Genomic DNA, 72,089 nt, shown 5'->3' on the forward strand with positions numbered 1-72,089 from the left:
TCACATATACTAATGTGCCACAAACAGGACATTAATATCACCAACCATTCCCATTTTATTAAGGTGTATCCATATAAATGGCCCACCCTGTATATATAGTTGCCACAACTATATCACCCTTCAGCCCAAGAACGGTCACTCCTCACTGAGCTAAGCAGTGCTGAGCCTGGTCAGTACCTGTATGGGAGACAACCAGGTAGCTGTTGCAAGGGGTGTTAGTGAGGCCAGAAGGAAGCGCTCAACCTGTAGTCTGTGTAAGTCCTAATGCCTCAGTTAAGTGAAGGGGACACTATACTGTCAGTGAACGCCATCTTTCGGATGTGGCATTAAACCGAGGTCCTGACTCTCTGTGCTAATTAAAAGCCCCATGGCACTTCCTGTAAAAGTAGGGGGGTAAAGGCTAATTTATACTTCTGCATCAAGTGCATGGAGGCATAGCCCTTGCCGTGGCAGTCAGCGACGCTGACGCGCACCTCTCAAAAAATGTAACTACACATGGCAATGATGCGTAGCGCAAGCTCTATGATTGGTCGGCTTGGTAGCGCTGACGAGTGTGGGCGGAGGTGAGAGCAGCATGCGCCCGATGCAGCGAGTGTTTACAAATGTGGAGTGCCGTGAAGAAGCTCCGGATGGAAACTGTTGTTTTGTGTTGTTCACTTTATGATTAAAGTTGTTGCACGACCGCCGGTTCCAGCCTCAAAATTAGAAAGTTTGAGCCACTTGTACATTAAGGAAAAAAGAAAAAAAGAGAAAAAAACAAAACACCAGCAAAGAAACTCGACACAGAAGAACATAAACATCTCACTGCCAGCTAGCGTTTCAGAAGTGTTATTGCAGAGCAACAGAAACAGCGCGCAGAAGTATAAATGCACAGCTATGCGCAGAAGTATAAACCTGGCTTAACCGTTGTGTCCTAGCCAAATTACCTCCATCAGCCCTTAACCATCACAGCCTCTCAATCATCGCTATCCACTGAATTGGCTCTATCTCTGTCTCTCCACTCCACCAAAAGCTGGTGTGCTGCTGTCATATCATACAAGTTGATGTTGCACACTGGTGATGGTTTGGAGAGACCCCCCTCACGATTGTGAAGGGCTTTGGGTGTATGGCCATACACGATAAATGTGCTACATGAATACATATTACATTACATACGAATTCTATGTGGCCTAGGTTAAACAAGGTGTTAACGTTCCTCAGAGATTATGATTCGTATTGTCAGGAGAGCATCACACAGTTGCTGCAGATTTGTCCACACGACATACAATCATACCATTCTTTGTGCCATGACTTTTGTTACAACAAAATTAAGAATGAAACTTTTAGGAAACAAGGTAACTGCCCTGAGGTTTTCCTGTTGTTTGAACAATTAGATTACTCAATGGGTATCTCTATCTGATAGCAGAAAACAAATGTTTAGCAAGCCACGACAGCACAATAACACTTCAGCACACTGCTTAGCGTGATCGTTCCCTTACCTTGACCTCTCCCTGAAATAGACACCAGAATTACATGCACACAAACACACACACACAAAAGTGTCGCTTTCCCCATTACGTGACGAGAGCCTGGCGCTGACAAAAAACGATCTATTACACCGTCGCCATGGACTCGAGAGAGCAGTCTTCCTGAACGAAGAACAAAGGTTGATGGGCCCTAGAAGGACAAGTGTCCTACAAAACACTGTCTCAAACCGGCTGTTAACAACTGCACTCTAGTTTAAACAAGCCATCTACACAGGGACACAGCGAAGGCCTTTTCTCTCCACTTCGCTCTTCATTGTGATAAAAATCGACATACGTTGACAAAAGGGCCTGTTATTGTGTAGAACTGTTTACAAATGAGGCTGATAGGATTGTTTTATCAAGTTTGCGATGCATCTGGACGTGCATGCAAGTTCATTTCTATTGTCAGTATTCAATCAGTTCCGTGAGTAAAAGCATAACACTTTTTGTTCTTGTGTTAATTAGGAGAAAACTAGCCAATCAGAGGTTCTTCTTTACTACTTTGTACTTTACTACTTTTTACTACTTTGATCACTGATGTGAGTTAATGGGCCGAGCTATTAAAAATTGGACGAGCTGCACAAAAAGCACTTACAGCATGCTCCAAATGAGCATATATTAGCTTGCATACACACACAGTAGAGTTCTTGGATAAAAAGTAGCAACTTTTTCCCTCCCAAAGGGACTTGTAATTGTGAAGTGTTCTCGCAATGATGTCTTCAGATTTGCAGGCACCTCAATGAAAGCAAACCTCTGAAATTTCCATGGCTAGCTCAAGGCATTCCCCTGTTTCATGGCAGGCGTCCATAAGGCCACAGTCAAAATCACAACTGCAGTTCCAGGTGGTGTTGTGTGCAGGTTCTACAGGTGGTGAGAAATGCATGTAGGTTGGGCAGATGGAGTTAGCAGCCCGCTCGCATGTTTCAGGTAGCATGAGGAACATGTCGTAGAAACGGCAGAAGAGACAGTTCAGCACGATCCCAGCACAGAGCTCTAAACAACAAGAGTAAGAAATCAAACTTCTCAGAATTGCTCATTTATTTTACTAACTGCGGGTTCATTTGCATTTCTCATTTAATTACAACTAGGAAGTTATTAACTTAAAACTGTGACATTTACATATACAGGAAATAGGTACAGATACTATACTGTATGTCCTCAAATCTAAATAAACAGATGAAAACAATGTTCAAACCAATCTAATAAAATAAAATGTGTCAAATTGTTTTTGAAGGTGTTTCTTCAAATACACGCAGATAAATACATGAAGTTCCTATGGTTTCATGCAGAGATGTATTTTGATAATGGAAAAAGAAAGCTTTTCTTTAATTGGGTTTTTAAAATGCACAAAATGCTAACAATAAAATTGGGATTGGTTAAAAACTTCCACCAACCTCACATGACATTTGCACTGCTGACATTTCTATCTATGCATGTCATCAAGACAAAATGCATAACCGGAGATGCATAATTGTTCTGAGATGTCTGTTTTTGCACACTGTTAGTGAAAAAAAAAATCAGTGAGATAAATGTGGTAAGAGAGTTAATCTTCTAAATCTCCACAAGGCCAGAGTGTCCATGTTTGAAGAAACAGCCTTAAACAGCTGTGGGGTACAGTACTAAAACACTGCATGTGGAGTCTTTAGCAAAGCTAAGATTATTACTGTATATACAGGGTTCATACAGATTTTACTACAAAACTTCCATAACTTTTCCAGGACTTTCAAGTCAATTTTCATGACCCAATGTTTCCTGTAATGTCTACATATACGTGGTAAACCATAAGAAACATTTACATTTATTACAGCATATCATAAAACATGCAATTGTTTCAATAAATTTTTTTATCTATGTAAAATAGATGATGCTTACAGTGCACTAATAATGTGAGAGCATGTTTTAGGCCAAAAAAAGAAAAGAAGTAAAAACAACTAACCTCCATTACAATTTACAGATATTTGTCATAAATTTTAGATAATCTTAATAGTTTGTTAAACTAGTAATAGTAGGTAAAACAACTTCTATTATAAAGCCGCGATCACACTGCACTTTTTGCTCCATAGACTTTTATTTATAGGCATGCGAATGCGGCAGACCAAAAACGCAAGAACGTGCGACAAGTTTCACTGCATTCGAAAGTTCAAGCTTGGTAAATTCATACCTGCTAAATCACATCAGGTGATTACGTGAGACAAATAGAAGATACTTTAAAATAAGACATTTAAAATATGGAGCAATCGCTCACTTTTATTAATGTCTAATCATATTGTTTAACTCCGCCCCTTTTCGCAGCACTCTACGGCAGAGTTTTGCAAGCACAAGCTGTAGTGTGACCGCAGCTTAAGTCAATTTGGACAAAAATGTCTGCTAAATGACTAAATGTAACATCCACAATTTTTCCAAAACCTTGTGGGTTTTTCTGTTTTTCCAAAACTTTTCCAGGCCTGGAAAGTGCCATGTCAAAATTCCATGACTTTTCCAGGTTTTCCATGACCGTATGACCCCTGTATATATGTTGCTGAATAGTTTGTAAAAGTTTCCTTATTAACATGCAGGCTTTATCCCTCCTTTACACATACAGTACATTATAATATGCCACAGCTCATTATAGTATGCATTCATTTAGAACCTAACTGAAACGATCACATCTGTCAGTGTCACATAGAGATACTGTTACCGCCACATATGCCACAAAAAGAAATGTTACAAATGCTCAGAATGACATGGCATAGCTTTAAAAGCCCACAGTGTGTTACACATGTTATAGACCCTAAATGCCTCTGAAAACTCTTACCTTGGGATTTCAGCTGATGGGGATAGACACTTAAAGGCCCTTAATGACCTGAAGTCTGTCTGCACCTCTTGTATACAACAGTTTAAAAGCCTCCCAGCTCTCGCTGGGCACTTCTGTACACATGCATAATTTACTGAATCACCTTTTCCTTCCAAAGAAAGACGGAATAGAGCTGCGTGTAGATGTAATCAATTATCATCTGTCTGTATAGGTGTTTCTTCCCCTAGAAAATCATCTGTGCTCTGCTGGAGAGAAACAGGCACTTCTACGTGATTAAATAAACAGGGGAATGACACAGACTTACGAAATTAGGAGGATTTCAGCACAGTCAACTTAATGTGATGGTCTGTTTTGAAGAGATGTTTCCACACAGCCCAGGGTCTTATGTAAAAACTATAATAAAGCAAGCTTCAAATGGGGCTTTCAAGCCTTTAAGTAGATTTCAGCATAATGCGGGACAAAATATCCTTGCCTCTGAGCATACAGTAAGAGAGAGAATTAGATTAACCTCTAAATATTATACCAGGAAAAGCACTGCAACGCATGTGTAAAGCTCGACACTGCGACATAATGACTGCACCTTAACTCATCTGAACCTGCCGGCTGAATGAGGGAAAATATATTGTTCTAATTAATTTCATATTGAATCATAATAGTCACGCACAAGAGTTCTCAGCGCACGATTTAAATAATTCATCTCTATATGTAAGTTTAATCGAATGTGCTGCTTAATTCAGTTATTCAACTGATGTAGACAGCTTTAAAATCGCATGCTTTTCCTTCGTTTTCATTTTAAATTATAGATACGTTTTAATAATTCACAATTTAAAAATGCATAATTATGTGCTTGTGGCAACACATAAATTCATAAAAGAATCAAAGGATTTTTTTAAAACAAGACAGTGTATAAAACCACCGCTCGTTTGAGAGAAAATTAGGAGTTGAAATTTTAATCCCAGACAATTCGTGGTGGCAGTTGATGGTGTAATTATTATTCATTAGAGCACTTTAGGGCACTATAGTGGTCTGGGAGAAAGAAAGCTGGCCATTCTGCAAAGCCAGGTGTGATGATGCGTGACTCACCTTCTCTCTCCTGGGACTCAGACAGAGAGCTGCTGGAGGAGGAGGCGCTGCTGTACCTGTCCACTGAGCATAAGGAGTAAGTCAGTTCTGTAGAGCCCGTGTCTGCTTCTCTCTCCCAGGGATCCAGCTCAGGAATGGGCGAGAGTCTCCCAGGTGCTGTGCTGGACACCTCTGTTACTGCAAAAGAAGAGGCGTCTTTGTCACTCTCTCCAAAGCAATTTTCACTGTATTGAATGTACACATTTTTGTACTAGTTCTTGCTTTCACTTGGAATCGAACCCACAATCTTGGCTTTGATAGTGCCATCTTCTACTGTTTCATCAACAGAAAGTAAACGGGAGAATATATTATATTATATTATATTATATTATATTATATTATATTATATTATATTATCACAAACACAACAGTAATCTGGTAGTGATTGTGTTGCTTTGGCTTTTTCGGCTTTTTGTGATCTCCAGATTGCAAAAGAAAAATACGGGGAAATCTCTGTGGACTGATGGCATTTCATGCTGTTCAGCTCTATAATCTTAAAATGGCAGCAAAATCACCTGTTTTGTCATCACTTAAGACATTACGCTACAAAATCATTCAAATACTAGCTCTAAAGTGACGTTTGTGATGTAACAATGGCTTCTGCTGCAGATGTGAATGAATGGCAAAAGAAAGTAGTTCCTCATACAAAATAATTTTTAGACTCTCTGTGTTTGATCTTCTTATATATGCATGATTATGCAATCAAACTGTTGTATAAACGCAATATAACGTTCGTAGCATTGCAATATGGCTGCAAATCATCACTGGTGGGACACTAAGGAACTTGGTCTGCGGTTTCGTGCCAACACACGCCTCCCACCAGTGCCGATATACAGCCATATCGCACTGCAACTCGTGTGATATTGCTCATATATTATATTATATTATATTATATTATGCAGCACATAGTTGTTTTGTGCTGCTTTAATAATTAAGACTATATAAAAGTGTCTCTTCATTTAGTTTAGTGTTAGTTTTCATAAAATCCCATAAAGGCAACAGTTTATCTAAAATTTTCAATTCTGTCATTACTTTAAACTTTTATGGTTTACCTAAATGTCATAGCAGAATGTCCAAATAATTATTGTGGTGATATTGCTTTCAAAATAAGATTTTTCAGACATAAATTAGGGTTGGGGAATGTCGACCGATTTGGCATAGTACGAAGTCTAATGTAACGCATCGCTATGGACGATGGCATTGTCGTCGTGGGCTGCGGAGAATTAATTATTTATGAATAATTAATTATTTGTTGTCCACCGTTTCAACTACCTGACCTGCATGGTCTTTGTTTTACCCTTAACCAAATCATAAATAAATAAAGATAAGGCACAAATTAGCACCTGTCAATCACTTTTTCCGCGGGACTCTGGTATGAATAGGCAGAATGATCTGTGCCGTTATAATGGCGTCAACCAACTTGGTTGGTAAAAAAGGTGCACAACCAACAGCAACCAACTAACAGTATTAGAGGTTTCCACTAGAATTACTAAGTAAAAGTGTAAAAGCGAAAGATTGAAGCAGTTTACTCATGCTGTGCTACGTTACCTGATAGATTCAAACGAGAGAGAACAACTAAAGTATATGTTTAACAACTATAGTGAGACGCAATCCAGTAGTATATAAACCTTGAAAAACTGTCCGACATGCACTGCTCTCTGGGGTTTTGTGCTCAAAGTACCTGCTGACTGTCTGGAGCTCAGACGTGCGCATATGCTGCAGCACATGTGTGTGTGGTCACATGATGTGTGTTTTCAGCAGTATAATGTGGATGGAGATCTTTTCAGAAATGCTAGTTGAAATGTGGACGTGGATTGTTTTTTCTCTAAAATACCATTTAAAAAGTAAGTCATATTAGAGTAAACAGGTCTAAATGTGTATTTTTTGGGAGCGGGTTCCTGCTGCAATGTGAGCGGATTGCAATGCAGGCTCAGCATCGTGATGTCTATCGGCCATCGGCAATGGACGATGACATCATCTATCAACCCAACCCTAACATAAATTATGTTTTCCTGTCAGCTATGAATTCTGAATTTAGTGTCAGTGTTGTATGGGGGAATTTTATGATGCACTTTTAGGAGTTTCCCCATTGACTTAAACTGTAATGAAAATTGTAACTGTATTGAGTTCACACAGCTTCAATCAAACGGGGACAGTAAAGAGTGCAACATTAAAAATCTACATTACCACAATTCTGCATAGACATTTCCATGTTACGGCACTCAAAAGTCCCACAAAAGGGTTTAGCATTGCTTTGAAAGTGCCTTTATATTCATCTCTGAACAAAGGAGAATGTGTAATTTTTGCAAAGCTAAAATACATCAACTTTAAATACTCTAAACATCTATGTCAGTAACAAATCCTTCACTATATGCAAAACAATCAACGTTCTCTTATCCACCATGTCAGTCCTCATTTCCAAACGTCTTTCATCCTGAAGCAATGTTTATCGAGACCTGTCTAGAAAACATGCTGAGATGTGTTCCTCTGCTCTCACCGGTCTCAAAGAAAGCCCAGAAATCATTCAATAATGAATCTGCCAGATCTGAATGCAAACTATTAATGAATCATTGCTTTGGCTGCCCTACCTTGTTTATTTTTTCTTCCACCTATCCCAAATGAATTATTTAATGTGCTTTTCTCTCTTTTATTTAACATTTAATGTCTTATGATTAATTAACACACGGGACATATTTTCCGTAGAGGAATCTGCATTGTTAGTCCAAAATAAAAAAGAGAAGGAGAAAGACAAATGAAAATGGCTTTGGGCTGTATTGGTCTTTTTTCGCTCTCCCTCTCTCTCTCCTTCAGATTGAATAATTTAGAAAAGAGGATAAAGAATTGTTTCTCCAGAAAGTTCAGTGGTTTGTCTTCACTGTGTTGTCGCTTTGCAAAGTGAAGGTGTTTTATGACAGATGCAGAAGATTAATCTTTCGCGTTTTATTATGATAGTGCATGCTCTTTGACAACAGTCACAGGATTTAAAGAGCAGCTTCAAAATGAGCAGATTCTCAGGTGTACCATTATCAGCTGCTCACAGCATAGATTTCACACACAAGCCATTTTATGCATGATATAATCTCTAATATCATCTTTCTAATAAATAAATGTATAGGGACCTTCTATGAAGTGTGTAAAAGAAGGTGACAACTAGCCCCAATCTCCTCTTTTTAAAGAGTAGCTATACCATCAAAAATAAAACAGTTTAAGTTTTGGAAGGATTTACTGGGCAAGGAAAGGGATATTTATAGGGAAAAGGGATAAAAGCACATCCATTATGGGGGACAGGAAGAATTCACCTATTTCTGACAACTGTGAAAGCTAATGCACCATGGCATCCTTTAATCAATAACCATATCAAAATGAGTGAGAAAAAACGCATTGTTTTCATGCATCATACTGTAACTAATTGTTGCACAACAAAGGTTTTCAAAACTAATGTGCGAGCATTTTATTGTACATATTTAACTTACCAGCTTTTACCAAACAGCTTCTCTCTCCAGTTTGGATCAAATCAAGCTCGATTTCCGACTTTTGTCCGGCCATCTGTCTTACAGTTATATTAAATATCAAAACAGATATCATGTCAGGGTATTAATAAACCGATTTATTAAACACACTGCTAAAACTACATAAGAAAACTTACCATTGATATAAGCTTACTGACGACAGTATGAATGCATCACATTCGAGTTTTGAGCAACTCAACACGCCTCAGCAAAACACAAATAAACCGACTATATGCAGGGAAATGTTAACAAAGTTATTGAAATGTAAAAAGGACTGTCTTCACAGCGACGGGAAGCGTTTCGTTTCTCTCAGACTCCCGCTAGTCGTCACTGCTGGTTTAAAGAGAGCTCCAAGCTTTGACTGACGTGTCTGACACACCCGATGACGTCGTGACGGTTATTGCGTTTGACAACACAAGTCAAGGTAACGATGCGTTTTCTAATGTTTGTCATTCAAAAATGATTAATTTAGCGCTAGATCTCATTATCCATGTTCAAACACGTCTTCATATGCATATTAGATGCTGCTGCTTCTTCAAGATGTCGCACTTTTCCCCCTCACACAAGTGTTGCTTCAACTTGGTAACCTCATTTTGCCTCTGTGAAAATAAACCCTTAAAACACAGTATCACTGGTCTTCTGTGTTTAAAAGCAGACCCAAGTGCTTCACAAAGGACTCACATGCCACTCACCCATGTTTTGTGTGTTTTATTTCTCTCAACGCCACCTCAATTTAATTTCCACCATCTGCAAAAAATAAAAAAATTAGACCTAAATCTGCCATGGAAATGATGACGGTGGGAATTACATTTTGTTTAGCTACAATAAGATATCATACTTGGTCTTACTTTAAGATTAATAAAAAAAAATTTTTATTATTAAATACTTTGCTTATTTATTTGGCACTATAAAATATAGCCAAGGGCGGATTTAGAGATTTGGGGGCTAAATATACCAAAGTTGCCATGATAAATTCCTATTTGAATAATAATTAAAAAAAAAACTATATATATATATATATATATATATATATATATATATATATATATATATATATATATATATATATATATATATATATGTATATATTTATATGTTTTATATATATATATATATATATATATATATATATATATATATATATATATATATATATATGTATATGTTTTTACATTTTATAATATATTTTTTGAAATATAATTTGAAATATATGTGTCCTAATAGTGTTTTTAGCAACGTGTAACATATTTATATGTCAACATCTAAAATAATTCTGTTTTAGGGTTTCATGACCCTTTAAAATATTTGATTAATTCACAACATTTAATTGAAACATTTAATTTTTGCTTTTTTTTGTAGCTCAGCAATTTAACAAACAAACAAACAAACAAACAAACAAAAAGAAAAGGCTGTGTTAAGTTAGAAATTACGATTTCTGTTTGAGGGATTTTCAGCCCAACCTTCCCCATCATTTGTGCCCATCTGATTGGTTGGTGGGCCAAATCAAAGGTTACCATAGGCCTTAATTTGTGCATCTCTCCCCTACAGCATACATTTAAAAAGTTTTGACTGTTTGTTTACACTGTAATCGTTTGCCTGTTTTTAGAATACATTTATTATAGATTTTCATCCTGTATGACTAAAAGCCTTTTCACTGAAAGTTATATCAAATCTGTGCATGAAAGGTATTGGAAAACTAATGAATCAATGCATGGTAAAAACTTTTCAAGACAGTTTTGAATGTGATTGGATATAACAAAAGTAAAAAAGTTTTAAGTGTTAATAAAAATCCACCCTAGAGACATAAAAGTGTCAGAAGTTGAAGAAACACCCAATTATGAATCTACTTTGCAAGGAAAAAAACTTTTATTCTGAACCGTATGCTGTAGCCTGCAGCATAACTGCGGTAAAGTTTTTTTTCTACTGCACACAAACATGTCTGCACTGTCTCTACCTGTTCCCACAAAACCATCTTAGTTCAGTTTTCACACATGATTCTCATATAAAAGCCAGTCAACAGAGATAAACTGATAATGAGCTCTATTCAGATTTCTCAAGGTTTACAAGCCTGCCAATTTACTCTAACTAGCCTGCAGATTAGAGTTGCATTTTAAAGGGGACCCTGCTGTGTTTGCATATGCTTAGAGAACAAGGGGCCCGCTAATTGAAAAATTAAGATGTGGGAATGTTTGTGGCAGTGGGCTGTGCCAGATTCTGCAACAGTGAGTGCTGCTTAAGTGTGAAAAGCACCCGCTGGAGGAATATTGCATGCCGAAAACAACAGACTGGATACAGATTAAACTAAATGCATGTTCATCGTAGGGAAAATGTTTATTTAAGGGCCCTCTTTCAGATGGTTACTTAAAGAAAAATAAAAATAAAGTCCAGTATGATAGATGCTAACAAGCCAACTCCTAACACACCTACGAAAAATTGACACACTTCAACCTGAAATAAATTAGGTGCAATTTACATTATTTTAAAGATAACATTATTTAAAAACAATTAATTAATAGTAGGCGAGGCAGTGGCGCAGGTCGCTGCATCGCTGGTTAGAACCTCAGCTCAGTTGGCGTTTCTGTGTGGAGTTTGCATGTTCTCCCTGCCTTCGCGTGGGTTTTCTCCGGGTGCTCCGGTTTCCCCCACAGTCCAGAGACATGCGGTACAGGTGTATAAGGAAGGCTAAATTGTCCGTAGTGTATGTGTGTGAATGTGTGTGTGTGGATGTTTCCCAAAGATGGATTGTGGCTGAAAGGGCATCCGCTGCGTAAAAACTTGCTGGATAAGTTGGCAGTTCATTCCGCTGTGGCAACCCCGGATTAATAAAGGGACTAAGCTGACAAGAAAATGAATAAATGAATGAATAATTATTAGTAAATTTCTGAAAAACAAGTTCATTAACAATATGTGTATTTGTAAATCTCTACTTTACACCACTAGAACTGCTAGATGAAAGACAGATTTTTTGGGGAAAGACTTTTTTGTGTTTAGTTAGATTTTTGGTGACTTTTGTGATTTGCATAATCTATAATCACTTGCTGTTGTTTACTTAAAAGGGATCTATTTTACCTCTTTTATAAGAGTATGCATGATGTGTTGACTCTAGTTTTAGTTTTCCTTAGCCTAAAACTAAACAGTCAGTGTGTTAAAAGGAATAATAAAAGTGGCCTATTTCTCCTCACAGTTCATTCATCACATATTAAAGTGAAACTTACATTCAAATCACATTCAGCGGACCATAAATAACCCTAAAAACTCTAATCAATGCTTCACCTGCATAGGTATAAAACAAAAACAACTATATTTAGTCACTTTGTAAAGAAACACTATGGACACACACTGTACATAGTGGCTTCTGAATAGACAGAACAGGTATTATAATATGCACATGCATGACATCTTGAAAGCTTCCAAAATCTGAACAGCTGAAATGCATACAAAATGCTTTTTTTGCTGTTGAAAACAGTTTCAGATTAATGTGCGCTAAACAAACGGGTAATATGTAATTTGCATTTGTTTTGTGTGCATATTTTTACAGAATAAGTGGCCTGCTAACTGAAAATATATGAAGCCTTGATCCAGTGGACTTTACCAAATGCCTTGCCAAAAACCAAGTGAAGTGGTAAGTGCTGTATTTAATCTCTATGTCATGAGGAAAACATCCAATCCATATATTTTCATATGAATCAATATACATTTTAATTTTATGAAATGTTAGACAAGTCGGAATATAGCTTGCCGGGCTAATATTGGCCTCTTACCTTGAGACAAAGACAGATAAAATGATCTTCCACTGAGTCATATTCTAAATCCAGTTGATAATTAATTATACCGCAACCAGATTCCCTTCCTCTAAATTATTTATGAGTTAACCTCTCTTTTATCCTCCAGTAATGAAATACATTATGCGTAATGACAAAAATAGATTAATTCATTTGTATAAAAGGAGAAAAACCTTGCTGCTTTAAATTGAATGATAAATATAGCATCCCATCCCCCATATACAGATTTACGTGATGATGGATGAGCTGAAAGCGAATGACTTTGATGGACTTGTAGTTAAGAATCTCATGGATTAATTGGAGTAAAATAAAGGATTTTAAAGCAGAAGTATGTAATTTCTGCAAAACTTGCATCACGAAATGACAAAATGTTGATTGTTTTTGTTTTTGTCGTTCGGCTACCATAGCATACCAAGCACTTGCCTCTGCATATTAAGAGAAATATTTGAACTAATGTAAAATGATATCACACACACTTCAGCTGTGAGTTTCCATTGTTCCCGACAGTTGTATCTAATGCAGATAATTGCTCAATTTCAAAACAAGGTTATGATGTCATTAGGCCCCTAATAATGCCAATAAATCTCCCTTGCATTATTCGCTTTTGTCAGCTTCTATCAAATGTTTGAGGACAGCTGCGTGACCAGGCCATCACGCCAGCTTATTCCAGTGAAAATGACAAAGAAATATCCCTCCCAAGGACAGTCAAAATAGATATCAGAATTTCCAATTAAGACTACAGATAAATGGCCTCACAATACTGCAAAATATCGCAGGAATATGAGAAAAGGAGGAAATTGGATTTGGTGAAGTTAAACAGTATATGACTTAAATCTGTTGGGGATTCTCTCTCAAACAAAGAAAGTGAAGGTTTCCTAAGGCGATGGCTTCACTTGGGAATTCCCAGGGTGATCCAAGAGGGGCCCGGAAAACCCTTGAAGTTATTCAACCCAGTAAATGACTAAATAGATTTTTTTTCTATTAACTGATAGCCCCACATTGGTTGACGGCAGACTATTTGACACTCTGTTTTTTATTTAATTAGATGTCAAAGTCAAAATGATCATCTTTGATGAATATTTTTGAATTATTGATATTCCTGGCAATATTGTCTTGGCACTAAAAGGATATTTCCAGTATAGATATTCCGGTGTGAGTTGCAGATTTTAGGAGCCTGCTTAGACATTTAGTAGTCACATTTGTCTTTTTGAATTTATTTTTATATTATTGGACTTCCATAATCCATATATTCCATATTTATGTGGGGCAATACCCCATTTTGGGGGCTGCATTCAAAATAATTCACAAAAGTAATTTTAAAGAATATGGGCGACACAGTGATTAGTTCTGTCGCCTCACAGCAAGAAGGTCACTGGTTCGAGACCCGGCTGGGCCAGTTGGTATTTCTGTGTGGAGTTTGCATGTTCTCCCCATTTTGATGTGGGTTTCCACCAGGTGCTCTGGTGTTCCCCACAGTCCAAAGACATGCGCTATAGGTGAATTGGATGAACTAAATTGTCCATAGTGTATGAGTGTATGTATGTGTGAAGGAGTGTGTGTGGGTGTTTCTCAGTACTGGGTTACAGCTGGAAGGTCATCCACTGCGTAAGACAAATGATGGAAATAGTTGGCGGTTCATTCTGCAGTGGTGACCTTTAAAATAAAGACTAAAACGAAGGAAAATGAATGAATAAATGAAGAATATGCTAGTAAAATGTATTTTAGCTTTATTGTCCGTAGTGTATGTGTGTGAATGAGTGTGTATGGATGTTTCCCGGTGATGTGTTGCAGCTGGAAGAGCACCCGCTGCTTAAAACATATGCTGGATAACTTGGCGGTTCATTCCGCTGTGGCGAACCCCAGATTAATAAAGGTACTAGTCGAAAGAAAATGAATGAAAGTAAACACTGCTGTTCTAAAACTAAAGCTCTTTGCTCTTTAGGCTACATTTCAATACAATGTTTTACAGTGGTGGTAAACTGCTGAGAGGAGTAACAGGTACACTGTAAACAGCAATGACATGCAGAAACAAACAAAATATATTAGGCCAAACATTTCTGTTGTATTTATACAGTAGCCTACAACAAAATCATAAACAAGATGTATATAAAAAGGTAAAAAAAATGTTAAGCAAAAGTTTATTCTACAGAATACAGTAAAGAACACAATTGTGTGTGTGGAGTCTTTGTGTGTAGTGTTTTCAATAAAGTGTTTTATGCAACTAAAAACAGTTCAAGACTGAGAAATAGCTTATGGTTTTTGAGATTTGCAAGGTAGTTTTGCATTTTGAGTGAGATGTTACAGAAATTGTGTGACACGAAAAGATTTTGTGTTTATGAAGTTGGAAAAAACTAATTGGATCTGGCTTTTTCTTCAGCCAGATACATTTATACTATATACATATATTTTAACTAATTAAATCTAATAGTATTCAAGTTTAACAGATTTAGATTGATTCTAAGGAATCGGACAATATACAATTACAAAACTGATAAATTAAATAAAAGTCAAAAGGATAAACCTAAATCATGATTCATTTAGTTGAGTGTACACTGAGTGATGTTTTTCAAAATATATATCATAATAAACTACATTTAAACAAGGCACAATCCAGTGTAAAAAAGTACAAAAAACAAACAAACATGAAACTGTTTTAACAAATTTATTGTCTTAGGGTGTATAACTAATGATCATACAAGTTAAAGCTCCCTTTTGAATTCACTTTTTGCAAAAAGATCTTTTGCCATTAGTGTAATTATGATATGACATCAGACATTCTCAATAAAGTATTGTCTTGTTGTTATTGCGCAAGACGGATTATGATTGGGTTTAAGCGCAGGCACATTATGAGGTGAGCCCTGAGTAGTGCTGAGGAGGGAACAACTCTCTTATGGTGTCAACCTGATAATAAGCTCCTTGATTCATATATACTTTAAGAGTCAAGGGTAACACAATGCTAGCCTTGTATTTTCTCTCTCTCCCTCCATTTGTGTGTGTCCTTGCTGGTAAGGATGTCTTTTGTCCTACATTTCCACGAGTCTGGTCTCCCTCCGTCTACTAGTGCTGCAGGCTTATCTTCATACAGCTCTGTTTTTATACACTGTCAATTCATCTCTCTCATTACCATCATTAATAAGGCCTTTGATACATCTTATTACAAGGTTAATTGGGACAAATCTGAAGCATATCCATCTGCATCTTTTAATGTGATACGTCTCAAATACTCATCGCTCAAGGTAGAGCAAGTACCGTAAATACAAAACAGTGTAAAAGACCCTCTAGTGCGATGTAAACGTCCACAACAGCTGGTATTCATTGATTGGCGTGTTCCAACAGTAAGCGTTTTATTGTGTTCCTGGGTCTGTTTGATGTCTTACCTTGGACTGTTGTGCTCGAATGTGCTTTTAATGGTGGCGTGTGCGCGCCAAATTGTTCATTAAATGATTTTAACAGCGCGGTGTGACCAACTGCTCGCTTGTTGTCAAATGTTCAAACTGATTTGAGAACAGGGGTGTGTTCACACTTGGCAGGTGTGGTTAAATTAAAACAAACACTGATGCGATTTCTCTATTAGTGCTTTTCACTTGAAAAAGTGTGAATCCTGCTATTTGAATCTTGTTACTCACCAAATAAGTGTACAAAGTCTGTTGAAAAATGAATCTGGGACTGTTTCTAGTTGATTTCTGGTGTTGTATAATTATTATATGAACCCAACATGGACCAAAGACATCTAAACAAACCAAAAACAGTCCCTAAGCAGGACTGAACGTTTAAGCAAATGTGTTTTTTCTTGCCATAGTTGCATTTTTGCCCATTAAAGTTCAATGCAGATGTCAAAAATACTTATTCGGAGCAGATCTTCGTTTATCTGTGTGACAGGGAAATTCCTGGAACTGTTTTAATCCTGTTACACATTTCATAAGCTACTAGTGTGCACTTAGCCCAAGTTTTGAATATTTGGTAAGTTCCATATGAAGCTAGATCAGTCTCAAAAATAATACATTTATGAAATAAAATCCACACATGCACAGCAAATTCACATAAAAAAATCTAAATCAATACATTCAAGACATACTTCATGAATACAACACACAATTTGTGAATTCATTCATTCATTTTCTTGTCGGCTTAGTCCCTTTATTAATCCAGCAAGTTTTTTTACACAGCAGATGCCCTTCCAGCCGCAACCCATCTCTGGGAAACATCCACACACATTCACACACACACTCATACACTAAGGACAATTTACCTTACCCAATTCTCCTGTACTACATGTCTTTGGACTGTGGGGGAAACCGGAGCACCCGGATAAAACCTACACGAATGCAGGGAGAACATGCAAACTCTACACAGAAATGCCAACTGAGCCGAGGCTCGAACCAGCGACCCAGCAACCTTCTTGCTGTGAGGCAACAGCACTACCTACTGCGCCTCTGCTTCACCCCAATTTGTGAATTTACAAGTAAAAATCATTAATATGTTTGCTAAATAAATTTTATTTGTGTATGTTTGAATTGTGTTTTTAATTTTCAATATCGATTTGGGTATGTTTGAACCACGTCTTGAACTTACGAATTAGATTTTTGTGTATATGAATCGTTTTTAATGTACGAAATGGATTTGTGTAATTTTTAATGGTGATCTGAATTTAATTTTGGGTTTTTAATTTACAAATTGGATTTGTGTATATTTGAATCGTGTTTTTAATTTACAAATTGAATTTGTGTGTTTTTGAATCATGTTTTGAATCTGCGAATTGGATTTGTGCATTTTTGAATCGTGGTTTGAACTTAAGAATTGGATTTGTGTATTTTTAATCGTGTTTTGAACTTACAAATTGGATTTATGTATTTTTGAATCGTGTTTTGAACTTACAAATTGGATTTGTGTATTTTTGAATTGTGTTTTAAATTTAAGAATTAGATTTTGTAAATGTGAATTGTGTTGTGGATTAATTTTATTTTGTAATTTTTTTTTTTTTAGAATGATCTGGCTCCATAGTTTCACCGCACATATATATCATGTGTGTCTTCTGGTTTAATCTTAAGAATATGAATGCTAAGTAAACCAGAACTAAAATGCAATAATTTATTTATTTATATTTTTTTGATCTGGACCAAACAAACTATAGGACAACCAAACTACAAGTGTAAACACACCCTGGAAGAAATGTCATTTTTTTTACAAATGCAGGGGCCAGGCAAACCTTTCTGGATATTTGGGTTGAATATTAAATCAAATTGTATTAATTGGAGTCTAAATTGTTACAATGCTAGTATGAAATTCGACTATCAAAATTAAGTTGACTCGATATAATATTTAGTTAAGCTGTTGTTGTTCAGATAATAATGATAAATAAATAACTTTTAGAAATATGGGTTGTGTTATGTGTATTTCATTTTTATCATTTAGGAGAAATTAATTTTGAGATTTTGACTGAAGTTTGGCAGAAATATAACTATAACTCATTTTGTTCAGTGATTAATATGGCTAATGGTACATTTTAAGTACTTGGACTCTGACTTTAAGTCTTTGCCACATATTTTGACTTTCACTTTATGATTATTAAGCAATTTAAACTTCAAATACCTGCGACGAACAATTATTCCACAGTTTTTCAAAGGACCTTTGGGCACTCAAGGTCTTGAAGCTGATTATTGCAGAACATATTCGCTGTGAAGATTTCAAAAAGACAGAAAATGAGTTTGACAAACCGGCAAGTTCTTGCCTTTTGCGCTCTGCCAAATAATACATTTGCTGACAAGGCCACTAAAGTGTATGAAGTCCGCAGAGTGCCGTCTGTATGTTCAGGTGAGAGTGAATCCAAGTCTTTATTATCTGGGCTAATAAGATCTTTCAATTATGGAGGATGAGATGAACAAATTAATTAATAGATCCGATTCAGATTTTTTGCTACCTTCAGCAAATGTACACGGGAGCACAAGCTGATTTTGTCTCGTTTTGAGAGAATACAGTCCTTATTTCTCACAACCAATGCTTTCCCGAACAGACATTTTCAATAACTGCAGCACAGGTGCGAGGAAAGCGCTGTAATTAATATTATTGATGCTACTTTTTGCTCTTGTGACACATTTTCTTCTTCCTTTATTCTATAGGTTAACTCGTCCTTCGCTGAAAAATGTCACATCACCAAAGTATAGCAGCAAAGCTTTTGTCGTCGTATAATTTTCCCATAAAAAGGGAACATTTAAGTGTAGAGCGGTGGAATTATACGTCAATGAATGGCCCCTACTAATAGTGATATCACTCCCCGGAACAAAAGGATGGTAGAATGGAGAAGTGGAGGTGAATCGGTGGACCGTCACCGTCGGCCATTTCCGTCGCCTTCGCTCAGGTCATGCCGAGAGAGCAAGCACATGACTGACAATACCCGCAAGACAAATGGTCCACTCTGCCACAAACCACGCTCAGACAGAAATGTGCGGGAAAAAATAATAGTTATTAAATTAATTGCGGTCATAATCTCGTAAAATATGTGTCAGAAAATTATACGCCGTTCGATTAACACATAACACGGGTGTCAACTATGTAATAAAATCCTGATCAATAAAACAATAACCATGTTGTTAAAAGCAGCCGTTGAAAGGTGTTGCCAGCGCTGTGTTTCAGGGGTGAGCACCCCTTTTAATATAAACGGATTTCATCCTTCCACCGTGTCACCTAAATCACTGCAATGTTTGTGTATACAATTATAATAAGTTAATAAATTGCAGCAATGGATGGATTAGGAACACTCTCATCGACCCCATATATCAGCCATTGTCATAGGCCCAGAAAATGCATGTCTAACAATCTGTTGATTACGCTGTGCTACGAGGCAGGGAGAATAGCTTTTACTAGATACATTATTTGAGCCTATTGCGTTGTTAAAATCAATAGATTTCAAGCAGTAATGACCACAATTAATGAGACCTTTTTTACATGCATTTTTTCTTGCACACTGTTTCCCTGTAAAAAGACTTTTTGTGTTTGCAAAAATAGCTCATTGGTTTTGTAGTGAACGAGACGTTGCACTATATGTTGTCCTTAAAGCAGTGCTTTGAGAGTGTACAACTAAAATGATCTCCTGTTGTTCTAGAGCAAAAAATAAACAAAACTGTAAATACTAAAAAATGCATGGTTTTACACATAGTATTCGTGTCATCCCAACACAAATTGAGTTAACTTAACAAATATAATTGTACTGAGCACAAAACACTTTAGTTGTCCCAAACAAATCTCAAGAATTGTGTTTATTCCAGCTCTTTTTAAATAAGAAGTTTGAACAAGCAGCAAAATTCTTTTTTTGAGTGTACGCTAAAAGAAAACTGTGTAACTTTAAGGGCTCTATTTTAACGATCAAGGCGCAAAGTCTAAAGCTCAGGGCGCAAAAGCTTTAAGGGTGTGTCCGAATCCACTCTTGTTATTTTAAGGGCAAAATAAATATATGGTTTGCGCCACGGCTCATGGTCTAACAGAGTTGTGCTTATTCCCTTAATGAGTTATGGGTGTGTTTTGAGCATAATTTATATTAAACCAATCATAGTCTCATCCCCTATTCCCTTTAGAATTTGTTATTTACATGACGACTTTGTAAGTGGAAAAACTGAATGGAAAAACTGAACACTTCACCAGAAAGAAAACAGTTAAACAGACCATCTGCAGCGAGAATAAAGAATGAGCCTCCTCCATTCGGCCTCTTATTTTTTACTGTACTTTTACTCTTTACTTTACTCCTTTACTTTTGTGGAGTAAGGAAACAGTGTTGAACACACTCCACTGAAGACATCCATTAGCCTACATATTTAATTTTGTTTCGTTTAGCGCAAAGATTTTTTTCAAAACTATTTCTAAATTCAGTTCTAATGTACAGCAAACAAATAAATAAACATTAATAACAAAGATTGGTAAAAAACTGAGTTATATCCAAACACACGTCCTCAAGGGCCCAGAGTCTTGTAATGATCTTTTTAAACTAAAAAAGCCATATTATGTATTATAGACCTAAATATGTCTCAAGGGTAAGCTTTCATTTTTAAAAAAACATTTCTCTCTGCTGAGACACACTGAAATAATTTTCATGCCACATTGACTTCCAGGGGAACATGAGTGTTTTTATCTTGTATTTATGTGGAAAAAGCTGTTAATTTGATTTTTTGTGTCAGGGAAATATTCATTTGAGTGAATTAATTGTGAAGCAATTAAAAGTGACATATTTGGGAATAGTTATGAAAATGACAGTAGCTGGAGGTGCGGATTTAGTAAGTAGGGTTAATTAACACCAGTGCTGCTTTGCCAATGGAATGATCAATGCTTTTGAGTTGAATTAGAAAATTATTTAATTTGCTTTATGAAAATGGGTTGTATCATGTTGTATCATAGCTGTGATTGGTACTGTATTTCATGATATTCAGTGGAGATCAAAATTAGGAAACAATTTAATGAGCACTAAATTCTAGCTGTAAAGCTACAGTATAGCTGTAAAAATGGCCAAACATAAAAAAAATCCATCAAACCATGAAACTTCCTCCTTAACCTGACTTCTTTACACACTATGGGTTCTGTCTTTCAACAGCTTGATGATGCATATGGTGTTTTACATCAGACCTAAATAAATTAAAGTAGTTTCGTCTCTAAAGTGAACTTTGGATCAGAGCTTTGTCCACACAACATGAGCTTAGTCTGGGTTTTCTTCTGATAAGAGGTTTGGTCAATGCAGACGAAACTGTCTTAAAGCTCTATGTAAGGGAGGTTAAGATTGTCCTTTTTTCCTCTATCGTGATGCACTACCACTTGTCCTGAATTAATAAAAAACAAAAAAGTAGGGTGGTGCTTGATTTTCCTCCTATGGGAACTGATTGGATTGTTGAAATTTGGCCGTTGTTAATAAAATGACAAATGGATGAAGACAGCAGAAATGAAACCCGCACTAGTAGCCCCTCTCAAACGACCTTCCATGTGACCAGAAGTGAAGTCTTTACAAAATAGTTAACTGCACAGATACATTGTTTCTAACAAGCACTACTATACATATAAAAGTAAGAAGAGCTAATTTTGAGTTCATTCCCAATTTAAACATTCAAAGTTCAGTGTTTATTCAACTGCCCATTGAGATTCTTCGCATTTTTCTGTCTTTTACATGCGTTACACAGTTTAACACTTGTAACTATGAGGTATCTGATTGCGTAGTCGAATTTTGATCAGTGTTCATTTTCAAATCTTAAGGTTTATTGTTCTGTGTTTCGCAATAGGGCTGCAAAATATTGGAGAAAAAATTTAACTTTGTGATTTTTTGTTATTCTGCGATATGAATACAATTTCTTGAGTGACTTGAATATCTCTATTTGTAAATAATTAGTGATTTAAGATGGCTGGGCGATTAATCAAAAAGTAATCGAAATCGACATTTAGAACCTATAATCAATCAAATTTTTCCTGGAAGATTTTTTCAGTTACTTTCCCCATGTGTCACATGACCCCGTTTTGTTAAAGGCTGAGGCTACAGGTAAAGGCTGAGGCTACAGTTTATTAATCGTAATCAAGTTAAAAATGTTCAATTAATTGAGATTTTGATTTTAGGCCAAATCGCCCAGCCCTAATTTTAGACTGTTTGGGATGGTTCTGTAGAGAAGTGTATCTGCATAAAATATAATTAACAATCTACAAGCATATATAAATACAATTAAAAACAAAGATACAATTGACATAAACAATGCTTTATTGTTTTCCAAATGTAACCGTATTCAGATACAGTAATTGAATAATAAACATAAAAATAATTCAATTAAGTAATTGCTATTAGTTACAAATTGTATTATTTACTATACCTGAATGGTTTAAAAATCATTGTACAGCCACAGGCCTCATAAACACATGAAAATGCTAAATTATAAACATTGCATATCCTGCGATATGACTACTGTAAATGATCACATTGCGATATCGATGGTGAAACGATATGCTGTGCAGCCCTTTCACAATAAATCTAGCACAGCAATTATTCCTACCCCTGGCAAATTAGGACTTGAGGTTAATTTTATTTAACCAGAATTATCATTTTTTTGACTGGGAAAATATTTCTCCACTTCTATTTACCTTTGAACAAAAAGTGGCAGTCAGAATTTGCCAGGCATATGAATGATTTCAGGCTTGACTGTATACTTAAAACCATTTTTACTTCTGCTAGGATAAATTCAAATGCTAGGTTATTCCCTCATTTTAACTTGCATTGTATAAAGTGCAATGTTATAGTTGTCTCGTATAACATAATCTATTTATTTCATATGTCCACACAGTGAACAGTTGTTGTTGTAGTTGAAATAAAGAAACATAGTCCCTACAGATTAAATAGTCCTATGGTCTTAGCAAGCAAAGCAAGATATCGGAGCACTAACAGAGCCAGTGGTCAATAATTGAATGAGAGATGCCTATTGTCTAATCACACGGATTATCAGAGGCTCCCCCTCTCATTAATGACTGAGGCAGGGATGAGTAATTAAAAAGATTCATATTGTGGCCACTTAATGATCTCCTCTTTTTTTTGCCTCATCTGTGGTTACCAGAGCATTTGAAGGAGGGCATTGTATAAAAATTCCCTGTTTTTCATGTGCTGTTGGCTACACGTTGAAAAGCACCCAGCGCACGGGCTGTTTGTATAGGAACTGAGTGTGTTTGGGTTACTCAGCTGTTGAAATCGCTGAACTAAAGTATTTTGCGTGGATTTGGCGGCTTGACCACATACCTGAAAGCTCAGGTCAGGAAGAAATTTTGTGAGTTATTGGGTATGTAAGTGTTTAAGAAGTGTGTGCCTTCCTTTATACAATGAAGAAAGGTTTTAATTAGTGCAATCTGGAATTTACAACAGAAATCAGACTTTCTCCCTGCGTGTGCGTCTAAATGTTCACTTGCAATCGATGATTCAAGAGTCGTTTCCTGTTGTAGATGGCAAGATCTTTAAACCATGAACTGAGACTCTGACAATGAATAATGATCAAACGATGCTGTTGTTAGCAGTATGCTGATTTTTATTGTTGAATTTAAATTTTGTGATATAATCTATAGTGTTTCCACAACATGTCATTAGTCGGCCATATTGGAGAGCAGAATGTAAACAATGCCACTGAACCAAATGAAACTTGCATATTTTGCTGATTACTTCTTCTGAGAAAGATCAATTATTGTCATGTTTTGGCCTGAACTAATTAGTTAACACACACACACACACACACACACACACACACACACACACACACACACACACACACACACACACACACAAAAAAAAATTATTTAGAATAATAAAGACATACAAGTGCTTAACAAATCGAGCAAAAGAGAGGCTATATTAAATTTAGTTTGTCATAATATTACACTTTATAAGTATGTCTCCATGATTTAGCAGCTTACCAGAAAATGCATTCAGTAAAAGATTGCTATGCAATTTAAGCTGTTGTTTACATCAGAGTATCTTCGTACTGGCCACATAACTGACAAACTGACAAAATTGTGACAATAAAAACCCTCCATAGTATAAACTGTATTATTTACAGTAATTCACCCAAAATCAAAACTAGGCCATGATTTACTAGGCGCTTCAAATGTTATCTCTTGGGTATATAACTATCTTCTTTCAATCGAATCCAACTATATTTATTGCGAAAATAATTGTCTCTTTTAAGCTTTTCAATGAGAACAGGCAGGTGTTTCTCTTAAACAGTTCAAAGCAAGTTTAAGGTTTAGTGCATTCATCCTTTGTACTTGAACGATGAACCGTTTTCAACTCAATGGCACATGCACTATGTATACGTCCGGCATCATGAGTAAAGCTCGATCTCAATTCTAGTTTTGTACCCCTACCCCTTCAACATTTACTCCTAAGAATTAGGACAGCACTACAACACCTGCATCTGTCATCGCAATCTCTTGCTTCAAATGAGATCAGATGATGGCGACTGCTGTACTGTAGTTATTCCAGTTGTGTTATTTTTGGTATTTATCTTCAGGAAATTTCAGGCATATATTACTGTATGTTATTATAACAATCTAATGTGGCAATAAGATCGTAACTGTACTGCGCATTCACACAGTGGGCATATTCATCTATGTAAACACACAAAAAACAACATTAACAATATAGCAAACACTGTAAAAAGCCCATTCCCAGCCACTAGACTTTTCTCACAGGAGATTCAAGTGTCATCGAGTGACAGAATGCTGTGGTATTTTTATTTAAGCGTTTTTTTTTAAAGCATGATGGTAAAACATGAACGCTATTATGAATGTATTAAAACATTTGCTTGTTTGTTGTATAAATTTGTAATAATGACAAAAAAAATACTTACTTGTGGATCTGCTTACCTACAGGTGCAACTTTCCTGCCGTTGTGGCTAGTGTATTCTGGGACATTTTCTTACCTCTTGGTTTCGAGTGTGGTCCTGAAAAATCTCTATTTGAAGGGGTGTCTAGTCCTTCCCCTTACACCCCATTCACACGCTGCTTCAGTCTCAACGCTGACAGAGGGCATGTCTGAAGTTGGGGCTGACGCGATCGTTATAGCAGCGTCAGCCAATGAAATTAGTCAGCAATAGGCCACTGTCTGAGCTGGTGTATTTACACACAGTGATCTGATTGGCTGACACTTCCGTCGGCGCTTGAAAAGTTGCGCAAGTCCCAACTTTTGCAGCGAGCAACGCCTCTGAAGCAGCACCGACAGATCCACAATGCAGTTCGGCACTACCTGAGGTCACCCATTCAAAGTGAATGGGAAGCATTGACTCTGACGCTCTGTGTGAATGGGGTGTTAGCCCTATGCCTTCAAGCTAAAGAGAATTAGGACACCCTTACCCCTTCATGTGAACGCGAAAAACAAATGGTAGGGGTTAGGTGAACATCTAAGGGGTAGAGTTGGGATTGGGCCTAAATCATGGTTTCATTTTTACTTTTAGATGAACTTTAAGTTTTATTTAAGTTGTAGGCTTGTTCTTCTCTAGTAATTGGGCAAATTCATTAAACAGTTGTGTCAGTTTTAGTGTTTAAGTGTTCTTTTACATGCAATTGGTCTACTACAAATGTAAATGTTCTTTTCTTTGCATCTTTGAAAAGTCTAACGGCTCACATACAGATAGAAACATTGTCAAAATCCTCAATGTTCACATAAACACTGTATGATACACACCGTGTCAGAAGGCGATGACACACTATGCTCAAATATGGTCCTGTAGTGTGGGCAGCACGTTGGCTCAGTGGTTAACACTGTTGCCTAACAGTAAGAAAGTCACTGGTTCGAGTCCCAGCTGGGCCAGTTACTATTTCTGTATGGAGTTTGCATGTTCTCCCTTTGTTTGTTGGGTTTCCTTCAGGTGCTCCAGTTTCCTCTACAGTCCAAAGACATGTGCTATTGGTGAATTGAATGAACTAAATTGGCCAAAGTGTATTTGTGTGAATGAATGTGTATGGGTGTTTCCTAGTACTGGGTTGCATCCGAAAGGGCATCCGCTGCGGAAAACATATGCTTGATACGTTGGTGGTTTATTCTGCTGTGGCGACCCCTGATGAATAAAGGCTGATTTATACTTCTGCGTCAGGCGCATGTGTATGCTACGGCGCAGCCTACACGTCGACGTAAAGCGTGGCCATCGGCGTAGCTGACGTGCACCTCTCAAAAAATGTAACTACACGTCGCACCGACGCGTAGCGCAAGCTCTGTGATTGGTTGGCTTGGGCTTGGTAGTGCTAACGAGTCTGGACGGGGCCGAGAGCCGCGTGAGCCCGATGGAGCGATTGTTTACAACTGTGGAGTTCCGTGAAGGATCTCAGGATGCAAAGTTTTCTTTTGTGTTTACCTCATAGTTAAAGTTGTTGCACGTCCACCGGTTCCTGCCTGAAAATGAGCGAGTTTGAGCCACTTGTATATTCAGGAAGCGTTCAGAAAAAACAAAAATCCAGCGAAGAAACTCAATACAGTGACACATTAACACCTCACTACCAACTAGCGTTTCGGAGGTGTTAATGCAGACCAACAGAGACAGCGTGCAGAAGTATAAATGCACAGCTACACGCGTTGCATGCACCGTGGGTTACGCCGGTCACTTGACGCAGAAGTGTAAACCAGGCTTAAAGGGACTAAGCTGAAGGAAAATGAATAAATGTGTCTTACATTGTTTATTTGGCTGTCGTGCATGTCTGTAAACTAAAGATATAATGGATATTATGTCATTGCTTTCACAATATCACAATTCTGTTTAGTTGACACAATACCACAAATTAGTATAAAAATGTCATTTTTAGTTCAAATTGGTGTCATGTTAATCCACCCTGGGTTTACACTATCTTATCTGTGCATCTTTTTACCTGTCCAAAAATAGGACTGCTCTTTTGTCTATTGATCCTGACAGTAATTGATCCAGTGATGTAGAAGAGCATTATAATTATATACCACATAGTGTATCTAATCAAATCCACTTCAATCTTTTTAAAGAGGCCTCTATGATGAGTTGTTCCTGGATCTTTTATGAAATTTGCATCCATTTCTGGCTGTTAACTTAATTTGCAAAATTCATACTAAATTGGTTGCTAAAAAATGCAAATAAATCATGCAAATAGCCAACTAAATTCCTGTTTTTAAGATTTCCCTTCATGATGTATTTCCCCAACTACAGGAAGCTGCTAAAAGCACATGTATACATGGATTTCATTGCTTTGATAGCTACTCACTGTCCTTACTGTACGTTCAGCCTTTTGCAAACTGCAATTGAGTAACCAAATCAAATTGCCTCCAGCTTCCGTTGTTGACTTCTACCTGTCTAAACTCAAACTTTCTCGAAAACCTCGACTTCTGACTCAAAGTTGCAGAGCTCGGGCCAAGGATTTTCCTTAACCTATTTTCCCAAGCCCTAGACCTCAGGGCTGAATTCATAAAAGCTCAGGCTGTCGAACAATTTGTCTTTTGACAGGAGGGACCAGTGAAGCCACCAGAGGCTGGTCAACAGTGAGTGGCAGGGCCCAAGCCTGGGGCGATACCTGTGGGGCGGGTGGCTATTGCAGAAGCGGCTCCAGTAGGGGAGAGAAAGGGAAAGAGGGGTATGAAGGAGGGAGCAGGCCGCCATCTGGCCCCGGAGAGGGAATTGGGTGGTACGATCAAGCCGAGGGTGGTGTCAGATCAGAGCGGTCAGGGCTGGTGGTGAACAGATGTTCTGGGGTGAACACGCACACAAGCAAACGCACTCTGGTGGGACCACGTGCGTCCATCAGTGGCTGGAGAGCAGTGCTGTTCTGACCTTGAGCAAGGAAACATGTCAAAGTCTCTCTGCTCTGAAATACAAACACACACAAACACACGGCGCTCGTAGGGAATTAACCTGTTCTGTATTTACACTTATGTCAAGGAAACGAGGCCACGACCAATACCTCGCTGCAATTTGTAGCTGTTTGCAACCCAAGTCTGATGCACAGAAAGAGAGATGTCATTTAAGGAAATTGTTTGATTTATTCCTTTTTATTAATCTTGTGAGAACTAAAATAAAATCATAAAAAACTGCTCCTTTAAATTCACTTATTAAAACTTTGTAAAAATACAAATTTAATGTAAGTCTTGATAACCAGGGGTGCGTTTCCATCGTTAGACAACAAAGGTCTCAAGTTTTGTCATAACAAACAGTTCATTGATTTGGCGTTTTCCAAATTTGTCGTTCCATCCAGCTTTCGCAAACTATGTCGCAAACTTTTTACGTTGTATGTTTTCAACTACAGCTTTAGAGCAGTAGTTAAAAGCATCGCTCCAGGCTGTGTTCTATTGCCAGTCATCCCTCCTATAACTAATAATTTAGAACAATCCAACATTTAAACTTGGAATGATTAAAAAAACATTAAAGTCATCTCTCTTAGGTGTAATTTGCTTTCAAAGTAGTTTTACAGTTCAGTTTTAGCGATCTTCATATTGACAATTGCGCTCCCTTCACAGTGCACTTGAAAACATTTACGTCGTTTTGAACGCAGCTGCGGTTCATGTCAAAAGCTATACTGTGGGTGACCTATTATTTAAAAGCAGAATTTATGTCTCCAAAGCTTGTGAAAATAAAAATATATATAGCATATGTTATTGTTTTTATTTATAGGAGGTTACTTATTAAGAAATGTATCTGAACTGTAGGCCTATATAACATGGGTCTGTTGTTTAGAACATTTCTGCAGTGGTTTGAATGTCAAATTGTACTTAAAAAAAAAATTATTTATGATATTCTTTATAATATTATAATCAATTATTATTATTATTAGTAGTAGTAGTAGTAGAAGTAGTAGTAGTATTGTTGTTGTTGTTAATTTCATTTCTTAATAAATAGCTTACTGTAAATTACAACCATTAATGATTTATATGAATTACTTATAAGATTGCATGTCAGCTAAGTGGTTTTATGTTTTATAACAGAATATGGAATATTCTCAAATAATATTTGTAAAGGAAACATTGGCCCTATATGTACCATTTACATTTTAATTATTAGGGAGAAGGAGTGCAAATATTTTTTTTACCAAAATTACCAAAACTAATATTGGATTTTTTTTAATGTGTGTGCGTGTAAAACAATATAGTGTGCAGAAAAAATTATGGTATTTTTCTCTAAAGAAGTTGTTACTTCCCTGTTTAGAGCGTCAGGACTATTACGTTTTAACTAACATGGTTCAAACGATTGGTTTGCGACAAGGCAATACGGTTTTGGGAAACACTCGTCACTACGTTGTTCTTTTCCCAAATGATGCATGGTTCTATAATAGTTCAGCTGCGAGTTACAGTGTTGTTTGGGAAACGCACCGCAGATTAGTTCAATTCAATTCAGGTTTACTTGAATAGCTCTTTTCACAATAATTATATATTATACTGTATATTTATTTGAAGCAGCTTCACAAAAGGTGCACATCATTACATTACAGTCAAAATCAGAAAAGTTAAGGAGTTGTGTGAAACATTGGCAGTATATAAACACAGTAAACCTGCAGTTATACAGTATATAGTGTCTCTCCAAAAGAAATAACGTTTACATGTAATAATAATAATATTAGTGTGTTCATGAATGATGTAGCGATTTTGTGATTCTTGAATGAATTGTGAGATCTTAATCAGTTGATAAGTTCATCGTCTATTCAAAAATTGGACTGAACTTATCATGACTTAGGGTACAGTTTACACAACAGTGAGCATGTATACATGTACACCATTACACTGATGAAAAATCAGCTTACTGAAATATGCCTTTGTCACAGTTTAAATTGAAAACAATTATCCAGAAGTTCAAGTGATCTCTTTCAACTACACTTGATTGATAATTCAGTATAATTTCTGGTTTTAGTAACAATGATTATCACATTTTTTTATAAAAACTCATTAAAACCCAAGAAGAGTATTTGGCATTTCTGTGTAGAGTTTGCATGTTCTCCCTGTGTTCGCGTAGGTTTCCTCCAGGTGCTCAGGTTTCCCCCACAGTCCAAAGACATGCGCTACAGGTGAATTGGGTAAGCTAAATTGTCCGTAGTGTATGAGTGTAAATTAGTGTGGATGGGTGTTTTGTCATTGATGGGTTGGCGGTTCATTCCACTGTGGAGCCGAAAAGAAAATGAATAAATGAATTATTATAAGCATTTCTCTTACAAAGCTATTTTATAACTACTATGATACTTTTATAGAAATACATTTATAGATTTAATTTATAATGTGCTTTTCTAAAACCCAAAGTGCTACAACAACAGAGAAATCAAACATGCAATAAAATACAAGGATTCAACACAGAAAATGATATAATATTAGGACACATTAGGATGATCAAGAATCTAAAAATGCAGTCTTAAAACAGATGAATTTTTAACATCTTAAATCTAGCTAGTGTGAAAACATTTCTTACAGAATAAGCGAGAGCATTCTATATAGTCAACATTGAGGTTTTTTTTTGATAGGAAAGAAAGTAAAACATGTTTAGAACTACATGATTGTAACTAAAATATTCGATTTAAATGAAATTTGAAAAAAGATTTTAAGTTTGCACTTCACAATCAAATACTTTCAGAAAGCCCCAGTTTTATGCACAAAATCTGCTGTCCGCAGTCTCTGGTGTGGCTGGGATGGAGAATGGAACAAAATGGGCACTTTTTCATGCGTAAAAGTAGCCATTTCCTGCGTCCTCATCACCTAGGAACTTGCTAATCAATAAGCATTTAATTAGTCAATTAAATGCCATTAATTTAACACCCCTGAAGGTACAGTCATCTCCGTGAAAATACGTGCTTTAGGAAATTTATCTATTGGAAAATGTAAAGGCAGACAATTAAGTTCTCAAGCAGGGATGTAAAAATCGACAAGCCGTCGTGTGAGGATGTGAAAGAGAGTTTGTGATGCTCAGGCACAGCTTTCTCATCTATTCACTAGTGTGGTTTTCATCATGAAGCCAGAAGAAGTGGAGATAAACAAAAATGGTGGGATTTGTCAGTGTCTGTGTTGAGAAATTTTGCTTTAAAAGTTGATGCATTTTATGCTTGTGATTGATTGTAAAAGGGGTTTTGCAGTTATGACATATGGTATGAAGAACAGATTTTTGGTCCTGTATGAACTTTACCATCAACAGATCCTAAAAAACATTAATTTATTTTGGAATTAAATTTTTTATTTTAAACAGAGTAAATAATAATGGTATTAAAGCCGGTAATTGTGTTAGTGTTACATCAGTACAAATAAATATTTTTCTTGTGTGCCCAACAATCACAAGACCATTTAAATGAACAAATTTGTTTTAGTCTTTCTATATCCACTCACCGGTCACTTTATTAGGTACGCCTGTCCAGCTGCTCGTTAACGCAAATGTAATGCAGTTAACACAGACATGTAGACAAGTTCAAGACAATCTGCTGCAGTTCAAACTGAGCATAAGAATAGGGAATGAAGGTGGTTTAAGTGACTCTGAATGGGCATGATTGTTGGTGCCAGACAGGCTGGTCTGAGTATTTCAGAAACTGCTGATCTACTGGGATTTTTACGCACAACCATCTCTCGGGCACAATACGTCAAAGGTGTGAGGCAGATGGGCTACAGCAGCAGAAGACCACACTGGGTGCCACTCCTGTCAGAACAAGAGACTGAGGCTACAATTTGCACAAGCTCACCAAAATTGGACAATAGAAAATTGGCAAAACATTGCCTGGCCTGATAAGTCTCGATTTCTTCTGCGACATTCAGATGGGTCAGAATTTGGCATCATCAACCTGAAAGCATGGATCCATTTTGCCTTGTAACAAAGGTTCTGGTGGTGGTGGTGGTGGTGGTGTAATGGTGTGGGGGATATTTTCTTGGCACACTTTGGGCCCATTAGTACCAATTGAGCCACAACCTACCTGAGTATTGTTGCTGGCTATGTCCATTTTTTTTATGACGACAGTGTATCCAAACTCTGATGGCTACTTCCAGCAGGATAACCTGCCATGTCATAAACCGTGAATCATCTCAGATGGTTTTCTTGAACAAGACAATGAGTTTACTGTACTCAATTGGCCTCCACAGTCAACAGAAAACAATCCAATAGAGCACCTTTGAGATGTGGTGGAACAGGAGATTCGCAGCACTCTCCTATTGGTAAAGTTTTTTTTCCCTCTCCGCTGTCACCACTGGCTTGCATGGTTCAGGATCTGTAGAGCTACGCATCGATGAATTTGCTCTTCAGTGTTTGGACTCTCAGTAATGATTTCAAATCACACTAAACTGAGCTAAACTGAACTGAACTTAAACACAAAAAACTGAACTACCCTGATCCAGTTACTATGACCATTTATGTGAAGCTGCTTTGACACAATCTACATTGTAAAAGTGCTATACAAATAAAGCTGAATTGAATTGAATTGAATGTGCAGCCGACAAATCTGCAGCAATTGCGTGATGCTATCATGTCAATATGGACCAAAACCTCAGAGGAATATTTCCAGTACCTTGTTGAATCTGTCACAAAGGATTAAGGCAGTTCTAAAGCCAAAAGGGGTCCAACCCCATACTAGTAAGATGCACCTACAGTAATAAAGTGGCCGGTGAGTGTATGTATATTTCCTTTTTCTTTAGCAAATTAACAATTGTAATTGAAAATCTGTGTTATTTCACTAAAATGGATTTATTAGCTCTTCTAAAGTTAAAACATTGGTTCTGCATTGTCTAAAAATTAATACAAACATGTCTGACATTGTGTCTTTTTTAAAGTTTATGCACAAAAACACATTAAATGACAACATTTTAATGTTAAATTGGGAGGAAATGTTGCCAGTATTTTACAAAATAATGATAATTTAGTCATAACACATAACTGGAAATCATAAGCCCAGAGAATTAGATCATTTTCAAGTGGCCTGTATTTCTGTGGCTGTATATCATATATAAATAAAATAATGCCATTACTTTTTCTTTCCATAATTGATGGGATAACATAACACACTTTGTTTACAATATGTTAACACAGACACAAAATAGCATCAATGGAAAAGACGTAGATGTAGTGCCAGGATGATATTTTACATCCTATTTACAGTAGCACACCCAAAGATGAAAATGCTTCAAGGCTTTAAGTCTTATTTACACATCCACAACAATAATCCTCCAAATGCCTTCAGGACCTGACTGTACACGATTGGCTCCCTTTATGCCATTCTATCACACGACCTTACGATAGACAACACAATTGTTTTACAGTAAGCATGTTTTAATCTCCCCTCCAACAGCATTTGTATGTTATTTATTCAAGCAGATTGTCTGCCTTTATTGCTGACAGCAGTCATATTTGTTAAAATGAGTCCTGCGCCGCAAAAATAATGTTTATCGCTTTATAAACTGCAGGCTTATGTTTTATTTATGCCATACGATGAGAGAAAATAGAGGCTGAATTGATGTTCGCTAATAGGCTGCAAAATAAGAAGCCTCCACATAATAGCAGAGTTCACTGACGGCCAAGAGGCTTGTAATTCCTGGTGTCAATATTTGAATTGCTCGCAGGAACTATTGCACACACCGCAAATAAACGCAGTTTTGCTCCTAGTCTATAAAAACTAACATCTGTTGAAGCATACATTACGTTTTAAAAATAACCGAACAGAGATCACCCGGTAAAGTACAGTTAACCAGATGTCGTTTTAAAAGTGGCAGATGGAACAATGAAAGGCGGATTGGAAATTAAAAAGCGCAGCTAAAGGTCAGATCAATTAAGGTGCCCGTCGTCGGCTCCCATGTGACAATTAAGATGAGTTTAAAGCGCTCTGAGCGATGGGACAGCCTGTACTGTAGCCCAACTTCTTAAGGGCATAAAAATGTATGGCGTGGGACTGGAGGCCCCTGGAAGTGAAGTGGATTTGCAGCAGGTCAAGGTTAATAACCCGCATAGATAAACCTGTTCCAGAGGCTCCGAGCTGAAATGGAGACCTTTGTCTGTCAGTATTAAGCGACAAATAAATTAGCTGTGACTTTAAGTGACATTGGAAGAGGGAAAGGTTGGATTCGATTCAGAAGTTTAATGCTATTTCGCAGTTTCTTTGGGTACTTGTGAATTTGAAGAGTTCTTCTCAAGTGGTTGTGCTTTAAGATGAAGGATTTTCATTGAATACCAGAAAAATACGACACAAATATGTTCTTAAAATTCATCATTAAGTTGGTAAGACTTTAAATACCAATTCCCACTAATAACTAAGGTGTAAGGTGACATATATGTTCCATGAACTTAATGTAGTAATTACAATGAATTATGCATAATAATTGCATGTAACTAACAATAAACATTCTAACCCCAACCATATAGTAAGTACATGTAATTGCTTAATATTATTTAATACCTAAACCCAACTACCTACCACCTTACTTTTAAAAAGCTGCAGATTAGTAGAATATTGAGCTAAAAGTCTTAGTTAATGGTTTGTTAATAAAGAGAATTGTTTCTTAAAATAAAGTGTTATTATTCATTTATGTTATGGGTGTATCGATGGCCTACAAATTGTAGTATCTTGCTGTATACAGATTATATGACAAAAAAGTATTCTATTGTGTTTCAGGGAAAGTAATCTGATTACATTTTGATTAGTTTTGTCCAAACTTGTTTGTCACAATAATTTAGATTACATCACATCATTTTAATATCAATATGCTGTAAGAATTACAAATGGGAATTGTTCCTTAAAATAAAGTGTGACTATTTATGTTATGGATATATAGATGGGTTTTAAATTGTCTCTAGCTGAATAAAGATTTTATTTCTATCATATTTCAGGTAAAATCTGATTTCTTTTTGATTAGTTTTGTCCAAACGTGTTTATCACATTCATTTAGAACATCATATCATATCATATCATATCATATCATATCATATCATATCATGTCATATCAATATACTGTAAGAATTACAAAATGGCTAGAATTTTCTTCGGTATAACACCAAAAATTTCAATCTACATAATATGTGGTTAAATGAATGCAAAACAAATTAGTTAAGAACAATTTGATGGATTTGTCAACACTCAAAACAATTATTATAGGTCTTTGTTCAAAACACTTAATTAAAATGAGCTGAATCAACACAATTGTTGATTTTTTTGGGATAACTTAATTGTTTCATGTTCAATCCACTTACATTTGTAAAAACTGTTTAAGTCAGGGGTGTCCAAACTCGGTCCTGGAGGGCCGTTGTCCTGCATAGTTTAGCTCCAACTTCCTTCAACACACTAGCCTGGAAGTTTTAGTATGCCTGGAAAGAGCTTGATTAGCTGGTTCAGGTGTGTTTATAACCTGAATATGCAGGTCACCGGACCTCCAGGACCGAGTTTGGGCAACCCTGGTTTAACTTAATCAGTTTGTGTTGAAACAACATGGAGCAATTGTGCGGAACCTAACTTTTTTTTTCCAGTAAATAATATGTACTTAATAATATGTCTCAATATTAAAATGTAATCTGTTTTAAAACCTAGTATAATTACAAGCTGTACAGTAACAATCGACGTATAATTATTACTACCACTGCACTGATTATTATACATTTTATTATTTATTCAAATTCTTTCATGTGCTCATGTCTGTCTAAAACCTTCTAGTTTTATTTATTTATTTATTTAAGTGTTTGTTTGTTTGTCTGTCTGTCTGTCTGTCTGTCTGTCTGTCTGTCTGTCTGTCTGTCTGTTTGTCTGTCTGTGTGTCTGTCTGTTTGTTTGTTTGTTTGTTTGTTTGTTTGTTTTATTGTTTGTTTGTTTGTTTGTTTTTTGTTTGTTTGTGTGTTTACATAAGCACATACTAGGAATTTTGTTTTATTCTAGTAATTAAGTGAGCAAATAAAGAAATAAATGCATTTCTAGACGTGAGCCAATGAAAGATTTTTAATAGATACATCGTATTCTACATTCCTGATCCCAATATCTAAACCCAGATATCTGCCACCTTACTATTATTGAGCAGCAAATTTTTTGATAATTGAGCTAAAAGTTTATGTCTGTTTAATAGCACATATAAGGCATCTTGTTTAATTCTAGTAATTAAGTGAGTAAATAAATAAATATTTTAGACACGAGCCAATGAAAGATTTTTGAATAAATAATAGCATATAAATAAATAAGTGTATTTTGTCAAATAAATTCTGTAATTGACAACATTTTTGTTATGTTTTGAATTACTTTTGTCTATAGTTTACAGATCCATGCTTATTTCTTTTATAGCTGAATGTATTACAAAAATAATTAAATCATTAAATTAATTTGAATTAAATTAATTAAAAAACTTTTTTCATTATGTAATCTGTATTTAGCAAAAGACTACAATTTGTAAGGTATCTTCTGTATAAATCCATAACATAAAAAATGATAACACTTTATTTTAAGGAAGAATTTTCACTATTAACAAACTATTAACTAAGACTTTTAGCTCAATAATCCACTAACTTGTAGGTAAGGTGGTAGTTGGGATTAGGTATTTGGTAGGATCAGGGATGTAGAATAACATGTAGAATAAACAGCCAATATCTTTAAACTCCAGTAGTTAAGGGTACACTTTATTTTAAATAGTGTTAAGCTACTTAGTTTAGACATTAGCCAATGAAATATTTTTAATAAATAATAGCATGTAAATGAATAAGTTCTGAATAATATATGTATTTGTGATGTTTTTTGATTATTTTAAGTATTACATAAACTTTTAGTATTTAACATTTATTTCTGCATTTTAAATGTAACACCAACAGAACAAACAATTAAACTCTGTCATGAGTTCATACACCATTATTAAACACTTGCTATTTACTCAAAAGCAGCTTCAAAAAGAAACCCTAAAATACAGATTCCCCACAAGATTTGCTTTTTGTTTTAGCTTCTAACGGCAAGAGTAAATTTTGAGCTGTATGAAAATGACGGTGACCACATCACAACTGTTGGCAGATCTTAACAGTAGCATTTTGTGCTTTACTCAGAAATGTGAAGCACAGGGGCAATGTCGGGAGTCTCTTGCGCTCTGCATTTGGCAGCAGGGGAGCCACAAGAGGGCAATATTTGCATTGTTTGTCCACCTCGTCCCCAGGCGCTCTCATTTACATCAGACTTGTGTATTTGCATGCTGGTATCAAAAACAGTTTAGTTTGTTCATTTACATCATAACATGCAAACAGTATGTTCACATAAAGTCAGATAAGATGTTTCCGCAAGTGTCCACAGCCCACACTTGACACACACAGACATGCATTGACAGTAAAGGCAACTATCTCTATTTAGCAATCGTCACCTGCAAACACAGGCCTGTTTTTCCCTTTCACAGCCTTGCTTATCAGAACCTTGTAAATTTGCATGAACTTAGTCGACATGCACATTATATATCTTCCATTCAGTAGAATAACACTTGGATTGGTTTATTTAAACATCTCAATTGTAAGTGTATGTTTATTTAGATAAGTGTATGCGTAAATTAATGAGTTTATTATTTTCCTTTAAAATGGTTCTTATTATGTTAGCCATTGAAATTAAGTGGGTTTGCTTTACAAGTTTGTTGTAATAATGGCAAAACAATAATGGGTTTTTATTTATTGATTTTTTTATTGATTTTTTTTCTAATTCCAAAAATGTTTAATACATTCAGCTTTGGAAAAAAAGCATGGATTTTGGTAAAATATAATTTCTGTTTTATTCTGTAAACTATAGACATATGCTCATGTCTGTCTAATTACTCTAGTTTCATTTATTTGTTTGTTTGCTTGTTTGTTTGTTTTTTGTTTGTTTGTGTGTTTGCACAAGCACATACTTGGAATTTTGTTTCATTCTAGTAATTAAGTGAGCAAATAAATAAATAAATAAATAAATAAATAAATACATGTTTAGACGTGAGCCAATAAAAGCCAATTTTTATTTATTAATTACATCTTATTCTACATCCCTGATATCGATATCTAAACTCAGCTGCCACAACAGCACAAACAAGAAGTTTTGTTTCTTTCTAGTAATTGAGTAAATAAATAAATATTTTATGATACATATAATGAATATATTAATGTAATGTGCATGTATTTTTATATAGCACATATATCATGTATGGTCATACACCCAAAGTGCTTAACAACCATAAGGGCGGGGGTCTCTCCACACCGCCACCACCAGTGTGCAGCATGTGTATGTATTTAATTATAATTATATTTTGTATAGAAATACAATTTTAGTTTTATTCTGTAAACTATAGACAACAATTATTCAAAATGTAATTAATATCATGTCAATTAGAGCTTTTATTTGAGAAAATAACATTTATTAATTGTAATATTACAACATGCATATGCACTCAATAATTATACGCATTTTTCAGACAATATAATACTAATGTTTTAACTTAAGAAATCAATATTTGGTGGAATGAAACTGGTCTCAAGTGTTCTTTACATTTATTACATAAATGTATTCTCTTTTTTTTTTTTTTTTTACTTAATGCTAAATATTTACAATCATTTAAACTACACTCTCAGAAATAAAGGTACGCAAGCTGTCACTAGGGTGGTGACATTTGTACTTAAAGGGTCCAAATTGGTATCTCAAATGTATATGTTAGTACCTAAAATTTCTAAGAGGAACAATTTTGTACTTTTTAAGTACCAATATGTACCTTTGAGGCATTAAGATGGACCTTTTAGGTACAAATCTATACATTTTGAAAAGGTACCACCCCAGTCATAGCTCGCTTGCCTTTATTTCTGGGACTGTACACTCTTTGAAATGAATGTACAAAAGCTGTCTCTGTCTTTTTAAAAAGTATTTTTGTACTTAAAGTTAGCCTAAAGGATCCATATTTGTACTTTAAAATTATATTTCAGTACCTATACTGTAATAATTTAAATTTGGATAAAAGGTTCAGCTAAGTAATTGATCATGAATGTCAATTAATGAACATTTAAAAAAAAAATTGGTATTAGAAAATGTGGACAATTAATTTTTACAATTATGACCATCTTAAAATTCTTCTTCAAGTCGTTTTCAAGCCATATGATACCACAGAGGAACAATATATATATAGTAAGTGGTTGTATTCAGGTGGAAACTATGTAAAAAAATGACCCAAATATTTACATTTACTCAATATTTACTCACCTTCAAGTGGTTTCAAACTTTTTTGAGTTTCTTTCTTTCTGTTTAACCAAAAAGAAGATACTTTGAAGCATGTTACAAAAAGGTAACCATTGACATCCATAGTAGGTAAAACAAACACTATATAAGTCCATGGTTACCAGAAAGGTAAAAAATGGACCTTTTTGATAGAATACCAGCCCTCAGTGACATCCTTTGTACTTTTATTAGATAAATTCCCTGCAACTGTTCCATTAAAGTGATTATTTCAAGAGCCTGTATATTAACTTTCTGCTTCTCCCTGACATTATAAATAATACAAGTTTCACCAATAGATGAAAATCATAAAAACACATTACAGCAACGCGTCCATTTGTGTGTCGTTTCCCCTAGAGCAGTGTTTTCAGTCTGGTTTGTTGGCCAGTGAGCTGACGCGCATCGGAGTGTTGGAATTAATTAGATAATTTGTATAATGGACCACGGCCTGGAGAGGTTCAGAAGTCCTGCTGTTTGCATTGTCCTTGAGGAACTCTCATCCAGATGTTCAAACGGATCTCAGCCTGACCCGTAACCCAGCTCTAATTATCATTTGAATGACAACATGCTCAGGATCAATAGTGTTCAGTCACAGTTTGAAGGCGGAAGATAAGAACTCACCTTGTGGAGCTGCATGGGGGAGACAAAGATGCTAATGTATTTATCTGAGGATACATGCCATGCAGCTTACCGCTCTTTTTTATGGATGTCGGTGAACATTTACTGAACACACTGTATTAGTAAATGATACAGTTAAAGCACTACATTTGCCATGAATGTTGAATTAGTGTCACACAAATGGTTTTGGTCATTTTCTGTGGTTCTTGTTGTAGTGTAATTTTACATTGGTCACATATTTTGATGGTCCATTTATTGACTTTAAGTTGCATTGCATCTACATGCTATCTAATTCTCATTATATTATAAGTAGCCTGTTAGTTTGAGGTTAGGGTTATTGTAAGTTGACATGTACTTGCAAAGTTTTAGTCAGTTAAATGTCTGTTGAAGGAGCAGTATCAACAGATAATAAGCAGACAGTCTACTAATACTTAAATGGACCATCAAAATAACGTGGTACCTTTACATTTAAGCACAGAGTAATGGAAATTAAAAATATGTAGTCATAGGATTGGGATCATGGTTTGGTTTAAGGTTGCTGCATGTAATCATGCATAATTTGCTAATTACTCAAGTAAGATAACACAACAACTTGGCGTTGCCAAGATTTTCATTAAATTTCACATTGTTCATAGCTGTCATGTAGTTTTAGAAGACTTAAATGTATCGTAATATGTGTGGGGCATTTTTTATGATGAGATTGTTTTTGCTCTTTTTTTTTTTTTTGGTATTATGCAATGTTATAATCAGTTCTTTTTCTTTAACTGCACTGTAGGAAATTCAGGGTTCCACACAATTGTCCCAACACAAATCCACTAATTTAACGTAACTTACTTAAGTAGATTAAACATAAAACAATTAACTTTCCATCAAAACGCTGATAATAAATACACAAAAAATGCAGCTGTCCACATAATTCCTTCATGTTGTCTCAACACAAATCGATTGTTAACTTGATTGTTTTTACAAATTTAAGTTGATTGAACCCAAAACAATTTAAGTTATGCCAAAAACCTCAAGAAGTGTGTTCATTCAGCTCATGACAAATAAGTAATTTGAACAAGCAACACAAATATATGTTTTTTGAGTATAAATAAATTATAAGCAGTAGTTTAAGTAGTAGTAGTAGTTTTCGAGTGTGAGTTTTGTCTAAATTATCAATTACAGTATTAACATGTTAGTTTTTTTTTTTTTAAATGACTGAGCTAACTTTAAAATTAGACAAACTAGACAACATTTGATAGTTGCAATATGTTTTGTTGGTCAGATAAAAAAAAACATTAAAGGGCACCTAGGTTACCCCTTTTTTCAGATTTAATATAAGACTTTTGCTTCTCTAGAATGTGTATATAAAGTTTCAGATCAAAATACCCATCAGATTTTTCATTATACTTTTTACAAGATGCTGTTTTATACTGATTTCCAGCAGGGGGTGGTTTTGTCGTACTGCGCCTTTAAGCCGAGTTCTGCCCGCCTACTGTTTCTACATGCCTTCCCACGTACTTTAATCTCCTCCCTCAGCTGCGTCAGACAACAGACAGACTTAAAGGAAGAAGGTCTCACGTAGCGTTTGTGAGATACTACAGTAAGAACTAACCTTTACTAATCAGTATTATGAAGTTGCATTGATGAGTCACACACAATATCGTTACAAAGTTGCGCACACACACACACACACACACACACACACACACACACACACACACACACACACACACACAGGCAGGCAGACAGACAGAGCGCGCTTAGCTTAGTTAAGGCTAACCTCAAGAACTGTGTGGATATCTGTTATGCTAATGTACAAAATAAACCTGATTTAACTTCCACAAACCAGGATTGAAGCGTCTTCTTTTATAATTGTTCTGACACGCGGCTGTGCTGATGAAGTAAAGCTGAAGTAAAACGCTGTAATTAATTACACACATACTCTGTTTTAAAACACTTTAAACATGTGAAACTTACTCTTAATCACATTTGATGATGATTGCTGATCCTAGCGAACAGAACTGACCTTTTATTCCCGGTTGCTTTGCGTATGTCTGCCTGGTCTTGTTGACATATACACGCGACTACCGGAACATGTTAATGCGCGCAGCTGTCAATCAATTCGGTGGGCGGGGGGATCGCACACCTACGTAATGGTGCGATCGATTTGAAAACAGCTCCAATTGGCCGACCCTTTTTTTTTGTAGTTAAATTGAAAAAAAAGGACTGGGTGTGTTCATATCACCCCAGTATGACGGTCTATACACTATACCAACACACAGATCTGTTCAAACAGCTTGAAAAGTAGATTTTTTACCATAGGTGCCCTTTAAGGTTTAGTGGTTTAAACACCTTGCAGGCACATGACGTCAGCATGATGTCATCTTGACATGGTACTCCAACGTACCCCAACGTGGGGAGGATGTTAGAATTTGTTTGGAAATGAAAATCGGGTTGACGTCAGAAACCAAACTTCAGGTTGATGTCAATGTCCAACGTCCAACTTAAAATCAACCAAATATCAACGTCTAATCATGTTACACCTCGACGTTGTGTAGATGTTAACACCATGACATGTATCAGACATTAAATTGTGGTCACTTTCCAACACAACCTAAAATCAACCAAATATCAACGTAGTTTGACGTTGTTATTGGACGTCAAAATAACATTGTCCTTAGACGCTGGCTAAACATTAAATTTTTGTCACCTGACCAAAATCTAACCTAATATGATGTTGTGTGCCTGCTGGGTACTTAAGGGAAAATACAATCTGTTCTAAACTTGAAAACAAGATTTTATTATAGCATAATTGTTCATTTAAGTACTTAGTAAAAATAATGAACATTTTAATGCTTTCATGCTGTAATGTGTTACCATGTTTTTCACTAAAAAACACTTAAAGGGATTGTTCTCCCAAAACTGAAAATTCTGTCATCATTAACTTACCCTTCACTTGTCACAAACTTGTTTGAGTTAATTTTTTTCTTTTAAATACAAAACTAGTCATTTTGAATAATGCTGGAAACCGCTAACCATTGACTTCCATGGTATTTGTTTTTCCTACTATGAAAGTCAATAGTTACAATTTTCTAACATACTTCAAATTATCTTCTTTTGTGTTCAACAGAAAGAAGGAAATGTATAATGTTTGAAACCCCTTGAGGGTGAGTAAATATGAGTAAATGTAAATTTTAGGTCATTGTTTTCACCTAAGTATAACCACCTATATTGTTCCTCTGAGCTATCATATGGCTTGAAAAAGACCTGAAGAAGAATTTTAAGATGGTCATAATTAATTGTAAAAATTAATTGTCAATATTTTCTAATACAAAAAATTTAAAAATGTTACAAACCTCACTGTACATTTATGATCAATTACTTAGCTAACCATTTTATCCAAATTTAAAGGGCAATAGTTACATTTATATTTAAACAAAATAGATTTTTTTTTGGTAAAATAAAAATGATAGAGGGTGATAATAATAATTACTGCTGAATACTCTTACAGAACTTTAGTGTCACTGTGAATTAAATTTCATGTCTGGTTTTGGTTAAAATTGTGGTTACCCATTTTTACATTGTCCTTGTTAAAGTGAAACAGATAAATACTATACTGAGTAAAATGTATATACAATTAAATTCATACGGTTCCTCATTTAAAGCTACTGTACCATATTACTTTAGACATTTTTCATACTTTAGACTTTATTACATTTTCACTATGAATGACTGCAATGGAACGATACACGTAAAGTTGTGTCCATTTTTGTAAACTGTGCCTTTAAGTTGCACCGAATGTCAACCAGGATAAAAAGCGCTGAAGATGTTTGAACATGTTGAGGTAAGACCATTCCGTCATTCGTCCTGGTTTAAACTTTCCTGGTTTGTTTTAACTTTCAGTTTGTTTTTCCTAAACCTTATACCAACCCGTTAATTTAGAACGGGACATATTAAATCACGATCCCCTCATGTGTGTTTGTATGTGGTTTTGTTTCGCTATGTGTACAGAATGCTCTCTGGTACAGCACATTTATATGAGACTTTATAACTCTGCTGGATTTTATGTGACGTTAGGTAACTCTGTGTATCTGAAGCACCATAAAAGTTGTTATTTGCTCCAGGCTTCTTTTACACTCTCTCTGCCTCTTTCACAGATATAATTCTGGTCCATAGAAATGTTTTACAAGTGCTCGACTTAAGGATCTGCAAATCTCCCTGTCCATATTTTCAATGTCAAGAGCTGAAAGATGACAAAACTGACTCTTACAAGTATTGTGTGCATATTTAGCATCTAAAGATAAATAAATAATGATGAATATGGATTAAAAAAAGATATAGAATAAAAATAAATAAAGATTTTTGTTGCCATTATTATGTTCATATACTGTAAAACCCAACAGTCTTTATGAAATGAAATGAGTGCAGTTAACTCAAAATTGACTGAAAGTTAATTCTACTTGTTTGAAAAGTTGAAAATTAGAACTCAAGGTAATGGGTTGCAGTAATTAAATACCTCATTACTTCAACTTAAAGCAAGTTCACAGTACTTATTTGGATTAGTTTTTGAACTTAAATGGTTTGTTGCAATTGGTTTCCTCAAATGGTTTAAGTTACCTTAACTTTTTGGCTTTTACAGTGTACCAAAATTTTGTAAATAATAGTTTACCACATATTTTAACGCTATCTCAAGGCAATTCATAAATTTTGCATTAGTGGCTAATTTGTTTGAATTTGTAGAATCTCATTTGTACATTTTAGTTCAATTTGCTCTGAAAATGATTAGTACAACGAAGGTAGAGGTTTGGTTTGGTGCTATACCTTCTTTTTAAATTTGGTAATGTTTGCATGACTGAACTCGTACAAATTAACCACTAAATTGTCAAAATATAAAAATGTTTCCTTGTGAGATCAGGCGGGTTTTTCTGTGTTTTAGCTGTATGTCAAAATGAAAATCAAGTATATTTCTGAAATATTGCAGCATTTATTCAACACAAGACTCATTGGACATACTGTATGTGCTTCAGAGATTCTGTGATACTGCAAAATTAGACTTCAACATACAATTAACTGCCTTTTCTTTATTAAATGAACGTTATAGGGCAATATGACACCAGTAACTTTTATTTGTTTTTACACTAATATTTACAGGGGCATACAGTAGTATTATTAAATAAAGGATTATTTTCATTCCAGTCTCATTCTGATCTCCTTTCTGGAGAGATCAAAATACGTCCCAGGAGCTACGTTTTTTTTTTGTTTTTTTTTTTTTTGCAGTTTTTATTTTTCAGAATCCACCTGAGGCCGCAGTGTATGCCTTTTCAGATCTCAAATTTCTCTCACGATTGGCATTCTCGCCTGTTTTTCTTACATAGATCCACCAGAGGCTGCTGTCAACTGACTGCTGACTGACTGAATGACTGATTACCTGACCCACCCTTCCCCTTTCCTAAATCCAACCAATAGTGTTTTTTTTAAAAAGCACCGATTGACCCCCTCACCCACTTCCCTAAACTCAACCGCAGTGTTTTGAAAAGAATCCAGAAAAAGAAAAGCTGTTGCCTGATTTTTTTACCACGTTACCACATTCTAACCCTGTAGTTTACTTGTTTATTTTATTTTTTAGCTTTTTTATTTTTTAGGCCGCTGTAGACTGACTGCCTGACTGAGCAACCGAACCACCCTCCTCCTTTTCTAAACCCAACCAATAGTGTTTTCAAAAGCTCTGATTGACCCGCCCACCAACTTAAACTGGTAACACTGGAAAAGCCGTCCATATGGAGATAAGCGAGTTGGTAAGCGAGAAAAGGAACGGTGTCATACTGGCCCATAGCATTCGTTTTAAAGATGAAATGCAGCCATACATTATTGGTTACATAATTCATGATCTCCATAAATGTATATAGGGCTACGCTTTCACAATGTGCCAATATTGATTATTTTCAAATACGTTTGCCTTACCTTTCTATCTTCATGGACAACTTATATGGTGTGGCCAGTTTGTTCAGTAGCTCGATTGTACAATGTTGGGTTTGAGTCTGGTTAAGCATGTTGGCACAAAAGAGATAAAAGCAACGTAAATTTAGCATAAAACTATGGTATCACAGTGCACTTTTTTGGCACTGTTGGTTGGGCATTCCTGTGTGAAGTTTTTGCATGTTCTCCCCATATCCGTGTGGGTTTCCTCAAGGTTTTTCGGTTTCCCCCACACTTAAAAGACATGAGGATTGGGTAAACTAAATTGGTCATAGTGAATGAGAGTGTATGGGTGTTTCCCAGTGCTGGGGGTTCAAAAGTTAGTGTTCTTCTGGTGCTGAGTTTTGACTGGAAGGGCATTGGCCACATAAAACATATGTCAGAGTAATTGGTGGTTCTTTCCACTGTGGCGATTCCTGATAAATGTCAGTCCACTTTCAGCATTTCCAGTGGTGTTCAAAAATGCATTCAACTAATTTGCTTTCATATTGTAAATCCTTATGTAGTCGAATTGGTTCAGAAAGTTATTATAGACCACCTCTTTTCTGCCTGCTTACTGAAGTCTTAAGCTTTGAATTCCTATAAGTGTGCTAATCAGACTGAACTTTAATCCTCCCATCAGAAAGTTAAAAACTTGGCATAGTTTAGCAGATGTCAAAACTGTAATGAAAGCTGATGTTATCTGTATTGTTTTTGTTGTTTGTGTTTAAATCTAGATTGTGCAACCTTATTTCACAGTATTAAATCAAAAGATCAGAAGACATCCTTAAATACACCTGCTCATACTTCTTCTGAAAGAAATCAGGAAAAAATAGTCAAAAGAAATGCATAAAACCACCACATATGTCTCCCTTATCTACATGTGATCTGAACAATCACAATACATATAATGTATACTGTACAGTCAAGCGAAAAAAATATACAGACACCATATTTAATATTGGATTTTTTATTATTTTTTTGGTAAGCACTGTCACCTCACAGCAAGAAAGTCACTGGTTCGAGTCCCAGATGGGTCAGTTGGCTGTTCTGTGTGGAGTTTGCATGTTCTCCCCGTGTCCACATTGGTTTCCTCTGGGTGCTTTGGTTTCCCCCACAGTCCAAAGACATGTGGTATAGGTGAATTGAACTAAACTAAATTGGCCGTAGTGTATGTGTGTGAATGAGTGTGTATGGATGTTTCCCAGTACTGGGTTGCGGCTGGAAGGGCATCCGCTGTGTAAAACATATGCTGAATAAGTTGGCGGTTCATTCCGCTGTGGTGACCCCTGATGAATAAAGAGACAAAGCCAAAGCAACAGGAACTAGAGAAACCGCTGACAGTGATGGGAAAATATTGAAGTTCAGATTTGCATGAACTTGGATGACAGCAGCCCAGGAGATACAGACTGACATGCTAAGAGTGAACTGACAATGTATTGATAGAGTATATATTTTCATACTAACAGTTGATTATAATCCATTACAAACTGGACCTTTCTATCAAAGTCGTCTGACGTTATCAAGATGAATTTGTTGTTACAGTTTAAATGCGAGCTTGTGTCATATATTATTACTATTTTATGAACTATAGTGAATAAACTGATAGTATAGTACACTAAAAAAATGTTGCAAACAATTTATATGGGTTGAGTTTAAAGAAACAAATAAAATTTAGTAATATTTAACTCAATTTGTTTGTTTAAACTCAGCCCAAATAAATTGTTTACAACCACACCTTAAATAAAAACATTATTAGTCATTTTTTTCCAACATAGACTCATTCTGAAAACGTAGCCCTATATACATTTCTGGAGATTGTGAATTATGTAGCCAGAGGTATGAATGGCTGAATTTCAGCGATATGATGCTGTTCCTTTTTTGCTTACCAGCTGACCGTGTACCTCCGAATGGATGGCTTTTCTTATATTACCAGTTTGCCCGGTTTTTCGCCGCGTTAGTCGGTGGACTTGTGACGTGGAGCGGAGTTGAGTCTGTCGAAGAACAGTTCCAGAAAGCAGGTAAGACAAAAAAAAAAAGCCAAAAAATAAAATAAACAAGTAAATAACAGGGTGAGAATGTGGTATAATCTGAAAACTTTTCTTTAAAATCTGGCTTTTCTTTATCTGGATTGCTTTAAAAACACTCTCATTTGGGTTTAGGGAAGTTGGTGGGCGGGTCAGTCAGTGCTTTTGAAAACACTATTGGTTGTGTTTAGGTAAGAAGGTGGGTGGGTCAGTCGATCGGTCAACCAGTCTGTCGACAGCAGCCTCTGGTGGATTTATGCAAGAAGAGCAGGCACAAATGACACTCATGAGAGACATTTGAGATTTCAAAAAGCATACTCAGTGGCCTCTGGTGGATTCACCTAAACGTAGTTCTTGGGACATATTTGGCGCTCACCAGAAATGTATATGGGGTAGCCTACATTTCCAGAATGAGCCTAGGTTGTTTTTAGCAGATGTTTGTGGAAAATGTTGAAGTTTTCGAATAATGTTTGATTAGAATGAAAACAGGGTTTGAGAGTGTAAGATTTGGATGTACGAATTGAGACTCTTGTCATTGGAAAACCAAGCGCTCAACTATTCAGCTTACTCGCAATTTGTAAATTAGAGCCCTCAATCATACACCTCTTCTCCTTCACCCTCAGCTTTCTGTCATCAGATGAGCGAAACTGCAATTTAGCCCGAGTGTTGCTCTCCTTGAGACTCTAAATAATAAAGCCCGTTGAGTGTGTGTGTGTGTGTGTGTGTGTGTGTGTGTGTGTGTGTGTGTGTGTGTGTGTGTGTGTGTGTGTGTGTGTGTGTGTGTGTGTGAACCCTGAGCTCATTGTTGCTGATTCCACAAAGTAGGACAGAAGGATGAGACGCAATTAAAGGAATTGTTCTAATGAAACGCAAGCTCATTGCGATTTTCTCCCTCTTGGTCATTATCTCTGAGATTAAATGATCTATATGACTGTGTGGTGCTTAAACGAGGTGAGAAGGGTGTTTATGTGTTGGAGAGCGAGGAAGTAATTCAATCTCTCCCATAAGTGAAGTACAGGCAGCCTCGGCCATCATTAAGCTTTTGCGGAATCGAGTCATTGCAATTTAGATGTCCATGTGAGCATAAGCAATATTAGACAGTCGGTAATGTCATCTGATGCTTTACAATATCATACTATTCTTTTCTCTCCATCAGCGTTATTTCATATTATGCTGGAAATCTGATGGCCCCTCGCTTTCATTAAGACGTTGAAGCATCTTTATAAATGAAACCTACGGCGAGTGTTGATATACAAGCTGATCAGTAGAAATCAGGGTGTTTTGTTATTTTATTTGCAAGTGATTTTTACTTGCTTATTTATTGCTGTAGTTTAATGTTTTGGTTTTTCATACTGTAGGATGATTATCCCAGTTAATACTGTCAAAAATATGATTAGCAATGAGTTAATTAATAGTGGTGAAGCAGTGGCGCAGTAGGTAGTGCTGTCGCCTCACAGCAAAAAGGTCGCAGGGTTGCTGTTTCGAGCCGCGGCTCAGTTGGCATTTCTGTGTGGAGTTTGCATGTTCTCCCTGCGTTCACGTGGGTTTCCTCTGGGTGCTCCGGTTTCCTCCACAGTCCAAAGACATGGAGTACAGGTGAATTGGGTAGGCTAAATTGTCCGTAGTGTGTGTGTGAATGTGTGTTTGGATGTTTCCCAGAGATGGGTTGCGGCTGGAAGGGCATCCGCTGCGTAAAAACTTGCTGGATAAGTTTTCTGTTCATTCCGCTGTGACGACCCCAGATTAATAAAGGGACTAAGCCGACAAGAAAATGAATGAATGAATTAATAGTAAATAGTCTTGCTCACACTGAATGGTTAGAGGGGCACCTATTATGAAAATCATCTTTTGTGAGCTGTTTGGACAGAACTGTGTGTAGGTATAGTCTGTCCACTGTCATATTGGAGTGATGGAAACACAATAAGTCTCTCTTTTAAAACTTCCAGATTTTAAAATAGGATCTAAATCCCTCCCATTTTGAAGCTGACTGCAACCTGATGTAGGAGTGCGGTTTCCCTGCCCACCGAATTGATCGACAGCCATATATTAACATGTCTCCTTGGTAATGCAATCAACAAGACAGGATGTGCGCAAATCAACTGGGATTAAAAGTTCTGTTCTGCTCTCTGTGATCATCTGCACCTCAAGAATGAGTTGTACAAGTTTACAACGTTTTAAAAACATTTTACCGTCTTTACCACCACAGCCGCGTATCAGCACAATTATATAAGACTCTTCAATCCCAGTTTGCGGACGTTAAATCAGGTTTATTTTGTACATAATTGGATGTCCCTACAACGGTGGATATTAACGTGTATCCTGTCACACTTGCTGTGCAAAAACAATGTGAAGGTAAACGTGTGTGTGTAATGACATTGTGTGTGACTCATTGTTGCAGAAAGGCTTGAATGAACTCCCCAACAAATATATTAAGTAATAAATATAAAATATATCAGTTCTTACTGTAGTAAGGGAGATCTGCTTCATTCTTGTCTGTCACTGTGCTGTTTATCTATGTGATGGCTACATTCATCAGATCTCTGACATGCATGTGGGAACAGTGGGCAGAGAGAACCAGCTTATTTGCACTAAAAGCACAGACAACAAAAACAGCTGCAATGTTTTAAAAGCTTAAATTTTCCAGATTTAAAAATATATAATAATAATCTAATGGGTATTTTGAGCTTTACAGATACATTCTGGAAACACAAAATACTTATCTTGAATCTTGAAAAGGGGGTAAAATAGATGCCCTTTAAAGCATACTGTAAAAGAAATCTTCTGGGTTTAAGATAGGAATTCTTGGTGTGTGTTGTTGGTTTCTGTAGAATGTCATTTCAAGTTGCAAATGCATGTGAAGAGTTTACATGCAAAAATCTCTTAATGCTATTTATTTTTTCTTCTAAAATCAGCATTTTTCTCGTGTGTATGGTCATTTTACTTGTATAGTGATGAATAAGTTAGTTTCATTGCCTTTAAAGTGAAATAAGAAAAATATTGAAGGCTGAGAAAAATGCTAATTTTAGGAGGACATTTTAGATGCCATTTAGAGGTTTTTGTAACTGAACTCTTCATATAGAATTTACAATTAAATGCTGTAAATAAACCAAGCAACCAAAAACTTGTTTCTTTTTTGTACCAGGATCATGTGGTAATTGAAGCTGTTAACTAAAACTAAAACCATTTTTGTACTTGACATAAAATGAACTTTAAATAAAATGAAACAAAGCATGTTTTATTTTCCATATTTGACTTGTTTAGCTTGATGTATTTAAAAAAACTAAACCTAAAATCAAAATGAATAAAATCTATATAATGTAGAAAAAGTAAATGATAACAATAAAGATGGCAAAAGCAATATCGTTTGTCAAGTTTCTGTGGTTTTAGAAGATATTTTTTAAAAACTAAACTAAAACTAAAACCGGAGTTTGCATTTCACCGTGTTTGTGTGGGTTTCCTCCGGGTGCTCCGGTTTCCCCCACAGTCCTAAGACATGGGTGAACTAAATTGGCTGTAGTGCATGAATGCGTGTGTGAATACGAGAGTGTATGGGTGTTTCCCAGTTCTGGGTTGCAGCTGGAAGCAATGCTGGAAGCATTTGCTGTGTTAAACATATGCCAGAATAGTTGGCAGTTCATTCCACCGTGAAGACCACTGATAAATTAGGGACTAAGCCAAAGAAAAAAAAATGAAGGAATGAATGAATGAATAATGAATAAAACTAAAACCATAAAGCTAATTTTATGTTTATTTTTATTTTATTTTTATTTTTATTATGAAATAAAATGCATGAATTTATTTTATTTTAACTGATTATCAAGGAAATATTACTCATTTTAATTTAAAGTAGTTTGACCTGATTCGTTTGAAAAAGAAAACTAAAATAGACATTAACAAATCTATATAGACATAGAAATAACAAAATCATGAACATCTAAACAAAAATAAAAACCTAAAACCAAATCAAATTAGCTATAACATCTACAGTAGTATCTCAATGGCATCAAATTTGATCCACTTCACCTTGAATATGCGAACTGTTCTTTGGTTTTGGCAGACTGCGGTGTAAGGGCCCATGTGGCATCATAAATTATGAAAGATTATTTTTCTGCTGGGAGTTTGCGGTGTGTCTTTGACTGTAGCTATTCTCTTGAATTTGTTACGCAGTTTAGCCAAACACAGAGCATGCTGAGGCTCGTTCAGATGGGACAGCGAAAAGACACACAGTGAACTGAAAAAAAAGCATAAAACTGAACTGAATCATGTCATGGAAAAAAATTGATGCATCCTGAAATTAAATGCCTTCTTTCCTGTGCTCTTAACCCTTGTGCATCAATTTTAAAAAGTTACACATAGGTCCAGAGAGGACAAAATGTCTATTTAGTTTTTTTATTTTGTTAATCTATTAACTTGCATGAACTAATAATTAACATCACTTGTACAATATTTATTAGTTCAACATTTACTAGTGCATTATTGAAATCAAAAATTCATGCTTGTTAACATTATTTAACACACAGAGTAAACTTGAATTTACAATGAACAACTGTATTTCGATTAACTAATATTAACAAAGATGAATAAATACTGTAATGAGTAATACTTTTATAAATGTATTGTTCATTGGTCTTCATGTCAGTAAATACATTACATTAACTATTGCAACCACATTGTAAAGTGTTACCATAAAAGCAATAGGTGTCATATTTTAAAGATTTTTTAAAAACTTTTTTGACTGAAACTACCAGCTACCAAAAATAATTCATTTTAAGGACTTTACGCTTTAGGTGACAATTTGTTTGTATAAAGTCATACAAGAAAAACAAGGAATTATTTTCCATATACTAAGGCTAATCATATTTCTCCTCTTGATTTGACTTTTTTTTAATACCTTTATGCAATTTGTAATAAATTTACTTTTAATACATTAATATGTTTTTATGTTGTGTCACATCAAGAAAGAACTAAACTATCACTCACACTTCTACAAAACAATCCATCTATATCAGCACAACACACATTATTATAAATCATTTTAATTTAATTAACTTGATCTGCAGTGCTCAAAATCAGAAAATGGGAGAATTAAAAAACAAAACACTGATTTTCTTTACATACCAAACTTAAAGAAAATAGCTAAAAATGACAAATGTTTGCAAAAAAGCATTACAATTTTTAATTCTTGCCAAACAAATTGGAAGATATATGTATATTTTTTCATTAAATGTTACTGGGATTACATGTTGCAGTTATTAATGGGGGCAATTTTGTCTAAAAGTGTGACTTATTGTTCTTAGTGTAAAATAAATTTCTAAAAGAAATTGAGGGTAAAATATTAACTTTTCAGTACACCTTAAATACACCTTTTTGGGTCAAAATGGATGTGATACAGTAGCATTAACAGTGGTAAAACAATCATAAAAACTACAATGAAACAGGCAAAAATGTCTCAGAAATTTCTTCCAGCGTTATAAAAGGACCAGTATTAATTTAAGATTTAATTTGAATTAAAAACAATTGTAATTTAATAAAATTTAATATTATATGCCATTAAAATGTTTTAAATTTGAATTTTCTTAACTTTTTAACTTTTTTGTTCTGAATTCCTAGACTGCAGATATTGGGTTTGTAAAAATACAGTCTCAAGTTTTCAAGATTAAAACTCAAAACAGCAAATTCATTCATTCATTCGTTCATTTTCCTTTCCGCTTACTCCCTTTATTAATCATGGGTTGCCACAGCGGAATGAACTGCCAACTTATCCAGCATATGTTTTACATAGCGGATGCTCTTCCAGCTGCAACCCAGTACAGGAAAGAACATCAAATTCAATATTCTAAAATTCAAACCAAGAAATTCAGATCATGAAATTCAGATTCAGCAGAAGGTAGGTCAGAGGAGATCAACAGGGAAGAATAATTTTTTCAAAGTCAGATAAAAAAACTAAACTTAAGAAACTCAAATTCACTTTTATAAATTCAAATAATTTTAATGACATTTAATCAGGCAATTGGTAATAACTTAAAATAACATAATTAAAATTCAGATTGTTTTGGCAGATTTTAAGCTCCATATACCAGCAGGTTAACTTTTCTACACAAGTACACGTTTTCTTGTCAAAATGTTTGCTGTTAGCAATTAGCATTATTACAGCTAAAACAATTACAAAAACTACAATGGAGCAGGCAAAAATGTCCATTGATTAAAAAGTTTAAATGTCCTTTCATTCGTTCGTTCGTTCATTCGTTTGCCAACACGGGGAGAACATGCAAACTCCACAGAGAAATGCCAACTGACCCAGCCCGGGCTCGAATCAGCGACCTTCTTGCTGTGAGGCGATCATGCTACCCACTGCGCCACCATGATGCCCTAAATGTCCTTTCTGTAGCCTAAAAATAATAATAATTATATGAAAAATTCAATCCAGCTCAGAATTTTTTTTTGTATGAAACTTATGCCTAACCAATCTCAATTTAAATTGTGTTATTTTTAATTATTAACACTTTTAATTAAACAACACTTAATATTATATGCCATTAAAATATTTTGAAATTTAATTTCTTGTTTTGGAATATTTTAAGCTTCATAGACCTTTATTGGTCTAAATTTATGCTGATAGCATGAATACAGCTAAATGTCCATTGGTTGAAAAGGTGCCTGCTCCAAAATCTGTTTACACTTTTGAGCTAGATGTGGACTCTTCCCTACCTGAAACTAATAAGAGCAAGAAAAACTGTGCATTTTCTGTTGTTTCCTTCACTTTTAAGGCAGAATTTTCTCTTTACTTCTCTCAGTCTGAATGAGGCAGTGAATTTGGCATCTCTCAGTGCATCTGTCTATTGTCTCAGCGTATGATCCTGTGGTGAAAGAAAGCCCTACAGCCCTGCATTACAGCTCTACTAGGCATTAATACCGCAAATGAATGCATGAGCGAATATGCAAGCGAATAACTGCATGAATAACAAAATACAATTTACATAATTGCACATAGGCTATGTGTTTTCTGCTGTTTGAAACCCCTGCGTATTTGCATATGCAAGCTCTATAGAAATTATACACTCAATAGGATGGGCATATAAATATGATTCCTTTGAAATACTGGAGAGAAGGAGGGAGAACGGTAAGGAAAAAAGGAGAATTCAAACAATGATAATGTTAATGATGTTTTTTTGCCCTGAGGGTAAAGATTCCCCCTCTGCTTTGGGAGATGGACTTCAGTCGGTGTTAAAGTGATGCAGTGTTAAAATGATCCCAGCAGTGGGATGTGATTGTAAATAACTCTCTGATGGAATGATATGTGTCTCTCTGTCTTTACCACCGTGTCTCTCGCTCTCCTATAATTCTGCACTTAGACTCAGAGTATTGACACAGCCATTGATTTCCAGTTCTCTCTTGTGTGTTGCAATGCATAGAGACTCCATGTTGGCACTTATATGACTTATATTAGTTCAAATCATTGTAAAAGTCTTGGCCAACATCTACTTTTTGGGGGTTGTGGCAGTTTAAGCTCCCCAATTTGTGTTTAATGTAGGGAAGATTTTTTTTTTCAACACATTTCTAAACATAATAGTGGGAAAAATGCTTAAGGGAGCTAATAATATTGACCTTAAAACTATATTAATTTCTAATATATTAACAATTGTATTAAAGCAATCATGTCTGTCAAGCATACTTTGTAAACATAATATTAAGCAAAATGTCAGAATTATTACACCAACAGTCAACACTGAGAGAGCTATTATGATCTAAACATTCTAATTATGGGTCAATTAGGTTAAATTACTTATTGATGTTAACAACTAATTAAATTAATAACTATAAAACACATTTTATAAATTTTATTATTTATAAATTATTATTATTTTTTTAATTGCTTAAGGGGGCTAATAATACTTACCTTAAAATGTGTGTTTGTTTTTTTTTGTAAATCTGCTTTTATTCCAACCAAAATAAAACAAATACGATTTTCTCCAGAAGAAAAAAGGTTAAATAACTTATTGATGTTAACAACGAATTACAAGAATAAATATAAAACATATCAAATATAAATAAATTATGAATATAATAATATATTAAAATTATAGATTACCAGATTATAAAATAAAAAGTCTGGGATCGGTTATAAAATATGTCATCATTTTAACTTTTTCAATATTTTGGAAATTTCCCAGAGATGGTGAAAGGCATCCGCTGCGTAAAACATATGGTGGATAAGTTGGCGGTTCATTCTGCTTAGGCGACCCCAGATTAATGAAGGGACTAAGCCGAAAAGAAAATGAATGAATAAATATTTGGGAAATTGTTTTTTTTTTTACATAAATGTATTATTTATATTATCATTTAGTCATTTTATAGTCCATTTTAAATTTATCCTAATTGTGAATTATCCCATAAGGTCACACTTTACAATAAAGCTATATTAATTGATGTATATACCAACATGAACTAAGAATGAACAATACTTGTACAGCATTTATTAATCATGGTTCTGCATTTACCAATACATTATTAAAATCCAAAGTTATGCTTGTTATTATTAGTTATTGCTCTATAAGAACAAAGAATGACTTTATTTTCATTAACTAACATTAACAATGAGTGTTAATGTTAACTACATTATAATACATGTATGGTTCATTGTTCATGTTAATACATTAACAAACGCCTATTTTAAAATATCATAGTCCAAATTACAAGATCATTAGTCATAATTGTGATATAAAACCCTGTTATTAGATATTAAGCGATAATTGAGATTATTGTAATTTTGACTTTTTACAAATTCTGATGTTTTAAAAAAAATATTATTGGGCATAATTAAAGTATTTTACTTTATATTTCAATTATGATTTACTAAAGAACATTTTTTCTTGTGGCTGAAATTAGCTTCAACAAATGCACAAATATAACAATATAATAAATATATATATATATATATATATATAATTTAATATTATGGTATATTAAGTCATGATTTGAGGCATTATTATATTCAAAATCTTTCCATCAAATCCACCTTTAAATGTAAGTTGCTGACAGAAATTTATATTTATTGTTAGTCAGTCTGTGGTTGACCTTCAGCTTCTTTAATTTTAAAGCTGTGCTCAATGAGTATCAGCTTACTTTTTGACCACCTCACCACATCATTCACTCATATGACTTAAGAAGATGTGTAATATACTGAAGGACCCAAAAAAACTTCTTTCATTTACGATTTTTCTTCTTCGGTTTTGCTTAATAGCTTGTTTTTTGTTCCACCCATATTCACTGACTCAAGTTTTTAAACACTCAAGGTCACTTTAAAAATGGATAGTATTAGAGAAGAAGTAAAGTTAAGAGACCCAAAGAAAGAAACCTCAGGCAAAAACTGCATTTTTACACACCTGTCAATTTTGAGATTTTGGGATGTTTAATAAAGTTTATTCAGTCTGATAGCAAAAGTTCAAATATTCAAAATACACTTTTCATGTTTCTTTTGTTGTAATTTACATTTTTCTCCAGCACTGAGCCACAAATCTCCACTTCAGCAGCACTTTCATACTTCAAACTACAGTTTTATTCACTGTAAAAAAATACATATTCACTGTTGAAAAATAAGTTTTGATTTGACAACTCAATTTAAGTTGAGTTAACTTAAGATTTACAAGGAATGATATGTTCATACAGAATTTGCTTGCTAATATATTTTATTTTACAAAAAAACACTTTACTAGTTGCATTTTTAGTATTTTCTGAATTATTTTCTGAAATATTATCGTATTTTACAAACCAGGCTCATTCTGAAAACGTAGCCCTATATACATTTCTGGAGAGCACCAAATACATCACAGGAGGTAAGTTTTTTTTACTGTTTTTTGTTTTCGTGAATCCACCAGAGGCCGCTGTTTATGCTCTCTGAGATCTCAAATTTCTCTCATGAGTGCTATTTGTGCCTGCTTTTCTCACGTAAATCCACCAGAGGCCGCTGTCGACTGATCGACTGACCCACCCTTCTTCCCTAAACCCAACCAATAATGTTTTAAAAGTAACTACCCCTTCTCTGCCCACCCTCTTCTCTAAACCCAGCCATTTTAGACATTGTTTTCAAAAGCCCCCAAATTTTTACCACCTTTTCCGATTTTACCACATTCTTACACTGTTATTTACTTGTTTATTTTCTTTTTTGACTTTTGTTTTTGTCTTATCTGCTTTTCGTTCTTTGCCAGCATTGAACCCCGTCATCAAAGTCAACTGTTCTCTACGTCTCAAGTCCGCCGATGTACAATATCTGCAAGAGACTGGACAAAATGGTGACAGCGGGAAAGCCGTCCATATGGAAGTTGGTGATCAGCTGCTTGTGGAAAAAGGAACAGCGTCATACCACCCTATAGCATTCATTTTAAAGACAAAATGCATTCATGCATACGAAGGTTACATAATTCACAATATACAATATACAATCTCCAAATATGTATATAGGGGTATGTTTTAAAAATGAGCCTATGTTGGTGTTTTATGAAAAAAAGAGATTCACAAAATAAATTTTAATACAAGATGTCCAAAACCTGACTTCATCCAATGTTTGGAAAATGTATTAGAAATGTATGCAAATCTGTGCATATATAATGAAATAATGCCTCATTTGCATATACCATTTCATAAAACTTGTAATACATAAAATACTTGTAATTCTCAATGAAATCAATTAACTGGGAACATTTGATGATAAGTATTCATTTGGTAACACTTTCGTTTAGGTCACAATTTATGCCATTAACTACTGTTAATTATTGTTAAGATATTAACTGTTCATTAGTTGTTAGAAAGTATGATCTCATTTTGCATTCCTAATCATTTACCCAAAACCCAAACCTGATTTCTATACTAACAATTAATAAACAGTTAATTAGTTTAGTTAAACTATAGTGTTAGTTAATTCCTTGAGTTGTAACTAAAGTGTTACCATTAATTTTATAACCCTAGATTTTTAAGAGAAGAACTCCAAAGTAGAAGTAGGGCAAATAAAACAGTTTACGATCAGAGAAGAAGAAGAAACAATGCTTGTAGTGAGTGAGAGCTTCTGAGCCAGTGGTCCAGCAGGCAGAGCGGCCACAATTAAAGAAAGCAGGAAGAGCAGCGATATGTCACTTCATAACCACGGCCACATTTCCATGATTAATGACCTCTTCTGAGGAGGAGAGTGTTTCTCAATGCCTCCGCTTCTATTTCTGCTGCTCGGCCCGTAAGCCTGCACTTCATGTCATATAATTACAATCCATTGTTTGTCATTGTGTTTTCTTGTACAAGTGTCTCCTTTGTTTAGCCGGTATTCATGTTGTCACTCTTGTCACTGCTGGTCAACCACTTGGAGTGAAAAATTAGATGAAAGGAGAGAAGGTACAAAGCTAAATTAATACTTGTTTAAAAGCTTAAGCACATAAATATTTTTAAATATGGATTTGTTATCTCTGCTCTTATACTTTAACCCATCCTTGAACCTCTCCATACAACCAACCCTGTTCCTAACCCGACCCGTATCCCTCCTCAAGACCATAGAAAGTACATTGTATTTACAGTATTTTTGATGTAAGTACAGTTAAGGTCACTTAATATAAAGTGGGAACATTAATTTTATTAAATATTTGATTTTAATTCAATTATATCAAATATGGTAATATAATATATTATTATAGTATAATAATTATAATTCTAACAAATTATATAGAATACATTATATCATTTTAAATATAAAACTCAAATTTCTAGGACCTATTATTATAACTATTTTGCTGTTATAGAATAGTTATAGAACATACATATATATATAATAAAGAAAATTTGCCCTTCAGGTCAAATGCAAACCATCTATTTTTCTGATAAATCTTTTCTTATATTTGGGACCTAATTAAAAAAAAACAAGTTAATCATTAAATAAAGCAGACAATTGGAAGTCAAAATGCACAACTGTCACCCACTGTGGTAATTAACACATCCATTTCCACTATTAATCAGTACTGTAGGTTGATAAAAATAATAATAAATGATGACACGTATAAGCAGTAATCATTCATATATTATTAAAATTTTTAATCAGATAGATACTTTATTAGTTGCTGATGTATTATTAATGAATGGTTTAGCAATTGATGAGTCATACATCAACTCATTATTATCCTTGCATTATTTAAGGATGAATTAATGTGTAATAATCTTTATTTTAAAGTGTTACCATAACTTTTATACTGTTTTTAATATTTCAAGATTAACACACACTAGACTGAAGCAACTATAATATTATAATATAATATTGTCCTAATAAGAAATTCTGAAATATCTAGGCATAGTCGAATAATAGGAGTTCAGTACATGGAAATGGCTATACTGTAAGCTTCAAACACCCTTGTTTCCTCGTTCTTATGTAAATTCTGCGAGTGTAAAATCCCAGTGGACAACAGGCCAATCAGGACACAATACAGACTGTTATGTCACTCACGGGGCTATTCATTAGCATGGCCTCAATATTTGCATGCACTTTGTCACGTTCTATATCATGTTGACCTGATGAGCAGCCGCATCATCAAGAAATCATTAGTCAAAACACAGACTGATATGTTGCAGACAGGATCATTAATATGCACGCCCCAGGGTGCATTTTTAGATTATAACACTGATAATTTTAGATAATGATAATTTGATCATTTTATCTCAAATATTTTATGTTTACCAAAGTTTATATTAAACTTACCAATAACGCAGGACTCTTATTTTGAAAATGGGAGACACGGTGTGAGCCAGCTTCAGCAATTTGTTTTCTATCTAGAAACGACCCTTCTAGAGCTTGTTAGAATGCAAAATGCTGGATATACAGACTAAAACATTTTTCAGCACCACCCCTAAGAGGCAAAATGTATATATATTTGCATCTTTTGTTAATGTATCATGTTTATTGGGAAGTTTGCCAGATATGTTTTTTAATTTTAGGTAACAAACACATGTAGACTGCTGAGTATTATATTTTATTGACATTAATTCTTTTCTGTGCTTACATTTATATTATAGCTTTACACAACACAGTACTCCTCTGTCTGTCTGTCTCTTTTGTTTAGTTTATTTATAATTTAGTCTATATTTTATCTCAGGTTAGTGTGTCTGGTGTATAGGCGGCTTGGTGGCACAGTGGGTAGCAAGCAAGAAGGTCGCTGGTTTGAGTTTTAGCTGGGTCAGTTGGCATTTCTGTGTAAAGTTTGCATGTTCTCCCTGTGTTCGTGTGGGCTTCCTCCAGATGCTCTAGTTTCCCTTACATGCGCTGTAGGTGAATTTGGTAAGCTGAATTGCCACGTAAAAATGAGATGTTACATGAACATGAAGCATGATTATTTTGCATGTTTGTTTCAGAGTACATTGGACTGTTTGTGTGTATGAGAAAGAGACAGAGAGAGAGCGCAAATACTGAGAGCTCCATCAGAGGAAAGCTTGTTAATATTAATGACCCTTCCAAATAAGGTCAATAAGGACCTTATTATTCTGTATTTTTTATAGGGTAATAAATGAGCATTTAAAACCATTTCTGGAGATTTTTTTAACTTACCTTAGCCACATACCACATACTATATAAATATCAGAGAACAATTTTCCTTCTTCAATTAAAGCATCATATGACACCTTTAAGAAGCCAATATTTGGTTGAATAGCCCCGATTTTCAAATCACAGCAAAATATTTGTCATTTTGACTAATTTTCCAAATGAAACAAATAACTAAATTTTAATAATAATAACAATAATAATAATAATAATAATAATAATAATAACTCATACCTAATAAACTCAGAAAGACATGTCAATTGGTTTCTTTATATATATATATATATATATATATATATATATATATATATATATATATATATATATATATATATATATATATATATATATATATATATATATATATATATATATATATAAGCCAAAAAGCTGTGTATGAAATAAATAAAAACTTTTCATATATGTGCTCTTTAATGTTTTTTAATTTTTTCATTTAACATATTTTGCCTAAAGGCTTAATAGACCAACCAATCCATAGAAACAGATTTTTCATATGTCATATGAAATGCAAAGCTGAAGCTACCCATATTTAAATGCACAAACCTTCAAGCAAAATTATAATTGGATTATCTGGATACTGAAGGTTATTTAATATCAATTTGAGCAGAGTTGCTTTATTTGTGTGTGAGGAGTGACAGTATGAGGCTTTCATCCCTCGTCTCCTCAAAGATATAAATGAGGGTTTTGTCAACATGAGTTTATCATCATTTCAAATGACACCGCTGGTTAAGAAAAACACTGAAAGGCACCAGGGGGACAAGAGATGGATGTGGAGAGATCGAAAGAAAGCAAGAGAGATAAAGAGAGTGAGCAAGCGGCAAGTAAACAACGCTTAAGTACACTAAATAAAACATTTGTTTGCGATTGAGGTTTCCCGATACGAGCAGCATGACCTCCTTTATGGAGAAGTCTCCCAACGCAGATCCTGCCATCTCTCTCTCCAGCACACAACCTATCCATATTGCATGAGAACAAATTTTTCTGACAACTTGAGTGATAGATTTGTACAAGGCCTGGATGTTTTCTCCAGAAGAGGCCTGTCAGAGTGACACAAATTGCCATTAATAAAAATTTTAACAATACATGCCAAATGAAGTTTTTCTGTTAACACGGCAGAGGGGGAGAGTAAATGGCGTCTGTGGTGGGCTTTTGGGGAATGGGGGCTCGCCTTTTCTCTTTTCCCCCTGCTTTTCTGTTGTTTTGTCGTGAGGAAAGCCGGTGCTGAGGCTAGAAATGTGTTTGAGTGATCATGCTAGCATGCTGTCAAAGAAACTGACAGCAGTTTACGAAATGCTTCGTCGGCAGAGCCACCAATTATTTATTTACTCTGCAAGGCCTCTCATCCGAAAGATGCCTAATGGTGCTTCACACTGGAGGTTTTGGTGCTCACCCAAGTCCATTTGTCAGCACAGTTTGGTTCGTTTGGTTAGTCTGAGGGTGCTTTAATAGACTTTACTGCCCAGAAAGCAATCTGTAGTCAAGTCTGCTTGAAAAAGAGGTGTAGAGAAACTTACATTAATTTTTTTTAATCTCAAAGCGTTTACTTTGTTTAAGTGTGGCAGTTGTTCTAACCAACATTTGATATATCAAATATATATCTTATAAATACCAGGTAGTTGGTTGCAACCCTGGCTCATTCTGTAATGTACATATAGATGGTAATTCATAACTTTTGATTTAGTGGCTAATTCATGTGAATTTGTATGACCTCATTTTAATATGATGTGCTCATCTCTCAGTGACAATTGGATTTATGGCTTGGGTTTGCTTGTGCATATTAAACCATATAAATTTGTACAGATTAGACAATTTTCTGGCAATATGTAAAATAGTTACATTTCCTTGTGAGATCTGACTGGCCTTTTGGGCTTTATTCTGCCAAAACAACTGACTGGTTGAACATTATCCTGCTTATTGAACAGCTACTTGCCAATATCATTGATGTGACTTGTAATACCCAAATTATTAGTTTAATCAGTTGTTATTGGGAGATAACACACCTTAGAATAGTGTGTTGACCTGAATCAGAATCAATTACAATAAAGACGTATATAATGAACAATTTAGATTTTAGACAGAATATATCTAGTTAAAATATATATAGTTATACAAATAATTATACTATTATAATATCTTTATTGGTGTACTATAACTGTATTGGGATTATAATGTTCTGATTGTTTTAAGTGCATGTGGGTCAGAGACAAAAAAGAAATCATGCATCAAAACAATACAAATGTAATACATATTTAGATTATTTTTCCATACATTAGGATTGGAACTATACATAATTAATCACATATAGCTTGATTTACAGAATATACCAACTGAAATGCTTTTTGAGCGAACGACTCACTTTTCTGTTTCTGAATGACTCAGCATTTTTGAATGAATCAGTTGAGCTAATGTTTCAGTTATTTTGTTATAGAACAAATCACTGTGTTTGAATTAATCACTTGAGAGAATGATTCACATGTTTTGTAAAGGATTCTGCATTTAATGAATTGTTTGCAAAAATTTATTTTGTTAGTTACAACTAAGTGTTTCTTACTAAATTCATCTGCATTTTTGCAATGAATCATTCATTTTTTTCTCTAAGTGTTTTAAAAAGATTGAATGATTCACATGTTTGTTCCTAAACTATTTACTTCTTTTTATGAACCTGTTAAATGGATGATTCATTTGTTTTGTTGATGAATCAGCCTGTGTTCTAAACAAATCCACTGAGTAAACTTGATTGTTCCAGAGCGAATCAACATTTTTGATGAAAATGGATTAAAGTAACAAATGAAATAAATATTTTTGAAAGAACTTCCTAAATAAATACTTTTTTAATGAACATATTGAATGAATGATTCAATTGTTTTGTTCCAGAAGTCTGTTTTGAACAAATGCATTTATCGAATGATTGTCTTGTTTTGTTCCACTTCTGAACCGAAGTGACCAATGAAATAATATTTTTACATGGTTTTTGAAAGAACTGGTAAAATTAATAATTGATTTGTTTGTTTTAGTGAAATTGATTTTCGAAGGAATACTTATTAATACATTATTAATAATTAAAAAGATACACACCATAAAATGCATTAAAAAAATCCAAAGACAGACATAACTGTAAAAAAAAATACTGGGTTTTAATTCCTTCATGCTGTCCTGACACAAATTGATGAAGTTAACGTAATTGTTTTTGCAAATTTAAGTGGATTTAACAAAACAATTAGATTGTCTAAAACAACCCTCAAGAATTATGTTTATTCAGCTTATTTTAGATAAGTACATTGAACAACCAGCCAAAATACTTTTTTGGAGCGAAGTTGAATCATATTTACCTCTGTGTAAAGTTTCTATTACTTGCAGCAAACATTCTGCATCAAATTAAACCTATTATTTCTGTTTTGCCGCAGGTCTCACAGCTGCGTTGTATAATTTTGTTTTACTCAAAAAGAAGGCTTATGTTTTAAACTGTGACCGAGAGCTCAACCCTTTCAGCCTTGTTCATGCGCTCGCTCAGAGCTGAGGTGATGAACTGCGCTCATGTTTAAAGGTGGGATTACGCTTGTCTAATTGTGGAGCGCGTCGTCATGGCCACTATCAGCCCGTCAGAGGGTAAACATCATTACTTGGCAGCATTTGGGTGAAAAGCGGCGCGTTCTGATGTTAACATCACAATTACAATGGCAAAACAAGATTATGTTTTGGCAGGAAAATCAATACTAATACCACTCCGGATCGCTTTTATTTTTATAAACAACCTCTAATGTAACCTGTCCTAGACTCTTTGTTCTTGTTGGCTGTCATGAGTTTGAGTAAGACGTGTTTGTTGGCACTAACTCTGCTTTTGGAAACTCTGGTGTTTTTAGAAATGTGGATAAAAGAGAGCGTGATTTCCGCTTCACGCATCTGCGTTTGAGTTTAACCACTTTGTTCTTGCATTGTGAGTTTAATACTTGAACACGATCAGATGTTGCGTGGACTGTGATCAGATGAATGTAGATCATCTGTAATTCTGAGCATCTTGAGCACACCTGCTCTCTACTCCACTGCAAACCTGCTCTATTAACCTGGAGGCAAGAAAAAATAAATAAAATAAAACATCTGAGGGAGTCAATAAACCCACATCAGCCCCGCAGGGTCTTGGATTTACAATAACCCACCACAACACATTATTACACATTCAAATGTGCCTTTAAGATATTGTGCAACACTCAAGGTCCAGCGACATCATGCCTCTGTCTAAGACTTTATTAGTTTGCTTTCTCAAATGCACTAAAGGGTCCTAAGGTAAAATTGAATTGCTGTATAAACACTCTGCAGTGATGTCTTGGAGTTCAAAGCTGGCTAAGTGTTTGTCCCAGAGATACTGCAGGCCAAACAAGAGACTTTTACATTTTTTAAATATAGAATTAAAAACATTTGATTATCAGATGTTACTTTTAAAAACTCAGTAATAACTTACACTTAAAATAGTATGTTATTGTACACACTGGTGTTTTTTTCTGAATGAATGATAAGTAATTAATAATTATACACTGTATTACACTCAGTGGCAGATTTAGGCATGTGCAATATGGGCGATCCCCCCATTCTCCCAATAACCCCCCCGCCTAGAGTGCTAGTAAACGTTTGAATGATCGTAAAGGGTCAGTGTTCAATTAAAAAGAGTATCCAAATGCAGATGCAGATGATCCAAAAGCAACAGGGCGAGGCAAGACAATGAAATGCTTCGTAATGAGATTAACAAGATGATTAGACATTTAAATAAAGCGAGCAATTGTCCCATATTTTAAATATCTGTACAGAGAGGTCAAGTTTTGATACTTGAAAAACAGATACATCTCGCAGTGAAGCAATGTAACGGAGCTTGATTGGTTAAGCTCAACCCAGGCTCATTGTGTTAACGTAGCCCCTCGGATGTTTCTGGAGGCTGCGAAATGTGTCCCGGGGGGTACGTATTTGTGCAGTTGTTGTTTTCGCGAATCCGCGAGAGGCCACTGTGCCATGATTTTTCACGTCTCGAACGTTCGCGTGCGCGCTGTTCTCGCGCGAAAATCCACCGGAGGCCGCTGTCGAGTGACCGTCTGTCCGACTGACCGACTGGCTGAATAACTAAATGATCGACTTGGCGGCCGGCCAATCGGCCAACCCAGCTGCCCTCCTCCTCCTCCTTACATAAACCCAAGCGACGGTTTACAAAAGCCGTCCAGAAAAGCAAAAAAAAGCAAAAGCCCTTGTCCGACTTTGACCGCGTTTTCAGATTTCGCCGCATTCTCGCCCGATCACGAACTCATTCGTTTTTATTTTTTGAGTTCTGTTTTTCATCATACCTGATTTCTGGAACCGCTTTTCCCCGGACTCGAACCCGGCTGTCGCCGCGGCCGGCTCCTCCTCCTCCGGGCCTCCGCTCCGCCGACGTAACGATGCGAGCTAAGCGGACAAACTTGTTGCGGCGGGAAAGCTCTCTACACGGAAGTGAGTGAGCCGTCGCAGCCGGCGAGCGAGCGCAAAGAAGAGGAGCGGCGTTACACCGCTCCGTAGCGTTTGCTCAAAAAAAACAAATGCCGCCGTACGTACCTCCGGCCACGTAAATCACGGTCACCAGAAACGTCCGCGGGACTACGTTTTCAGAATGAGCTTGGGTTGGTTAAGCTTCAAATTTTTATTCAAAGGTTTAAACACCCTCATGGGTTAGTAAAGAGGATAGCGAGAGATTAGGCATTGATTACATACATTTTTACTGTTTCATAGCACTGCACTGGTTCCATGCATCAGTAATTCAACTAAAATACAATAGTAATCTATAGTAAAAAGCTTTTCAACCATACTAAAGTGTATAAGTGTGTTATTAACAAAAATTTTTTAAGAAGGCCACGGAGGGCAGCTAACGAATGTGGTGTAAATGCCTCACTTTCATAGCCTCCTCCTTAGAGCATTCGCCTCCCATGAAGGAATCACTGGTTCGATCCCTGTTCGGAACGAGAGTGAACCGGTTGAAATAGATAAATGTAGATATTTATGAATCCCTTGGATTTTACTACAGTCATCGGTGGTTCGCATGAAAGAAAGTCTATGATATTAAATAAATAAATTGCATTTTAAAACATAGTGAAATAGAAAGCAGGGGTGACACGGTGGCTCAGTGGTTAGCACTGTCGCCTCACAGCAAGATGGTCGCTGGTTTGAGTCCCAACTGGGCCAGAGTTTGCATGTTCTTTCCATGTCGGCGTGGGTTTCCTACCGATGCTCCAGTTTTCCCCACAGTCCAAAGACATGCGCTATAGGTAAATTGAATAAACTAAATGAATGAATATGTATGGATGTTTTCCAGTACTGGGTTGCAGCTGGAAGCGCATTCGCTGTGTAAAACAAATGCTAAATAAGTTGGTGGTTCATTCCGCTGTTGCGACCCCTAATGAATAAAAAACTAAGCCAAAGGAAAATTAACGAATGAATGAAATAATATTTCACAATTATTACAATTTTTATTTTCCTAACTTCAATTTAAAAGAAACCCTGAATTAATTACACCTAAACACATGTGATGTAAACTTCTTTTTTCATTTGCACTCATTAAGATATTTCCCCAGCATCACAAATGAGTCACACTTCTTCTCTTTCCCAAGAGGCTCTGCTGCATGAAGATGCTTTTAGAGAGCATTGTTCAACACCGTCCACCATCCACAGATAAATATTGCATTGGAATGAAACAGCATGGAGGTCTTGGGTCCCCATGGCCCAATGTACAAACACATGCTCAGCTACACAAAGGGTGATTAGGAAAGTGGATAAAAAGCAAGAAAAAGATACACAGAGCAGCCCTGATCTCTGTAGGCAAGGTCTGCGTTCAGCCCACCACAATCCTTAATAAATCATGAGGATATGAGGAGTTCACAGCGGTTCTGCTGCTAAAAGGAGTGAAGAACTCCATCTTTCCATGTCTGAAATCAAAAGGCCCTCTGATGAGTTTGTCAGCACTGAGACTTTGACATTGAGAAAAAAAACGTGAAAAAGGAGACTCTTGTTAACAGTATTTACCCTAAACACGGATTTTGATGAAAACACAGTCATCCACACAAAAAAAAACAAGGACATAGCAGAGTTTCCTTTGGATTATTTTATTTTATTTTATTTTTTTATTTTCAGATTTGCAACAGTTAGCATTTATAGTAACACTTTTGTTCAGGTCACAATTCATGCTATTAACTACTGGCTTATTACCTGCCTACTATTAAGAGATTAGCTGTTCATTATAAACTATGATCTAATTCTTAATCCCTAATCCTACCCAAAACCTAAATCAAACTACTACCTTACTAACTATTAATAAACTGTTAATTAGTAATTTATTAAGCTAGTAGTGTTACTGGTTTGTTAATAGTTAATGGTTTGTTAATACCGTTAATTGTGACCTAAACTTAATCGTTACCTAAAATTTTAATTAAAAAAAAGAAAAAAAATTCAGTTTACCTTCGAGTTCTCTTGTGCCATCAGAAGTAAAAAAAATAAAAAATATATATATAATTTAATTTAAAAATAGATTTTTTTACCTGCAAATGAAAAAAATAAAAAAAAAGTAAAATCAAGTGTCTAATAAAATATAAATGTGGTAACCCTTTAATTTAGAACTACTAATTTAACTTAAAAACTACTAATTAACAATTTTATAACATTCAGGTAGTAGTTGGGTTTAAGTTTTTGGTAGAATTAGGGATGTAGAGTTAGATCATACTTTATAACTACTAATGAACAGTTAATGAGTTAATAATAGGCAGGTAATAAGCCAGTAGTTAATAGCATGAATTGTGACCTGAACTAAAGTGATACCAATTTTTTTTTATTATACTGTAATTTAATTTAATAATATTTTGTTTTCAGATTTGTAAAAGTTAGAATTTTCAATTTTTTGTTTGTATTATAATTTTATTTTATTATACTGTTATTTAATTTAATAATGTTTCATTTTATTTTAAGATTAGCACATAGGGAGCAAAACCGTTCAATGGAATTTTAATTCAATTTAAATGTTAATAATAATAGATTGGATTTATTTGTTAATATATATATATATATATATATATATATATATATATATATATATATATATATATATATATATATATATATATATATATATATATATATATATATATTAAACTCTTTAAAGGCACATCTCAAAGTGCTCCAGTTTCTATTTTTTGATTTGCAGATGGCACAAGGGAAATGAAAAGAGAAAAAATGCATGGATAAAAAAACAGAATCTGCAGTTTTACAATTTAATTTTATTTTATTTAATTTAATTTAATTTAATTGCAGATATTACAAGATAAATAATTAAATAATTAATTAACTAAGTGAATTAGGAATTAGGTGACAAACCGTTAGTAGTTTTGTACCATATTTTTACCTTTGCAGATTCCAAACAGTGAATGAGAAAGGGAAAAGCCAGGAAGAAAGAGACATTGACATTGAGAGCAAGCGTGTAGAAGGAGACCCTTGTGTTAACATTATTTTCACTAAACACCATGCTTGGCTGAAGCACAGGCATTGATCAAAACACACTCACACACACAAAAAACCTCCACACAGTGCGCAATCATTTCAATGTCAAACACCTCTTCAGACAATTGCTCTGACCTGTAAGAGGACCGTACCTCTCCTTCAGTTCTAAATCTCCTGTTTTCTTCACTTTCACACAAGAAGCACCGAGTTCTGTTTCAAAGGGATGCAAAGATTACTTTTATTTCCATTATAAAGCACTTTGATACGGTGGGCATCTTTGAACGCAGTGGGATCCCGAAATCTAGTCCACTGGCCTTCATTATTTTGGATGAAGAAGCGCAATACTCCTGTAAAAGAGCACTGAATGGTGCGCATCCTGGATTGACTTGTTTGCTGAATATCAGAGTAGATTTTTCTGATGTATTTATAATGTGCTTATTAAAAGTGCGTTTGATGTGGAGAATACAACAACACTTATTTCAGAGTTTGCAGCCGCGGTGTTCAACAGCCTCGTCTGCCCATGTGCACAAATGTAAATATTGAAAATAAAGACGTGGAGGGATTTTATTGTTTACATTTTTTTGGATTTTATTGTATTTATAATTAATAAATTTTATCACAATATCATGCAAATTGCCACAGATGTCCTGCAAATTCAGGGTCTAGATGCTTTTTATTATGTCATCACGACACTGATTCACACAAAACAAAGTCCATGTGGACGCAAACAACCCTCGCTAAGGCATACTATCATTATTTTACACACATCAATATTGTAGGTATCAGTATATATCTTTATGCTGGTCTGAAACCTCATTCACAGCGATAGAAAAAGATTGTTAGCGTTCTTGTTCATAGCTTAATGCATTTTGGCATGCTCTAAAGTTGACAAATAGCTACAAGCTATGAAAAAAGAAAGACTCTTGTAAAAGAAACTTGTGTGAACTTGAAATTTATTTTTATTTGATCATTAATCTGTTAATGAGTTTAATTGTTATTTGGTCACTTATGAAATATTGAAATTGTTTTATTTTATGTTACAGAACCCAATGTCTGGGTCTAGGAGTAATAAAAAATTTATAATAAAGAATTTTGTCTGTGGTATATATATTTTTACAGAAAATCAACACAAAACAATATCAAAATTTTAAGAAAGTGCGACACAGTGGCTCAGTGGTTAGCATTGTCGCCTTACAGCAAGAAGCTCTCTGGTTCGAGCCTCGGCTGGTTCAGTTGGCATTTCTGTGTGTTCTTTGTTCGCACGTTCTGTCGAACGACATGTCAACGACATGTAGGTGAATTGAATAAATTAAATTGTCCATAATGTATGTGAGTGAATGAGTGTGTATGGATGTTTCCCAGTACTGGGTTGCAGAAGGAAGGGCATCCGTTGTGTAAAACATATGCTGGATAAGTTGGCGGTTTATTAAGCTGTGGCAACCCCTGATGAATAAAGGGTCTGAGCCAAAGGAAAAATAATATATGAATTAATTTTGAGAAAAACCACAGCAAAATCAGTCATTTTAGGCTGCAAAAATCAGAAAAAAAGTCCCGCAAAATCCTGGAGAGACTGGAATGTCTTTGGAATGTGGGGGAAACCGGAGCACCTGGAGGAAACACGAACACGGGGAGAACATGCAAACCCCTCTCAGAAATGCTAACAGACTCATCCGTGACTCAAACCAGTGACCTTCTTGCTGTGAGGCAACAGTGCTAACCATAGAGCCACTATGCTGTCCTAAACTGTCATATTGTTTTTTTTTCATATGAGATTACTAGATACATATATTTTAGTCACATTATTGTTTGTCTTGAAAATTAATGTTTTTTTTTTTGTTTTGTTTTTTTTTGGTATTTTTTTTGCAATTGATTTTATTTTGAGTTTCTGTTCAGATTTGCAGTTGGCACACAAACCTGAAAAAAAGGTTTATTAGGAGTTTTTATATTATTATTGTTGCTGTAATAATTGTTCAATTAGTAATTCAATTAATTTGGTTTTAAATAAATGTGTTTACAAATAAAAGCACACATGCACAGTGGGGAAGAGAGCACAAAACAGAACTGAGTTTGCAGATGTATTAAATTAAATTAAATTAAATTAAAT

General features: G+C 35.1%; 1 protein-coding gene and 1 long non-coding RNA gene across 5 annotated transcripts; one reads left to right on the plus strand and one right to left on the minus strand.

Moving 5' to 3' along the window:
* Positions 1-845: 845 nt before the first annotated feature.
* Positions 846-9,262, minus strand: mdfic2 (MyoD family inhibitor domain containing 2). Of its 2 annotated transcripts, none has more exons than XM_087254834.1 (4): positions 9,068-9,262; positions 8,895-8,967; positions 5,383-5,559; positions 846-2,498 (listed from the first exon to the last, which is right to left on the minus strand). In XM_087254834.1, exons 1-4 carry the CDS (start codon positions 9,068-9,070, stop codon positions 2,242-2,244), a joined length of 510 nt encoding a protein of 169 aa, XP_087110960.1. In that variant the 5' UTR covers positions 9,071-9,262; the 3' UTR covers positions 846-2,241.
* Positions 9,263-9,296: 34 nt separating this feature from the next.
* LOC141386340 (uncharacterized) lies at positions 9,297-59,173 on the plus strand. 3 transcript variants are annotated; one of them, XR_015494056.1, is made up of 4 exons: positions 9,297-9,354; positions 12,469-12,552; positions 47,773-47,901; positions 58,113-58,728. It is a non-coding gene; the product is annotated as an uncharacterized LOC141386340 (long non-coding RNA). The 3 variants fall into 3 exon arrangements; XR_015494057.1 differs by having other exon boundaries at positions 9,297-9,512; positions 58,113-58,248; XR_015494055.1 differs by lacking the exon at positions 47,773-47,901 and having other exon boundaries at positions 58,113-59,173.
* Positions 59,174-72,089: the final 12,916 nt, after the last annotated feature.

Source organism: Danio rerio, chromosome 6 (genome assembly GCF_052040795.2).
Source record: "Danio rerio strain M-AB ecotype USA chromosome 6, GRCz13ab, whole genome shotgun sequence".
NCBI lineage: Eukaryota > Metazoa > Chordata > Actinopteri > Cypriniformes > Danionidae > Danio > Danio rerio.

Excerpts from the sequence above, each read along its gene's own strand:
- mdfic2 (XM_087254834.1), bottom strand. Across the intron at positions 5,560-8,894 it reads AAGCTGTTTGGTAAAAGCTG|TAACAGAGGTGTCCAGCACA; the intron begins GTAAGTTAAATA and ends CTTCTTTTGCAG. Across the intron at positions 2,499-5,382 it reads TGAGTCCCAGGAGAGAGAAG|AGCTCTGTGCTGGGATCGTG; the intron begins GTGAGTCACGCA and ends CTTGTTGTTTAG.